This window comes from Brassica napus, chromosome C9 (assembly GCF_020379485.1).
Source record: "Brassica napus cultivar Da-Ae chromosome C9, Da-Ae, whole genome shotgun sequence".
Taxonomy (NCBI): Eukaryota; Viridiplantae; Streptophyta; class Magnoliopsida; order Brassicales; family Brassicaceae; genus Brassica; species Brassica napus.
Window position 1 is genome coordinate 20,683,533 of NC_063452.1, and position 72,089 is coordinate 20,755,621.

At 33.7% G+C, this 72,089-nt stretch overlaps 7 protein-coding genes across 9 annotated transcripts; 2 read left to right on the plus strand and 5 right to left on the minus strand.

The window, feature by feature from the left end:
- Positions 1-29,563: 29,563 nt before the first annotated feature.
- LOC106418239 (putative E3 ubiquitin-protein ligase RING1a) lies at positions 29,564-32,670 on the minus strand. Of its 2 annotated transcripts, none has more exons than XM_013858900.3 (9): positions 32,284-32,670; positions 32,118-32,154; positions 31,615-31,673; positions 31,328-31,409; positions 31,131-31,251; positions 31,009-31,050; positions 30,282-30,920; positions 29,984-30,178; positions 29,564-29,860 (listed from the first exon to the last, which is right to left on the minus strand). In XM_013858900.3, exons 1-9 carry the CDS (start codon positions 32,510-32,512, stop codon positions 29,828-29,830), a joined length of 1,437 nt encoding a protein of 478 aa, XP_013714354.1. In that variant the 5' UTR covers positions 32,513-32,670; the 3' UTR covers positions 29,564-29,827. The 2 variants fall into 2 exon arrangements, with proteins under 2 accessions (XP_013714354.1, XP_013714353.1); XM_013858899.3 differs by having other exon boundaries at positions 29,966-30,178.
- Positions 32,671-37,578: 4,908 nt separating this feature from the next.
- Positions 37,579-39,760, plus strand: LOC111209979. Its single transcript, XM_022710128.2, has 5 exons — positions 37,579-37,928; positions 38,007-38,082; positions 38,176-38,396; positions 38,487-38,562; positions 38,643-39,760. The coding sequence occupies exons 1-5, from the start codon at positions 37,911-37,913 to the stop codon at positions 38,921-38,923; spliced, it is 672 nt and encodes a 223-aa protein (XP_022565849.2). The 5' UTR covers positions 37,579-37,910; the 3' UTR covers positions 38,924-39,760.
- Positions 39,761-39,977: 217 nt separating this feature from the next.
- On the minus strand, positions 39,978-43,245 carry LOC111197995 (probable serine/threonine-protein kinase At1g54610). 2 transcript variants are annotated; one of them, XM_048767562.1, is made up of 8 exons: positions 43,045-43,245; positions 42,432-42,932; positions 42,069-42,353; positions 41,675-41,992; positions 41,260-41,487; positions 40,966-41,178; positions 40,564-40,884; positions 39,978-40,465 (listed from the first exon to the last, which is right to left on the minus strand). In XM_048767562.1, the coding sequence occupies exons 2-8, from the start codon at positions 42,837-42,839 to the stop codon at positions 40,328-40,330; spliced, it is 1,911 nt and encodes a 636-aa protein (XP_048623519.1). In that variant the 5' UTR covers positions 42,840-42,932; positions 43,045-43,245; the 3' UTR covers positions 39,978-40,327. The 2 variants fall into 2 exon arrangements, with proteins under 2 accessions (XP_048623519.1, XP_048623518.1); XM_048767561.1 differs by having other exon boundaries at positions 42,432-43,193.
- A 5,320-nt stretch (positions 43,246-48,565) lies between these two features.
- On the minus strand, positions 48,566-50,234 carry LOC125592427 (late embryogenesis abundant protein 14-like). The gene is made up of 2 exons (XM_048767563.1): positions 49,978-50,234; positions 48,566-49,568 (listed from the first exon to the last, which is right to left on the minus strand). The coding sequence occupies exons 1-2, from the start codon at positions 50,134-50,136 to the stop codon at positions 48,792-48,794; spliced, it is 936 nt and encodes a 311-aa protein (XP_048623520.1). The 5' UTR covers positions 50,137-50,234; the 3' UTR covers positions 48,566-48,791.
- A 2,365-nt stretch (positions 50,235-52,599) lies between these two features.
- Positions 52,600-54,557, minus strand: LOC111209773 (eukaryotic translation initiation factor 3 subunit D-like). The gene has a single exon (XM_022709781.2). It carries the CDS (start codon positions 54,499-54,501, stop codon positions 52,756-52,758), a length of 1,746 nt encoding a protein of 581 aa, XP_022565502.1. The 5' UTR covers positions 54,502-54,557; the 3' UTR covers positions 52,600-52,755.
- Positions 54,558-55,120: 563 nt separating this feature from the next.
- LOC106418189 (tubulin beta-4 chain-like) lies at positions 55,121-56,975 on the minus strand. The gene is made up of 3 exons (XM_048767564.1): positions 56,490-56,975; positions 56,070-56,339; positions 55,121-55,985 (listed from the first exon to the last, which is right to left on the minus strand). The coding sequence occupies exons 1-3, from the start codon at positions 56,881-56,883 to the stop codon at positions 55,312-55,314; spliced, it is 1,338 nt and encodes a 445-aa protein (XP_048623521.1). The 5' UTR covers positions 56,884-56,975; the 3' UTR covers positions 55,121-55,311.
- Positions 56,976-68,150: 11,175 nt separating this feature from the next.
- Positions 68,151-69,577, plus strand: BNACNNG61830D. The gene has a single exon (XM_013858481.3). It carries the CDS (start codon positions 68,421-68,423, stop codon positions 69,426-69,428), a length of 1,008 nt encoding a protein of 335 aa, XP_013713935.1. The 5' UTR covers positions 68,151-68,420; the 3' UTR covers positions 69,429-69,577.
- Positions 69,578-72,089: the final 2,512 nt, after the last annotated feature.

Genomic DNA, 72,089 nt, shown 5'->3' on the forward strand with positions numbered 1-72,089 from the left:
AATTTTACATATTTTAATTAGAATATTTTTAATATCTTTACCTTTTTATTTGAAATGTAACTCAATATTTTTTAAAAAATTATAACAAAATATTTTAAATTTTTTTTTTGAATTTGTTTGAAAAATATGAAAATTACATTCTAAATTAAAATTATCCTAAAATATGATAAGTTTTGATGTAAATGAAAACTCAAATTATGTCAAAAATAAGTATATTCAATGATAATAACAATTTAAATTGATTATTTTTACAAAAATACATTTACAAAAATATTGTTTGAAAGAAAATTCATTTATCTTTCAAATATAAAATAAAAATATTATAATTAAATAATAAAAAATATAAATAAAAACCATAAATTTAGCAAATGACAGCTGAGTTATATTATGCTAAAATTTTCTTTCTAACAATTTAGCAAATGACAAATGAGTTATGAGTAAATAATACCATATAATTTTTTAAAACATAGCCATTCTTAAATATTTTTTGAATAAATAATTATTTTTAAATTTAATCAACTGAAAATAATATCCGTACAATTGTGTGAGTCAAATTCTAGTTTTATTGATGCATGTTATATATTAGTGTTGCATGTTTTAGGTAACATTATTATGATGCACGTTTTATAAAATTTCCATTATTAAAATTATGCACGTAAAGATAACTCATGAGTTTTTTTGGTTGATTAAATGACATTATGTCCAAATTTATTTAAAGATATTTTATTAAGGTAACTAAAAAAGACAAACAATAAAATAAGAAAGTTAAATTCATTTAAGCATATTTCATTAATGTAACTGAAAAGACAAGTAATAAATTAGGCTATTTTATTTATTTTATGATATTTCATAAATGAAACTGAAAAAGACAAGTTAAAAAATAGGGAGTTTAATTAATGAAGTAAGAACATTTTCAAATGAGTACTTCTCTTTTAATAATATAGAAGTGGCAGTCTTACAATGATTTAATAATAAGTATGTTAACGTTTTCACACTATATTCATAAATGTGTTCACAATATGTACATTGCGTTTTTTAATATAAAACTCACATACATGGTTCCAATAAAACTCTGGATTTTTCGGTTCGAATAAAAGTAGATAACGAATCAAAAGCCAAACTATATATATATATTATTTTTATTGTTTACGGATAAAGTCGAGCAAAATATTCATAAATTTTGATTCGATTTGTTATTCGTTTTGATTTGAACCAAAAAATCTGGATATCCGTAACTCTACGAAACAAATCAAATACAAAAATACAATATTAAAAAAAAGAAGCAAATCACAAATACCAATATTTTTAGGAACAAATATTTAATTCGATCTGTTATATGCATATATATACGTATATGTAGAGAATTATATATATACGTTATATATATTATACTTTATATCAGTTTTACAATATTTTTATGAATTAAATTTATTATATTAGGTACTAAAATTTTAAAAGTTAAATAATGTTTTATTTTTGTAAGAAAATTTTATTTTTAAAGTTTTCAATTATTTTTAAAATTTTATTTTATTTACGGATCAAATCGGATATTCTTTAAAATTCTAAAACATTTCGGTTATCCGAGACACCGAATATCTAGGTGGCTAAAGATCGAATCGACACGAATGCTTCTAAATACCCAGATATTCGATCTGTGTCCACCCCTATTTACAGATACAATTTTACTTTTTTTATATGAAAAAATGACTAATGTCAAGGCTATTTTTATTTTAAATTAATTTTAATTTTATCTTTCATGTATAATTTTGAACAAAATGTCATTTACTATTAATTAACAATATTTTATATATTTGTCAAATATTTTTATATACTTTTTACATACACATACATGTGCATCTTGATGTGAGCACCTTGTAACTAAGTATTCACTACAATTGAAGTATCTAGTTTTTTTTTAAAGTTGAAATATTTTTTCTTAATGATTCTTTCACTACCGACCAAATTGTAGTGAAATGATTTGTCTTGATAAATTTTTTTTCTTTTTCTTAAACTATTATCTGTTTAGAAACTATAATATGAAACTATTGGTTCGACATGACGACTATTTAAAATTCATAACATGAAAATAAACAAATAATATTAATTTTTGGTTTTTACCGGAAAAAACAAAAAATCAAACATTTTAACCGAATAAACTAAAATGAATATTAATTTTAAATAATAATTATATTTTAGAAGATTAAAAACCAAAAAAAAAACTTAAAACCGAACCAATATCCATATAAAACAGATGTAATATCTTTTTATTAAAAATAACGAAACTAATAATCACATCCCGTGCAAAGCGCGGATTATTACCTAGTTTAGAGTACTATTATTTATCTATTGTACAAATGTTGTCGTTTAATTTTGAACCTATTCTAGAGTCTATCATTTAAGTTACACGATTTTTATTTACATTCCTGATATATCAACCCAATAAAATCTAAACCAACCTAATTAATACATTAGTAATATTTAAAATTTGTCAAACTATATCTATATCTATATATATATATAAAGATGTTGGTGACCCTCCTGTGATGCCACGTGGAAAGTCGTTTGCTACAGACACGACACGTGTCCCGCTTCATTGAAACGCGCCGTATCACTTAATCGTATCAGTCATGGGTTATAATACTTCGTGCTGGGCTTGAGACTTTAAAGACCCAAAATCAACATTATGACATACCACGTCAACTTATATTGTAAAAGAGATATTTTCCCATATATACATACCGCTACATACTAAATTTATGTAGAATCAATATAAAGCTTATTATAAATAAACGACACATCATACATAACGATACATATTATGTTAGTATAATTATTCAGTAAATAAAAATTCGATTAAATTATTCAGTAAATAAAAAATTCGATTATCTTTATTCATATCGAAAATATCGTGAACGTTCAAATATTTCGATTTTTTACTTAGATTTCCATTTACCAAGATACATGTACGAATTTCTAATAGTAAGAATACGTAAAACCATAAAAAACTGGAATTAACAAGAGAACCATGATTCGATATACGTTAGGTGTAAGATATTGGTTTTCCCACTAACACTGATTCGTTAAGAAGTAACTCTACTGTCACGTTGTGTATTAATCATAACATAAATATACATAGTAAATCATCAGTATATATATGTATATATATACGCTCTGATAATTATAAATTGACTTATGGTTTTAAAAAACTTACTTTTCTTATCTCCACGATAATAAATAAATTATGTATTCCTATTAAAAAAAAATCAATCATAGTGTTAATACTTCTGAAGTCAAACGAAAACTAAGAATAAAAAGAATCTATACGAAATCAGGGCATATATATTATGGGCTACAAATGAAGTTTCTATAACTGCTAAGTACTATTTTCGCCATCCATCTAAAATAAAAATAAAAAATAATAATAATAATTAAAGATAATTAGCTCACACACTAACGTATAAAAGCATGATCAATACACTCTTAAATTCACCATTAACAGTTATAATGACAATAAACACCCAGTATATAAAAAGGCATGAACAACTCTATTAATATCTTGATGCATGCCATCACTATATAAATCAACTTCCATTTGCTAATATCATCATCCATACACAAAACAAAACAACAATTATGTCTAAGCATATGATTATCCAAAATCGTAAACCTAAAAATCAGAGAGACACACCCCTCTCCTGTCAAGGTTGAGCCGTGCAAGAGAGTACACCATTGCCGACGTCAACCGATGTATTCGTTCCTAGCCATACGAGGTTACAGACAAGGAGTGCAGAAACATCTTCAGACATGCGCGTTTGAGGGGCCTCGCCAACCATCCACTGCGAACTCTATGTTCTTACAAAGATGAGATGAAGTTTTGCCTTAGGTATGGCAATCGTGAGGCACATTACATAGAAGGAGTAAAGCATCTCTTTGCTTTACATGATCGTACCAAAGGAATGAGGCACCTCAAGATCTCAGCAACAAAAAACTATAAGAGAGGTAAGTATCTGTACGCAATACTTAAGCTACTCGCAGGTGACCATGTTGAAGGGATGAATCTTCTAGACGTTCATAAATGGAGAAGCAACACATATGTGGTTGATAAACTGTGGAATCAAGTTAAGAGGTCGTTGCATGAAGTTCCAATCATAAAGAACAGCTTCTATGGCACGAACATGATTCTTATAATGCCACCAAGAGCTTGCGAACTCAACAAACTCGAGAACAGATGCAGTAAGTGCTTCTATTATAAAGAGATGGCAAGGTTTATGGAGTTAGTGCACCGTGGCTAACAACTTTCCTAAATTTATCCTTTTTAGTATTTCCATTTCAATGCATGTTTCAATTACTGCTGTTTTTTTTTTCCTGCATTGTATGCATTGTTTCATGTTTACTATAAAGAAATTCTGGTAGTTGCTAATTCCATATCTATTAAACTATATTTAAATTCTGTTTTACATATGCACATTCAATTATTCATATTAAAATGCTATATTAGACGTAGCGGCCATTACATTATTACATAATTATCTGGAACTCAATAACTTGTGGCACAAGTAAACAATTCTGTCATTTGGGCTACTTATAATCCATAGTAATAAAAGACCGACTCTTGGGCTTAGAATATTAACAATATATTTACCGTTCGAACGTATACGGAAGTTTAGTTTCGTAATGTATACTAATCCCCTCAGGATTGTTACACAAAAATGCAAGTTCAGAAAGTATATATTAAAGTTAACGTGCCTCACTGTCCATGCACGAAAGTATGGAATCCTACCTTTAGGTATTTCTTGCAAATTATAATCAGTTCTTCCTGTATGATCTCCCAGCATGTATATCTCTTAGATTTCAATTGGTGGCACCTTACAAATACATTCATAAAATTAGCATCAAAGTCAACTTTGATTTGATACCCTCATTCTACGATATATATAGTGTGATCCTAAATTAGATTAGATTATTTAGGGAATTGAAAAAGTAAAATAATAAACCATTCACACTAGGATTGCATATCTATTGTATACCATTCATATAATTATAAATCTATATTTGAAAATATCAAAACTAAAGATGAGATTCCGCGCGTTTAAACTATATAACAAATAACCTATTTAATAGTATTTCCAAAATAAACTCTATATAGCTTCAAATACATAGTTTTTTACCCTCCCAAAAAACTATAGAACTTAAAATTTAGAGTTTTGTGGAATGAAACTTTAAATTTAAGTTTCATTTTTTTTTTCATTTTGGTCATTGCAACTAATTACATATCACATTTATGATTCTTAAGTATTTTTTCGATTATCATTTTAATCCTTAAAAAAATTATATCTCATAATTGTTTCAGATTTGTTTTTATAAGTTCACGTTTTACGCATAAAATTAAATAAAAAAATTAAAATAAAATTTATATTATTTTAAAACTAAAATTAGACAACAAGAATATTACAGAAAACCTTAATATTTTTTTTTAAATGATACATGAAGACTTAATTATCATACAAGTTTAAATATTACAAGTATTCTGGTAAATTTGCTCTCAAACCTCCAAAATATTGTCCACAATTTTGTGTAACAGAAGATGGAGAATTACAAAAATAGTTTTATGAAATAATGTGGTATTTTGTTTATAGTTTAATATTTAATTATGTATTTCTATTTATTATTTTATATTTTAGTGTAAGATTTTATTAATTAATATTTATGAAATTTTTTTTATATGTGTTAGTTATTTATAAAAAGTTTATGGATTTACATTAGTTATGATAAATATAAGGACTATAAAGTAAAATACAAATAATTTTGAATTTAAGTTTTGAAGTTTTGTTTTTGGAGAAGAATACCTTGAAATTTCAAATATCCCGTGTGATAGGTATCTTTGGAATCATATCTATATATGTTGTTCCATAACCAATTCCATGTTTCCATGTTACTTATTTTAAATTAAAATACAACAAAACTACTAAATTGAAAACATATATTTAATACTCGCTTGACTGGTGTAAACAAGACCAATCAATTAAAATGATCTAAGTATTCTTTCATATCTACCACTACATATGACTACTAATCTCAAAAAGTTCAAAAGTTAGTATATACTCGCAGACTTACTTATTCCTATTAGTATGCTAATTCATAATACTTCTCAAATTTAAGCAGTACACCTTTAAAAGATAAACGAATACACTAAATATTAACAAATTAAGGTAACGAGTCTTTTTTATAAATTTCACTAATCTTACCTTCTCTCGAACTCACTCACACAAGAATAAATTATTCTCTCATTTGGTCCAACATCAATCAACTTATCATGCACAAAAAAATTAATAACTAAGAACATTCACACAATCAATAATCCAAATACAAACAAAAAATAAGTTCAAAAAATATATTTTAAACAAGAAAAATGTATCACATTCCGCGCGTAGCGCGGACCGAACCTAGTGTACAAGTATAAAACGATTTTGGTAATATTATTTTACATTTCATGTGCGGGTCATTAGAATTATCATTCAATTATATGGCAAAAGACTCCAAACCGACTATATTAACATTCATATGGTCATTTTTTTCTCAAAGAAAAAGAAAAACATTCATACGTATAAATACGTGACCAATGACACCAATGACACTGAATGTTCAATCATATTAATATTCATAAGTTTCCAACACGTGACTAATTTTGTAATATTTCTAAGCCTATATTAAATAATAGATGTATATAAAATCGCTTGTGGTGAATCATGAAACATTATCATTACGCAAATAAACCTATACTATCTATACTATGTAATTTGACATCAAACGTGTATAAAATTTTCATATATTAGATAGTCAGTTATTTGTAAAGTAGTTTATGGTGCATTAGATTGGGGATAAAAGGCATATATTTGTATCATTGGATTATATGGAAATCGCACAATATAGTTTTGTGATATTTGTATAGTTGATTTAAATGATAGGTCAAATGTTGCTATCGTTGTTTATATAACAGTTTGTGTAGTTTAAGACAATTTTCATGCTAGAGTAATTAGAAAGTACATATGTTGATGTTAAATATTTAAGATAATTAGAAATTTAGTTTAAATTGAAAGAAAATATATTTAGATTTAGTAACTAACAATTGTAGATTTTCTTATTTTGAAATTACTTGATGCACTAGAAATTTTTTAATCTATTTATTTAGAGTCTTATTTTTATGATAATAGTTATGATTTAAGTTTGGGACCTATACATTTATTTATTAATAATATATTAGATATATAATTCTGAAAATTTTGTTACGTTATTTACCATCTATTTCATGAATCACTAAAAATAACCGAGGTTTACCAAATGACATTCAATTTCGACATACAAAATATCTATCTCTCACATACACAATACAATATAATATATCTGAAATCAGTTTTTCTCGTATTACGTCTCTTTATATTTTTTATTAACGTATCATCTAACCTTTCATTGTGAACACAATATAATCATTAAAAACTCTTTTATAGTTTTTTTTTTAAAAAACTCTTATATAGTATAATACTGCTACGTACGACTCATTTGGACCATTTATTTATCAAGATTTTGATGTATGTCACCGATGCTATAACAAATTGGCTTAACTAAGCCATTGTCCATTTTTTGGTACAGATGAATTGTCAGCTAATAAGAGCAGTTAAACTAAATCGGCAAATTATGAATTTTCTATTTTTTGTTACTAAAATTATAAAAGCCGCAAAACATGGTCAATATTTATATTGTGTGATTCTATTTTTTCCATATTAAGACTTATAAAAATAAAACTAATCAAATAGAAATCCTAACAAATCAATTTACGGGTAGCATATAAAGTTAGATACCCTTCAAAATATTCAAGATTTCAAGAATGTAATGTTTAAATTATGTTTTTACATAGATTTACTGTTACAAAATCATCCTAATATTTATATAAGAAGCATATATGATTTACTAACAAAACAAGCAAGTATCCGAACTACAAGCCACACATTCTAGATTGAAATCAAGTTTAATTCATTTGTAAAAATACTTCTAACACTATTTTATACAAAAATAACTCTGCGTTTTGAGGCGGATTAGAATCTGGTATATAATTATATATGTGTTAGTGTGTACATATATATATACATATCGAGATTAGCCTAAAAGTCAAAATGTATAGTGTGATGTAAAATAAATACGTTTCATAATGCTAAAGGCGATAACAATTCGGGGGACATATTTAATTTGATATATACTCCTATTAATCAGTGTACGCTCAAAGAAGGTGGTAGGTAGTAGATTTGTAGTTTCATGATTCATATTAATAGATCGCTATCGAATTATGACCCGGATTCAACTTTAATAGAATGTTTGCCTCGAATATATCTATTTTACTAAAATAGTGTTATTATTTTTATTAACCATAAAATTTATATTGGTTTCATTTCGATCATTTACATCTACTTGATTATTTTCATTAATCTATTAAATATATAACATTTTTGAAAAATCTTAATAATTATAAAATTTAGTAATAAATTCATTTTAAGTTTTACTTTTTGTTATAACAAAATATATTTTAAAAAATCCAACAAAATCTAACTTAGATTTTGAAATATTTTTAAAATTAATGCATTGATTAATTTAGTAATTAATAATATAATATTAACTAAATTTTATTAATGAACCAAAAAAATAAAATTATATGCTATTTCTAAAAAATATATAATTATATTCTCTATTATATTAAAATAGAAATAATATATGAATCAAATATGAAAACATATTTAATTGGTAAATTAATATATATTATTTTAAAAATACGTTAATCAAAATAAATATACCTTTAAAAATATTAGATTCATAAATTATTTAATATTTATACAAAAACAAAATTATTGAATATATGTTAAACTTTTGTATCTACAACTATATATTATTTATTTATTTATTTTGAAAATCACAACCGTATATCATCAGATTTATATTTTACCATACCACAATCACAGGAAATGGTTCCAGATACTTTTTATATGTATGTCATGAATGATAAACAAGTAACACTACAAGAAAACATTGGTATTCTGACGGACATTCCGACGGAAAATGAAATCCTCAGAATATCCCGAGGAATTTCCGAGGATAATCCGAGGAAACACAAAATTTGGTTTCCTCGGAATTTCCTCGGAATATACCGACTGAATTCCGGGGAAATATCAATCCGTCGGAATATTCTTATGGAATACCGAGGAAAAATATATTCCTCGGAAAAAATCGATGAATTCCGAGGATATATTATAGCCGTTAGAGAGCCGTTGGGGGATTTTAAAAATTTCGAGGAAATTCCGACAAACTAGCCGTTGGTGTCGGAATTCCATCGGAATTTCCTCGGTCTGTCGGCAGGATTTCAACTATAAATACAAGCACCCCTCTTCCTCTTCATTCACTCCATATCTTCATCCTCCCTCCTACTCTCTTTACACACGAATTTGATTCATAAAAAACATGTTTTCTTCAAATTATTTTCGTTCTTGAATCGATCGACCTCATTTGGATCCGAACACGAGATTGCTTACGGAAGAATACCAACGAGGTATAACCGAATTCATGAGTTAGTTCACCGACAACCGGAAGCAAAAACAGGTATGTTAAGATGTCCTTGCTCTAATTGTAAAAATAGAAAGGTTATTAAAGAGTGGGATGTTTGGACTCATCTATATTTGAGTGAGTTTACACGAAGTTACAAAATTTGGTATCATCATGGGGAAACTGATTATGAACATGGTAGTACTAGCGAACCTCAGCCAGCGGTTAGATTAGAAGAACCAATTAGAACGGATGTAGAATATGATGTAGGTACTGAGCAGATGGTAAATGATCATTTTAGAGGGGAAGATTTACCCAATGCAGAAGCTAGGAGATTTTATGATATGTTGGATGCTGGAAAGCAACCATTGTACGAAGGTTGCAGAGATGGTCATTCAGCTTTATCATCTGCTACAAGATTGATGAGCAATAAAACAGATTATAATTTGGCTGAAGACTGTGTGGATGCGATTGATGATTTTGTAAAAGGTATTCTACCAGAGGATAATGTAGCTCCTGGTTCATACTACGAGGTTCAGAAACTCGTAGCTGGTCTTGGTTTATCGTATCAGGTATGATACGCCCTAAATCGGGAAGGATCACTTTAGCTGGGTGTTGGATATGATCCGAGAAGGCAAACGGCACTTCTGGAACTGATATGGATTGAAAGGATCGTCAAGAGATGCGGAATGACTCTTGATATACCCACGATCTAAGGCTAACCACCCAAGAATGAATGAATGTGTTGGCTAACCACCAAACAACACACAAAGATGAATTGGCTGACCACCAAATCAACAAGCCGGTTCACACCAATGAACTAGCTAAAGAACTCTCTCTCTCACTCAGAGAAAAGAAGAAAACAAAAATAAACTCAAACTTAGACTGATTTTATTATGAGAAGTGTTTACATATTTATACTACTTGAGGAATAGAAAAAGACTTAAGAATGTATTAAAGACAAACTTAGTAAATTGAATCTAGATGAGAAATTTAAAGACAATGTATTAAAACTCTTGGATCTCAGATCTGGTCAAAGAGACTCTTCGGCTAACGTCCAGGTTCGTCTGAACCAAGTAGTTCATTCGCGGTAAGGATCAAGATGTGGGCTGGACGATCCATACGGCCCAAATTCGCGAGAACTGAAGGTCTCCTGATTTGCAAATTGCATAACTCCCACATCTGAACTCCGTTTAATCTGATTCTTCTTCGAGGAGCTCCGTAATTGAGTTGAGAACATTCTCCAAGTGATTTCATGCGAGGAGGACTCGTTTGTTGGAAGATATGAGTCAAACAATGAACATATATCATTACTGCTTTCCATGATCAAGCCATGCATGTCTGTTTTGCCCGGTGCGCTACTCAAGGGCGCATCAAGGTAATAGATGTATGCAGCGACAACTGCATGATTTATTGGAGGGCGGATGAACAGCGGGTTACATGCAAATTTTGTGGGAAGCCTCGTTATAAAGATATGAGTGGAAGAGTTTCAGTGCCATATAAAAGGATGTGGTATTTGCCTTTGACGGAAAGGTTGCAGAGGTTGTATCTGTCTGAACGCACAGCACAACCAATGAGATGGCATGCGGAGCACTCAACAGATGGTGAGATCAGACATCCTTCAGATGCAAAAGCGTGGAAGCATTTCCAATCAAAGTATCCCGACTTGGCGTATGAGAGAAGAAATGTCTACATTGGATTATGTACTGATGGTTTCAGCCCGTTTGGCAAGAGTGGAAAACAATATTCTCTATGGCCAGTCATTCTTACACCATATAACCTACCCCCAAACTTGTGTTTGCGACGAGAGTTTTTGTTTCTCTCGATTCTCGTTCCCGGACCAGAGCATCCTAAGAGATCACTTGATGTGTTTCTTCAGCCACTAATATATGTGTTGCAACAACTATGGGCTCAAGGTGTTGAAACATACGATGTTTCGTGTAAAGAAAACTTTCAAATACGGGCAGTACTAATGTGGACAATAAGTGATTTTCCAGCATATGGTATGTTATCTGTATGGACAACGCATGGAAGGCTATCATGTCCATATTGTCAAGATAACACTGATGCTTTCCAACTAAAACACGGAAGGAAAACGTGTTGGTTTGACTGTCACAGGAGATTCCTACCACCTGATCATCCATATCGTAGGAGTAGGAATTTGTTTACGAAAAACAAGAGGGTGTTTGACAGTCCACCTCCGGAAATTTGTGGGAAAGATTTGAAGACACAACTAAGAGATTTTGGTGCAGAAAGGACGCCAGACGTCGGTGGACATGAGCGTTTTCCGGTAGATGCTGTTGGAGACCTACATAAATTGCACAAAAAAAGTATTTTCTGGGATCTGCCATACTGGGAGGATCATCTGCTAAGGCATAATTTAGATGTCATGCATATTGAGAAAAACTTTTTTGACAATCTCATGAACACGATCCTTAATGTTCAATGTAAAACAAAGGATAATTTGAAGTCAAGACTGGATTTAGTCGATATATGTGCTCGTTCAGAACTTCATGTTGATGAGAATGGTAGGGCTCCTTTTCCCATATACCGACTTGATGCAGAGGAAAAAGATGCGTTCATTGATTGGATTTCAAACGATGTGGAATTTCCAGACGATTACGCATCTAATTTGCGTAACTGTATCGACAGAAAGGAATGAACGTTTACTGGCTTGAAAAGCCACGATTGCCATGTAATGATGCAGCGCCTCTTTCCGTTTGCCTTCAAGGAACTATTACCACGAAATGTTCATGAAGCAATTGCAGGGATAAGTGGTTTCTTCCGCGATTTATGCACGAGATAAATGACTCTTGAAGGTATTGAAAATTTGAAGACTAACATAGCCGTGATTCAGTGCAACCTTGAGAAGATATTTCCTCCCTCATTTTTTGATGTTATGGAGCATCTTGTTATTCACATGGCAAGAGAATTGGAACTTGGTGGTCCTGTGCAGTAAAGATGGATGTATCTGTATGAGCGGTATATGTTCCATTTGAAGAAGATGGTGAAAAATTTAAGTAGGGTGGAAGGTTCTATAGTCGCACAGATGATCAATGGAGAAACTTTAAACTTTGCCGAGTACTACTTTCCAGCAGAAGTTCAGACCAAAAACAGAAGACCTGCTCGGCATGATGATAGAGGCGAACGGGTAACATATCATGTTACGGTTCCAGACATTTTCATAGACGTTGGACGACTTAGCGGAAAACCAAAGGACCGTCGACTTACTGAGGAGGAGCGCAGTAATTTGCAAACATATTTGCTCACCAACTGCGAAGATGTTCTTCAATATGAGAGGTAAATAAATTAGCTTACGAATTTATATTTTAACAAGTTGAAATTTAAATCTTAATTAATTACATCATTGTCATCATATGTACAGGATTTTCATGGCAGAAAAGCGGTTCGAATATAGATACGCTACAGAGGACGAACTAGAAGAAATGAAGCAGAGAGAATTTACTGGATGAATGTTTACTTATGTGAGTGCTTTAAACAAATTAAAATATCATTTATCATATATTTATACTAATTCACATTTATTGATATAACATATATATGTGTTATTAATAGGTGTCTGCTGGTTTGGCCAGAGGTGAAACATTTGACGATTGGATACGCGAGATGGTCGTTGGACCAAACTTTGTTGTGAAGTCATATCCGAGATTTTGTACTCGAGGATATGCATTAACAACTCAGAAGAGGAGACGTTCGAGTACGACTTATGATGCTGGGGTTTGTTTTGCATCAGGAGATGATGTATACTACAGACACATACATGAGATTTTGGAAATCAAGTATTTGGGCATGGTTGGATTGCGCTGTACTGTTTTCTATTGTGATTGGCACGACAACACTCTAGATCGAGGTGTGAGAACAGATGCATTTGGTGTTACATCAGTAAATTCGAGGCGAAAGCTGCAATATTATGATCCTTTCATTCTTGCTTCTCAGGCCGATCAAGTAATTAAATGTTAATTATTCAGAATGATTCATCATCATGTGTATTAATTTATAATTTTACTAATAATTTTTTAAATGTCACAGGTTAGTTATATCAAGTACCACCGTGTAAGGAACAGAAATGATCCATGGGTTACTGTTACAAGACTCAACCCGAGAGGCCAAGTTCAGGGAAGTTCTGAGCTGGAAGACCCTCTACCACCAAACACATCCGGCAACTTAAGTGCAGCAGAAGATTTAGCTGGAGTTGGCCTTGTAGTCGATTTAACCGAATTCGGAGAGGAAGCCGTCGTTCACGTAGAAGATGAACCAGTGATTGGAGAGTTTCACCAAGATCCATATTCAGATTCATCTGGTGATGATGACTCGGAAACAGACTAGCATCGACTTTTTTTTTTTTTAATAGAAATACCGAGGGAAGATAGGTTTTCCTCGGAATTTCCTCGGAATAGACCTTGTCAATTAAGGGATTTGATTATAGAGTCTTTTTCCTCAGAATTTCCTCGGAACTAGGGATTTTTAACCGAAAACAACGTTTTGCGGATTGAATAACACGTATATAACCTTCATTAAGTGTCTTAACCAGATTATGAAGTCAAACTTTGGTGTTTTACCCAATAACAAACACTTTTACGATTGCATGAACGAAAACCACACAACATAAGAGAAACACTTATACACTTTAATAAACGGTAAAAGGAATACTTACAATTATTTTTGAAATTTTGTTATTTCATGGTTTATGATCATCTATACAAAGAATCCTCAATGATATGCATTACAATTGTATAAAAAATGAAATACGGCAAAAAAAAATCGATGTATTGAAACCCCAAACCCTTTTTCCTCGGAATATTCCGACGGAATTCCGAGGAAGATAGGGGTTTCCTCGGAATTCCCTTGGAATATTCCGAGGAAATTCCGAGGAACTAGGGGTTTTTAACCGATTGAATAACACGTATATAACCTTCATTAAGTGTCTTAACCAGATTATGAAGTCAAACTTTGGTGTTTTACCCAATAACAAACACTTTTACGATTGCATGAACGAAAACCACACAACATAAGAGAAACACTTATACACTTTAATAAACGGTAAAGGAAATACTTACAATTATTTTTAAAATTTTGTTATTTCATTGTTTATGATCATCTATACAAAGAATCCTCAATGGTATGCATTACAATTGTATAAGAAATGAAATACGGCAAAAAAAATCGATGTTTTGAAACCCCAAACCCTTTGTCCTCGGAATTTCCTCGGTAATTACCGAGGGTATTCCGAGGAAATATGGTTCCTCGGAATATTTTCATTTAACCGGGTAAACCAAGCCGCCAAATATTTCGCGAAAATTGAATTAATGATTTCCGAGGAAATTCCGACGGAAATATTTAATTATTCCGAGAAAATTCCAACGGACATTTTCCGTCGGACGCCTCATTTTATTAGGTTGAACCAGATCTTCTTTCCCATTTCTCTCTTCCTCTCCGCCGGAGCTCTCCTTCTCTCTCGCGATTTCCGCCCTAATCCTCCTCAATTTCAGTCACTGATCATGTATGAACCCTATCTCACTCTCTTAGGTTAGATTTGTTAGGTTTTTAAGTAGATTTGATGATTTTGGATTGATATTTATAGATTTTTGTTAGGGTGAATGGTAGGATTGTGTAGAATCGAGTTTGATTATGGTATTCACTTGATTTGGAATTTTTTTTTTTAGTTTTTATTATTTTTGTGGTTATAAAAATCTAATTGATAATTATGTATATATAACATGAAAACGTTTTTTGTATATAAAATCTATTTTTTCCATTATAAAATCATTTATATATTTATTAAACATTTTTAATATCTATAAAACTTTTTTCTGTGATTAAAAACTATTATTTGGGATTTGTTTTTTAAAAATAAAATTATATATATATATAAAAATTTCTATATTTATTAAACATTTTTAATATTATTAAAACTATTTTTTGTAATTATTAAACTATTTTTTATTTATTAAAACTATTTTTTGCAATTATTAAGCTATTTTTTATTTATTAAAACTATTTTTTGTAACTATTAAACTATTTTTATTTATTAAAACTATATTTTGTAATTATTAAACTATTTTTTATTTATTAAAACTATTTTTTGTAATTATTAAACTATTTATATTTTTGTGATTAAAAACTATTTTTTAAATATTTTTTTTAATTTATTAAAATTATTCGAAATAATTTTTAAATATGTTTTTTTTAATTTACAGGTCTAATGATGATTAGACCCGGCCTCGACAGCGTCGTGGTCGTGGTGGTACAGGGAGCCAGTCTCGGGATTCCAGCCAGATTAAGGATTCCGCTTCGCCCCACAGCTCCTACCATACATCTCCCGCTCTTGCTCTTTTCGCTCCCGCTGCTGCACCCGCTCCTGCTCCCGCTCCTGCTCCTCCGGGTCCTCCGGGTCCTCCGGGAGTGATGAGTGTTGCGGAGTTGGTTCGACAGTCCGGTCGTGACCATCTTCCCTATCTCACTCAGTATCCACATGGACGGGATCAAACATGGTAATTAAACGTATTTTTTTTCATTAAAATTTGATTCATTATTAATAATTTTTTCTTTTTATTAGGTTCAACCGATCCGAGAACGGGATCAGCGCATGGATCAACCGTATGATGTACTCGGCCCTCGACAAGGGACATCCGACTTTCACTGACTTCCCTACCAACAAGCAGCATCTGTGGTTTCGCCAGTTTGCGGTAAGTATTCTAATTTTTTACTTATATTTTTAATCTTTAATATAAATTTTCTACTAATTGTGTTTTTTTTTCAGCAAGAATTCAACTAGAATTCCGATGATACGCTCTTTATCTATCACCACTTCGTCCATAAAGTTATGGACAACTATGGGAAGCAGATCCACGAGTGGAAGAAGAAGTGGGAAATAAACAAGGTTCTTTTTAATTTATTAAACAATTTTTTAATTTATTAAACTACTTTTTTATTTATTTAACTATTTTCTTTTCTTTTTTATTAAAAGGTACCAAAGTCGATCAACAACACGGTCTGGACGGAGTTGTGTGTGCATTGGGATAAGGAAGAGACGAAAGAAACTTCTTCCACCAACTCCACCAACCGTAGGAGCGAGCGTAAAGGGGAGGACGTCTTCAAGCATAACTTGGGTGCTCAATCTATTGCCACTCTGGGGGATCGTATGGTAAGTTCAACCGCTTTTTCTTCAATTATTTAAGTTTTGAAATTTTATTTTTTGTGCATTTCTTCTAATTTCTAATGTTTGTTTAATTTATGTTTTTTTCAAGGCAGAAGAAAATGATGGCGAGCCGGTTGATGATCTCGCCCTAATGAAGAGGGCGTATACCAACAAGAAGACCGGCCAGATTGATGATGGTCTTGTGAGGGAAGTGGTCACCCTGGTCCAAACTCAGGTGCAAGACGAAGTGTCTCAGCTTCAAACCGAGGATGACGATTCGACGGCTTCGACCAACTTGTCCCGGGTTCGAATCAACGAAATCGTTCAATCGGTAAGTTCTTTTTTTTTAAGTTCAATTCATTTATTTCTTGATTTTTATTTTATCATCTTTTTATATTATTTAAATTTGGCTATTTTCTATTTCAGCCAGTTCCAAAGAAGAAGGGACGTTTGGTCGGTTTGGGTCGTCCCTCCCGGTCGGTTCCTCTTTTTTATGCACCACCGCCCTTTGTTGATCCAGAAGTACTTACGGCTCAGTTGAAGGACAAGGATGATCGCATATCTTTGTTGGAGACCCAGATGGCGGCTCAACAGGCGGGCTATGAGGCACATAAGAGGCTGAACCAGCAAATGATGGAGATGATGCAGAGGATGTACCTGAACGAGGTGTTCTCGAACGTGCAAGACCCGTAGTTTTTTTTTTTTTTCAAAAACTCGGAATGTTTTATTTTTATTTGTACAACTTTGAATATTATCTAATATGTTTTCAATTTTAATTTTTTTTTATATTTTCGAATTTAAATTTCAAAAAAAAAAAATTTAAAAGTTTAATTTTTTTTGAAATTCTGAGGAAATGAACCGAGGGACTCCTTCCTCGGAATTTTCGAGGGACTCCTTCCTCAGAATTTTCCGAGGGCTCTGTTCCTCGGAAATTCCCGATGAAAATTCCGAGGAACATTTCGTCGGAACTTCAGAGGATTGCACCATCGGAAAGTCCATCGAAATATCCCGACGGAGTTCTCCCTCGGTATATTTCGAGGACCTTTCCGACGAACTGCTGGTCCTCGGAGTTTCCTCGGAAATTCATTTCCTCGGAATGCCGTCGAAAATTTCCGAGGGATTTCCGAGGAAAAATGAATTTCCGAGGAGTTATTTCTGAGGACTTGTTTCGTCGGTATGTCGTCGGAATAACGTTATTCCGACGACATACCGACGATTTTTTCCCTCGGTATGTCCTTGTTTTCTTGTAGTGTGAGAAACTTGATTGAGTTATCTAAAACAAATATTGTATGCCTTTGTGTATTAAACCAATGCCATAAGAAAATTGGAACTGACTACAATGAGGATCTGTTTGATGATGGTACTAGTTTTTCTGATGAAATTCTAATGAAGGGTTAGATGAAATAATGTTGTTGATGATATTCAAGCAACCAAAATGTATCCTTGAGACTTATTGAAAAATCTTTGTTTGTTAGTTAACAAAAGTTAATAATTGTTATGAACTATTATGTGGATGTCCATTAGGTCCATAAGCCCGTGTTCTAGAGGATTCTGAATCCCTAATGTTGTATCCATATATATTGTATCGTGACCTATGGAATAAGAAAATTAACCAATTTCTTCTTTTTCTTATTCACAATACGTTATCAGAACGTTCTAACCCTAGCTACCTTAAAAAAAAAACCTAGCCGCCGAGCAAAAATCCCAACTTTTGCCGTTATTATTCTTTCGCGAGGTTTATGTAACCAATCGAAGAAAACATGTGACTACGAGTGATCCTCTATTCTCCGTTGATTCCCAATCTCTATTATTATTGCCGTTCGAGCTAAGTATCTCTTTACCGTTTGTTTGATCGAAACGTAGTTATGGAATTATGTTCCAATATTGTATGATTCCAATTTCTTGCTTATTATTTTATTAGTTACAACTGTCTAGACATGCAAGCATATAGATTTGTGCTTTATTATTTTTTTTGTGTAAATGTTAAAGATTTATACCAGGCTTTTCTTTTACATAGTTGTGGAAGACCACTTATTACAACAAGAAGATAACAGAGCAAGCAGTTACAAGATTAAAAAAGATGTTACGGATCAGGAGGTGGCAGGCGGAAGTAGACGAGCATAGGAGACGGCGACGACGGGGTAGAAGGTGGAATGGAGATGAGTCGATCACGCATCAGGCGATCGACACGTGAATAGATCCCGGCTTTGGTAGTAGATGTTTGCTGGAAGATGCGCATATTTCTTTCACGCCATACGCAGTAGACGATGCACTGCAGCAACAACTTGATAACGCCTGATAGAACTGAAGAAGAAGCGACCTGATGATTTGATAATAAACCAGCAACCTCAAGAAAGGATGACGGGGCAGAAGGGATGGATTGTCCACAGAAGTGGCCCCAGACCCTTGATACGAATGAGCATTGGAAGAACAAGTGTTGATGGGACTCTTGTCCTGCCGAGCAAAGCACACACTGCAAAGTAACAGAAAGACCCCAAGAAGCTAGCCTGTCCTTTGTAGGGAGTCTTGATAGTATTGCCATCCATGTAACAAAAGAACATCTCGGTATCTCCTCCTTGAACCAGACCATAGAATACCATTCGACTGTCGGAGCTGTCTCACGGATTGAGTGCCATGTTGCCTTGGTAGAGAACTTAGGAACAAAATGACCGGCCCCATTGCGCCAAAGAAACCTATCAACTCCTCGGGTTGGAGCAGGAGGAGTCATAGTAGATAGAACTATTTGCAAGGTTTCAGCAACATTAGATCTAGCAGGTGGAAGTTGCCACTCCCCATTCACAGTGGCATCAGCCACAACTGATTCGAGAGTGATCCTGAGTTCCCGCGGTCCTCTTTGACCAAAGCCTTCAATCAAAGGTCCCATATGTGTCCAATAATCATACCAAAAGCTAGCAGCTGTGCCGTCACCAATCGAACATCTTAGAAACTCTGCCACAGTCTCTTTTATTCTAATCATACTCCGCACAGTCGGAGAGAGCCTTTGAGAGTCCGCAGTCGTCCAATAGCATCGCCTAGAAAACACATTAGAATGCAACCACGCAACCCATAAAGACCCTGACCCTGAGAAAAAGTTCCACACCCTCTTAAGGTTGAAGACTTGTTGAAATTCCTCCGGACGCCTCAGACCCAGCCCACCCTCCTTTTTTGGTTTGCAAATATCAGACAAGCTTACTCTGGTTCCAGCAGCTGAAGAAGTCCTGTTTTTCCAAAGAAAGGCACAACACAACGAATCCACCTTCTCATAGAATCTTTTTGGCGAAGCAAAAACCGAACTCCAGAAATTCACCATTCCATAAATCACCGAAGCCACCATTCTTACCTTTCCAGCAAAAGATAAGTTCTTCACAGTCCAAGAGTGCATTTTTGAGGTTATTCTTTCCAAAAAAGGTTGCAAGGTGGCATAGCTTACTCTGCTCGGGTTAAGAGGCAGGCCCAGATATCTTGTAGGGAAGGTTCCAAGTTTGACTCCAGCTATATCACTCCAGCTATAGCTTACTCTGCTTTATTATTTGATATGCTTGTTTAATATTCTTGTCATTTATTGCTTCGTTTGATGAACCATTGGTTTGAGTAAGCATAGTTAACGATGGGTTTGATATAATTATATTGAATCACATGATGATATAACTAACCGCATGTTTTATAAATGACGCACCCATAAATTCTTATTGGATTGTTTTTTTTGATATGTTCGTTTAGTTGTTGTTGCATGATATATTTGTGTACGATCATGCTTATTTGTTCGGTTTATCATACATCTATGTACGTTGATAGGAAACCGATGTACATAATTTAATAAACCTTTGACTTATAGATTCATCCAATAATTTTAGATCGAATATGTTTTATTGGAATCTTGCTTGATCGAAATATAATTTTATGAAGAAAGAATTGTTTAAAGTTGGTCTAACCTAGTATTGATTTCGTATTGTTTTGATTCGGCTTAGTCGATCACTGATTTTTAACACTCATCGTGTTTTATACGTAAACAATAAATATGTTAGACGTAGCACGTATGGTTTATAGTCTGATAGTTGGTGCATATACTTTATGTCTTGTTTCTTTTAAGTCTGAAGAGAATCAATGTGTATAAATCGGATTGATATATATATATATGTTTACTAACAAATATAGCCATGTTTTCATGAGCTAAAGTCTTCATATTCCAGGATTATATATATATTCTTAAGATGGGAATTTACATGAGATTCTAATCAACGCCTTGTCTCCGACTGTAATTCTTCTAACAGAGATAAGTACCATTTGTCTTCTATATTTTAAGTTGATACATAATCACTTACTTGAGAAGATAAAATAATTTATATAAAAGATTGGTATATGTGACTAAGATATTGTGCGGAGAATTGATTGACTCGTAAAACAAGAATCTTGTTTCAGTAGCATAATAGTAAATCTCTTATATACTAAAGCACAAGTCACTCAAACAATAAAATTTTGACATATGTAATTTTTTATAAAATTTAAAAAAATCAAAATTATACTTTTGTAACTGCAAAAATTATATCTTCTATTATTTCTCAAACTACCAACCATCACGTTCTAAGAAGAACAATTCATTAATTCATAACTTAACTGTTTTTTTTTACAAACATTCAATCAACAGTTATTTTATATATTTTTTTCTCTTTTCTTCTTCTCCTAAATAAATTTCATTATCGTTTTCTATAAGTTTTGAGTGTGGAAGAGATCTTTATTCAAATCAATTCCACTCTTTTTCTGAAAACAATTTCCTATGATTCTATATGTATGATTCAAGTAGACAATTTTATCAGAATATAAATGGTGAAAAATCTCTTATATACTAAAGCACAAGTCACTCAAGTAATAAAATTTTGACATGTGTAATTTTTTATAAAATTTAAAAAAATCAAAATTATACTTTTGTAACTGCAAAAATTATATCTCCTATTCTTTCTCAAACTACCAACCATCACGTTCTAAGAAGAACAATTCATTAATTCATAACTCAACTTTTTTTTTTTTTTTACAAACATTCAATCAACAATTATTTTCTATATTTTTTTTTCTCCTTCTTGTCTCCTAAATAAATTTCCTTATCGTTTTCTATAAGTTTTGAGTGTGGAAGAGATCTTTATTCAAATCCATTCCACTCTTTTTCTGAAAACAATTTCCTATGATTATATATGTATGATTCAAGTAGACAATTTTATCAGAATATAAATGGTGGAAAATCAGAGCTTTGCTTCACAGAGTATTACCATCAGATGTTATTTTCAACAAAAAAAAGTTATTCTCAATTTCTCTCAGAAAAAAGGTAAAATTATAATATTTAAATTTTGTTTGAATAGATTAATATCAGATTTTTTATAAATTGCTTATATAGCAAGGATATAGAATTCAAGCTTTGTGAAACATAAACTGATAAAAAAATTAAAAGGGAATTAGAGAAAAGAGAGTGTGAGTAATTTCTACTAATACAAATGTGAAGCTCTATCGGGAGAGAAAATCCAGTTTATTTACTTAGTATTTATGTATATATTATTTTACATTGTTTTAAATATAGTAATATACCAATGAAGTTTTCTGCAGATAAATATTTCAATATGAAAGTTTGTGTGTAGGTAAATATTCATTTATGAGATTTAATCACATTTTACATACATTTATAGATTAAATATGTTATATGAAATCTATAATTTTATTCATTTAACAACTAATCTTACTCCCACAACATGCATATAGAAAAAACATTTTTAGTGATTCATTATGTTTTCTTAGTAAATTTTAAGACCAACTTTCCATGGATAATGTACTTTTGATGGTACTATAGTTATTAGTATTTATATATTTTCCATGTGTGATGCTCAATTACTAGGGTAAAACTAAGTATGTTAATTTTCATTTGGTAGGTTTAGTCATCTTTGATTCTTCTATTTTTTTTTTTTAATCTTTATGTTGGTTTAGCCCTTAAAAAATATTTCTGGTCGGTTTCAGATAGGCATGGGCATTCGGGGTCCCAATCGGGTTTCGGTTTTATCCATTCGGGTTTTGATTTTTCGGGTTTATCAAAATCAACCCCATTCGGGTTATATAAAAGTTCGGTTCGGGACCGGTTCGGGTTCTATCGGGTTCGGATCGGGGTTAGTAAATCTTCAAAAACCCGGTATAACCCATTGTACTTTCGGGTTCGGGTCCCAATCGGTTCTTCGGTTTAAAAATACCTAATTTGAACCTATTTTGTAACTAAAACATAAATGAAATCGGTTCTTCGAATTTAAAATACATGATTTGTACATATTTTAATAGCCAAAACATAACTAAAATCGATTCAAAAATAAGAAATAACATCAAACGTGATCATTCAAAATCAAGCGAAAGATAAACATAGTTAGTGATAGAAAAAAAACCAGATAACTAAAATCATAAAACAAAAACTAAGTTCTCATGAAATGAGAAACATTATTCAATGAAAACAAAACCAAAATCTAAAAACTTCAGGCTTCAACATAACCGTCACATTCCACCATCAACCTTCGTGTAACAGATAATTATTTTAGAAGTTCAATAATATCTTAAAGTATTTTGGATACATATTAAGAATTAAGATCATATTTGGTAGAAGTTCTTTTTGTGATTTTAAATGTTTCGGGTTCTATCGGATATCCATTTAGGTCCGGGTTCGGTTCGGATAATACCCATAACCCAAAATACCAAAAAACAGGATCCATTCGGTATTTATGTCGGGTTCGGATCGGTTCGGATTCATTTTTATCGGATCGGGTTCGGTTCGGATTTTCGGGTTCGGTTTATTTGCCCAGCCCTAGTTTCAGATAATAAAACGTTTTCAGTTTTTATTTTTCTATTATCTTTTTTTTTCTTTTTGGTCAATAATTTTACTGTTTATGTTTATTACATTAAAGTAAAGAGATTTATATTTTTAAGAGTATTATTTACAAGAGTAAAACAAAATGTTCAAATTTAATATTTCATACCATATTTTAAGTAGGTACATATCTCATTTTTTTTTGTATAAAACAAATTTTCAAACATGTATGATGTATACATATCTCAAAAGAATCATATAACAGTTTTAGTTTTTATAATCGCTTTATGTAAATGCAGCTACTTCTAAGTTTATGTGGCAATGTGATAGATTTAAAAAATATGTGTCTAAAATAATAATGTATTTTGATATTTTGATAGTCATTACAATTTTATAATTGTATAATTTGGAAAACAGTGACAATTAGCGTGCATAGCACGGGATGTAATACTAGTAACTAATAAATTGGATGATGTTTATAGGAATATTATTTAATATATTTAATAAAATGGTTGTGACAATGTATAGTTTTTAATACATTTATTGATTGATAAGTAGTTAGCAGAAAGATATTAATGGTATGCTAATAAAGTTAGTGAATGAAATAATTGTTATATGAGTATCGTTTATTTCTTGATATAATAAAATGTTTTCGATAATACATATCTATTGATAGTGTTAATTATCATATTTCATTATCATTATATATATGAGAACTTAAGCTTAAAGTTTGATCTTAAAGATTCATAAATTTTGGAGAACAATTCAAAGAAAGGTAAAATCACATGAATGTGATTACCTAAAACTCATTATTTATTTTGCATCTAAAGATTACAAAACTTTGAGTCTATAAATATATTTCAGCTATGTTGTATGTTGAGATTAAAAGTAAAATTTCTCTAAGAAATTTAAATGATGCATATATTGTGAAAAATATATTTTTCATACAAGTAATTGTCTAGTAGACACACAATTGAAAAAAAGAGATTAAAGAAGTTTATAATTATATTTTGTCTCCTTTAGACCAAGAAAAAAAAATGAGTTATTGATGTAAGATGATAAATCACGTCTAGTTGATTATGATTATTCTCTTCAAGAGAATCTGCCATTTTATATTGAAAAAAAATCATCATTGGTAAAAAAAAATGGACATAAAAGTGGTTGTAGACGTGAATGTGGATATAAATAAAGTCAAAGACTCCATACTCTCATTTGAAGTTGAAAAAATAAAAATGGTAATAAAAAAAAGATAAGATTAGAAAATTATGGGTAGCATATAAAGTTAGACACCCTTCAAAATATTCAAGATTTCAAGAATGTAATGTTTAAATTATGTTTTTACATAGATTTACTGTAACAAAATCATCATAATATTTATATAAGAAACATATATGATTTACTAACAAAACAAGCAAGTATCCAACTACAAGCCACACATTCTAGATTGAAATCAAGTTTAATTAATTTGTAAAAATACTTCTAACACTCTTCTTTTCTAGCACCATCCAGCCGATAAATGGGAAAAGGGGCCGTACCGTTCTCATCAACGTGAAGTTCAGAACGATCACAGATATCGACTAAATCCAACCTTGACTTCAAATTATCCTTCGTTTTACCTTGGATGTTAAGGACTGTGTTCATCAGATTGTCGAAGAAGTTCTTCTCAATATGCATGACATCTAAATTATGCCGCAATAGATGACTCTCCCAATATGGCAGATCCCAGAAAATACTCTTTTTGTGCCAGTTATGTAGCTCTCCAACCGCACTGACTCGAATGTTTTCATGTCCACCTACATCTGGCGTCCTTTCTGCATCAAAATACCTAAACTGCTTCAACAAATCTTTCTCACAAACTTCCTCAGGTGGACCATCAAACACCTGCTTGTTCTTCGTAAACGAAGTCTTACTCCTGCGGTATGGATGATCAGGTGGTAGAAATCGTCTGTGACAGTCAAACCAACACGTTTTCCTTCCGTTCTTTAGTTGGAAAGCATCTGTGTCATCTTGACAATATGGACATGATAGCCTCCCATGTGTTGTCCATCCAGATAACATACCATATGCTGAAAAGTCACTTATTGTCCACATAATTACTGCCCGCATCTGAAAGTTTTCTTTGCACGAAACATCGTATGTCTCAAAACCATGCGCCCATAGTTGTTGCAACTCATATATCAGTGGTTGAAGAAACACATCTAGTGATCTTTTAGGATGATCTGGTCCGGGGACAAGAATTGAGAGAAACAAAAACTCTCGTCGCATGCATAAGCTCGGTCGTAAGTTGTACGGTGTCACAATAACTGACCATAGAGAATACTGTCTTCCATGCTTTCCAAATGGGCTGAAACCATCAGTAGATAATCCAAGATAAACATTTCTTCTCTCTTCCGCAAATTCTGGATATGTTGACTGGAAATGTTTCCAAGCCTTCGCATCTGAAGGATGTCTAATCTCACCATTTGTGGAATGCTCTGCATGCCATCTCATTGCTTTTGCTGTGCGCTCACACTGATACAACCTCTTCAATCTTTCCGTCAAAGGAAAATACCACATTCTTTTGAATGGGATCAGAACTCTTCCCCTCGTCTCCTGATAACAAGGTTTCACACAAAATTTGCATACATTCCGTGTCTCATCCGCTCTCCATTAGATCATGCAGTTGTCAATACATACATCTATCACTTCATACGGAAGTTGAAGACCGGCAACAAGTTTCTGAACCTCGTAATATGAACCCGGTGCAAGGTTATCCTCAGGTAGAATACCTTTGACAAAATCAGTAATCGCATCCATACATTCTTCAGCCAAATTATAGTCTGTCTTAATACCCATTAATCTAGTTGCAGATGATAAGACTGAATGACCATCTCTACAATTTTGATACAAAGGTTGTTTTCCTGCATCCAACATGTCAAAAAATCTCCTAGATTCGGGATTTGGTTCTTCCCCTCTATAATGATCATGTACCATCTGCTCAGTACCTACACCATAATCTATATCCGTTCTAGATTCTTCTAACCTAATATCAGGCTGAAGTTCACTAACAGGCTGAGGTTCGCTAGTACTACCATATTCATAACCAGTTTCCCCATGAAGGTACCAAACTTTATAATTACGTGAAAACCCTTTCATATACAAATGAGTCCAAATATCAAATTCTTTTACAACCTTATTATTATTGCAAGTAGAGCAGGGACATCTTAACATACCACTTTTTGCATCTGGTTGCTGTTGAACAAGCCTCGTGAATTCTCCAATCCCTTGAACGTATTCTTCCGTAAGCAAATTGGTGTTGGGATCCAAATGAGGTTTATCCATCCAAGAACGATAATAAACTTCTGAAGACATGATTTTCACGAAATTGTTATGACTAAAAAGAATGAAGAGAGAATGAAGTGTGAATGAGTTGAATGAGGAGGGGTTGCATTTATAGGAAATTGCTTACGGCCCTCCGACGACTTTCCGACGAAATTCCGACGGATGTAAAGCAGTCCGTCGGAATTCCGTTGGTATTGTTCAATCTCAAACGGCTATACAACGGTCATATATATTTGTCGGCAACGGTCACATGGTTCGTCGGAAATTCGTCGGAAAATTCCGACGGAATACCGACGACTGTACTGTTAATCGGAATGTCGTCGGAAGCTCGTCGGTATATTCCGACGAATTTTCGACGACTACAACGGTTACATTTTTTTATCGGAATGTCGTCGAAAAGTCGTCGGAAAATTCTGACGACCCATGTTTCGTCGGAATTCCGTCGGAAATAGCCGACGGAATTCCGACGACTTCAAATTTTTGGATTTCGTCGGAAATTGGTCGGTAATCCGTCACAAACGTCCGACGACATTGATGTCCGTCGGAACCTCCGTCGGAATTCGGCGTGTTTTCTTGTAGTGTAAAATTTAGTAATAAATTCATTTTAACTATACATTTAAGTTTTACTTTTTGTTATAACAAAATATATTTTAAAAAATCTAACAAAATCTAACTTAGATTTTGAAATATTTTTAAAATTAATGCATTGATTAATTTAGTAATTAATAATATAATATTAACTAAATTTTATTAATGAAACAAAAAAATAAAATTCTATGCTATTTCTAAAAAATATATAATTATATTCTCTATTATATTAAAATAGAAATAATATATAAATTAAATATGAAAACATATTTAATTGGTAAATTAATATATATTATTTTAAAAATACGTTAATCAAAATAAATATACCTTTAAAAATATTAGATTCATAAATTATTTAATATTTATACAAAAACTAAATTATTGAATATATGTTAAACTTTTGTATCTACAACTATATATTATTTATTTATTTATTTTAAAAATCACAACCGTATATCATCAGATTTATTTTTTACCAGACCTAATGTTACAGGAAATGGTTCTAGATACTTTTTTATATGTATGTCATGAATGATAGACAAGTGAAAAACTTGATTGAGATATCTAAAACAAATATTGTATGCCTTTGTGTATTAAACCAATGCCATAAGAAAATTGGAACTGACTACAATGCGGATCTGTCTGATGATGGTACTAGTTTTTCTGATGAAATTCTAATGAAGGGTTAGATGAAATAATGTTGTTGATGATATTCAAGCAACCGAAATGTATCCTTGAGACTTATTGAAAAATCTTTGTTTGCTAGCTAACAAAAGTTAATAATATTATAGTGAAACATAACTAAAAATTGTAATATACAAATAAATATTTTATGAAGATAATTTATTACAAAGCAAATTTCATAAGATTATTCTAGAGTTTATTTGATTATCCATAATCTCGATGTTCAAATGAAGTCTGTTAATAAAATCAGAAAAGGTTAAAACAATATTAATAAATGATTTAAATTATAAAAATATATGCGACAAAAAAGTTTCTAAAAAAATTATAGCCTAGGGGTTCTTTGGGCTAAGTAGAATACTAGAGTAAAATAGAAAAATACTGAGATAGGGAATTATAGAGAGTGGGGAAAGCGGTAAAGCAGAAAACTCCTCCTAAATAAAATACTAAAATATGGCAGTATCAAAAAATCTATGGGCTAAGTAGAATAACTTTGTAATCTCAAAAATAAAAAGTGGACTATGCTCCCTCAGATCAAATACTTACCACGTAAAGAAAGTGAAACATACACTGATAAAGAGTAATACTATAAACAAAAGAAGCAAAAACAATAGGCTTAAAACATGTTAATTGCAACATCAAAATTTTCTATGCAGCGACTAAAGCTCGATTAGCCAGAAATCATAATGGCTATGGAAAGTGAAGATACAACAATGGATCAATCTGAATAGTCCTACTTTAAAAATGACGTTTTATTAAGTACAAGAAGCTCAATATAATGTATTGCTTCCCTCTTCGTGAATGTGTATGCTAAAGAATCATCTCAACAAGTAGCTGCATATATTTTTTTCAAAACTGGCAAAAGAAGAAAGATAAATTTTTTTTTTTTTTTTTGAACAACAAGAATCAGAATAACAACACCACAACCACCACAGATACTCATGAACACGACAGGTTATTTACCGAGTCAAGAGATTATATTGCTGTTAACAAATATTTTGGTTATATGTTCCTTCAAACAGATTCCGAGCAGACAGATGACAAGGAGAAAATTCCTCCATCACAAGTGTTATGAATCAAGTGTACTTTTAATGTTTATGTCCTGGAAGAAAACTACTCCATTAGTATCATTTGTGCTGGATTTATGAAGTTCCAAACAAGTACAAGGGACTTCTCACTGCCTCATGTCCAGAACCCACCTAGGCCGATGGAACAGACAAGTCTGAATGAGCCAGAGTTTGCAACATCTCAGCGAACTCGTCCTGTGAGACTTAAAAGCAGTTCAGATTTTGAGGGAGAGATGCTAACGGAGATGCCTAAGTTTGAAGACAAAGTCATACAAAAGCAGATAGAGGCTGGAAAGGTCAGAACTCCCTACACAACCGACTATCCTGTGGTGTGCAAAATGGGTATAAAAATATAAATAAATTTAATAAGATAAGTAATGTACTTTACCTGAAACTGTCACAAAATACTAAGTAACGTCTACAATGAGTAAGCAAAAAAAAAAAGATTGTCACAAATGTAAAATTCCATAGAATTTAACTACTTAAACCAAAAACAACAACTGAGATATATATCTAGCAAACAGATAAACAAGCCCCTGATCCATCTTTATATATACGTTGTTGTTTGCAGCAGCAGCACGTCCATTAGGCTCCAAGTTTCTTTCACTCGGTTTGCTTCTGCCGGTAAGCTATGATCTGAAAAGAACAAACCAGATAAGAAAAAAAAGTTTCGGACAGTTAAATCATACTAAGATAAGACTAATGAACAGATATATTGAAACAGATTATTATTATTATTACTATTAATGGTGACGCTACCAAATGTTGTTCAACTTTGAGCCTTGACAATGTTTCATTGTCTTCCAGACTTTGCATCTCTTCTTTGGATGCTGAAGCTGAATCTGAAGCCACTACAGAAAGATTCTCTATTGCCTTATCTCCTCCTCCTCCTAATCCTCTTGTTACCAACAATTCCACCTCTTCAGTCTTCAGATGTATCTGAAGTGCCACAAACTGTTCAACATTGAGAAAACACTCTTAACAAGGATAAATATATATATTCTATATAAAGTGAAAATTGCAGACTAAATAGAGAGAGAGAGAGAGGAGTACTCACTTCACGGAGCTGTTTAACAAGCAAAGTGGGTCGGCAACAGAGATATGGCTGAGGTAACTCTGGTACACAGTTTGTGTCCACTGAGACAAGCTTGAGATGAATATCCTCAATACTGTTGCCATCGACGCTGCTGCGTAGACACTCCACAAGTCTATTCACGCGAGCATTCCTCACACTCTTACTACTACCTCCTGTTGCATTATTCCCATGCCTTGTGTGACTCCTTGTACCCCCTCTTCCCCAAGCAAGTATCTCCGGGTTCCACACAAGCCCCGGAGATATCCCTTTGCTGTTGTTGTCTCGAAGATTCACATCTACGTCGTTCTCTGCGCAGTTACCATTGTTGTTGTTTGCACCCGAAGAAGAAGGGTTCAGTGTTGAACGACTTGTAGACCGTTTCCTTCTTTGTCTCAGCCGGACTTCTGCACCACGCTCTTCTGAAGACGAATCTTTCCCGTTGTTGTCATCATTATTATCATCTTCATTGGCTTCTTCTACTGTGTTCTGTTCCATGTTTCTGCAGTTCCTTCTCCTTCTACGCTGTGGTCTCGTTGAAACCGATGCCTCTTTACCAAAAGATTTTCTTTTCACAAGAGCCTCTGATTGTCTCTGCGATACTTCAGCTATAGATGCTTGAATCTACACAAAAGCCATAAACAACTTAGAGAAACATACTTTTTTAGATAGTAAGAAGAAGGTAAATAACAACATTCCCCACAGCACAGACCTGCTTGTTACGAGCCTTGTCATCTTCATGAAAAGCGAATTCCTGAAAAAGAAATGGAAAGCATTGTAGAGATAAACAAGCAAGCAAGGACACACACAAAGAGAAGGTGTTGATGCTTTTACCTCTTCCTCATAGGTATCAATATTTGAGAATAGAGCTGCAATAAGAGCATCAAAAGTGGGGTCGTCTCTAAGAGAACGACGGCTTGCACAACGTTTCCTGCAAGCGGGACATTCCTTGTTCCTGCAATAGAGCAATGAACTCAGAACAAAGTAACTATAAAGTAAGAAAAAGAAACCGAACAAGTGGAGGGCAATACCCCAATCTCATTGACTTATCAATACATTCTCTACAGAACCGATGCAGACATTCCATCACAGTCCTTGTTTTCTTTATGATTCCTGGAAGAAAAAAAAAAAAGAAACTCCTATCAGCATACTCATACAGTATTAGTGGAGATTAAACTAGCATTTGTAGGATTATGAGAAAGTTAGTAATGTGAAAATGTCAGCCAAAGTAATTTTTCCACAATAAAGGCAAGTTTAAACATATTCTCTGCAAATGAACGATATACACAAGAAGACCATATGGAAAGAAACTAAGTACCTAAGCAAATGGGACACTGGACGTCTTTACGGATTTCTCCTAGATCAATTTCCACAAATCTGCACGAAACAAAAAAAAATCAGATATTGTTAAACAACAAGGATACAGAATGTGTGTCAAGACATAAATAAAGCTGGTTTTTAAACTGGAACTTGTAGATGCAACCATATTGACAGAAAAAAACCAAAAGAGTTTTGTACAACAAAAGTTAAGTTGACCTGTCTCAAGACCCAACTTTACAGTGGCTTTAACCACCAACAACAACAAAAAGAAAAAAACTCTACATTGTTCAAACACAAGAGCTGAGAGAGAGTTTAGAGGTTTTGGAGCACAAGGAGGACATTAATTACAACATGATTTCATCAGATCAATAAATCAGGCAGACAAATTTTCACATGTACTGATCCCACAAACGGATTGAGACTAAAACCATCAAACCAGAAACTGTTTGAGAACCAGTTAGAGCAAAAACACATGTAGAGAGTGGAGAAGAGGAATCGTACTCTGACTTGTCTCCTGATGGACTTTTATCCTTAGAATCTGTAGAAATAAGAAACCAAACTCGATCACATGAAACAAACACAGTCTCACGTATATTATTATTCACAACAACAACAAGAAGAAGCGTCAAGTGCGTTTCCACGAGTACAAACCCAAAACAACTATTACCTTCTTCCTCCTCTGCATCTTCTTTATCTTCTTCTTCTTCGTCTTCGTCTTCCACTACTTCTTCCTCATCCGCCTCGTCGCGTTTCACTTCTTCTTCGTCTTTCTTCTCTTGTAGATCCTCTTCTTCCTTCTCTTCAGGTTCTGGACCAAATCGGTCGCCTCGTTGGTCTTTTTCTCCGCCTTCCTCATCGGGAATCGCAGCCGCCTTCAGGCTCTTCTCCACAGACATTGTAGGAGACTGATCTTCCACGAGCTCTATCACAGAAACCAAAAGCTTCTACTTCTCTCCTCTATGTCACTACGTCTCTCTCTCTCTCTTTTCTTCTGCTGCGTTTGTGTTTCGGGTTCGGTCCCGATATAGAGAGAGAGGAAACTTGGGGTGCTGACTGATCGATATAAAACATTGGGGGTTTAATTTTATTTTGACCTAAGATTTCTAATTATTGTGGGTCCTTAAAATAAATAAACCTCGATTCTTAACTCGATTACATACTGTACATGTCGGCCTTCCACTCGCATGTGCAAAGTCCATTTGCAAAGCCTGTATGCTCAGCCCATTTGCAGTATAAATGATTATTATCGTTAAATCTAGGCATTTTAATGAAAAGATCTTTCAAGTATTAATGGATCTATATTAATTTTAATTTTTTTTATATAAATACTTCTCAACTAAAAGATATTATAAAAAAATCTATAGGGTAATTGGTAACATCAACAAAACATTGGGAACAAATAGAAACATTGGGGGGGGGGGGGGGGGGGGGGGCTGTTATTCAAATGTGAATTCTTAAAAAAAATTTAAAATTCAGTGTTATTGAACTTGTAATTTCATAAAACACTCTAAAATTCACTATTATTGAACAAAACTTAAGTGGAAATTTTAAAGTGCTTTAATTATTTTTAGAGTGTTTGAGAAGATTTTCTTAGTTATAAAAATAAAATTCAAATCTCATTATTTTAGATGAGATTCTAGAGTTGTTTAACAAAAATCACCCATAAATTCTTAGATTCACTTAAAATCTTCTAAAAACTCACTAATATCAGATTCAATACACCCTCTTAGTGATGAACAAATGTGTTCTATATTCTTCTGCAATAAAAAGAATGAGAATCCCACTGTCAAGAAGTTTTCTCTTAGATCCACAGTAGGCCTGAGCATTTTAACCTGGACCTGAAAATTCGAACCAGAACCGACCAGAAAATACCCGACTCGAAAGTTTACAAGTATCTTTTGGATTTCATTTACCTGAAAGAGCCTGACCGAAAGAAACCGACCCGAATAGACTCGGACCCAAAAAGAACCGATCCTATAAGAACCGATTTGTACCCAACTTAAAAACATGTTTTTCCAAAACTATGATTTTTTGTGTTCTATTTTATATATATTATTTTAAGAAAGTTGAAATATCTTTTGTTAACAATTTTGTTATTATTTTGTAATATTTTTAAGTAATATGAAGCTTTAAAATGTAAAATTTAGAGTTTAAAAATGTTTTATTTTAATTATTTATAGTTTAATTTAAGTTATTTTCTAAAATTTTAGATATATATATATGAAAAATATCGACTAAATTTGATGGAGTTTGGGTATGTCATGTCCTTTTCAGATCCTAAATACCCGAATCCGGTCCGGACCCGATATGGACCCAAAAATTACGGGTGTTTTATAGGTATTTTAATTATAGATCCGGACCCGAGAAGAACCGACCCTAATCCGAACCGAAAATTTACAAGTACCTATTGGATCCAAATGTTTCGGATCCAATGGATCCAGACCCGAAATGAACCAGTCCGAACCCGACCCGGAGATCCGAACGTCCAGGCTTAATCCACAGCTACCCCGATGGTTTGGCTTCTACTACCGCCGGGGGAGGCCCTTCCTCATCGTTTTTTCTCCCCTCTTGTGAAGTGTTCTTCTTTCTGTTGTCCTCTTCGTCTCCCCTTCTCTTTCCTCGGGCCTTTTTCCGGCGGTGTTGCTTTCCGGACTAGGGGTCGCTGATGGTATGGGTGATGCATATTTCCTGGTAGTTGTTGGTGGTCTCTATTGGCCGTGGTCTCTTTTGGTCGTGGCTCTTTGTGTGGTAGTGTTGACTCTGCAGAGCAGCGTTAACTATGTTTCTCTCCAAGTTGATCTCCTATCTTTGGAGTTTGACCTTCGTGGTGAGATGTTGACAGTTGCGATCCAAGGATCTGCCTTTTGGATCTCCTTGCATGGTGGTTTTGTTGGAGCTTTATCGTATCCTCTCCTTGATGTTACTATTGTCTTGGTTTTAGTTCTTGCTTTCTCTTTGGAGGGTGTTTAGGGTAAAACTACAGTTTTTGTTGGTCTTTATAGTTAGCTGTTGGGTAGCTTAGTTCCTTTGCAACGGAATCTTATGGTTTTGTCTTGTGCACCAGCTTTAGTTCCTCTGTAACCTATCATGCATCAACTTTTAGGCTTTGTTGTTGGTAGTTGACTCAATTTTTTTTTCCTAAGTTTGGTGCCATATGTTCTTCTACGTCTCTAGAGCCGTCTCAAACTTTATACAGACCATGTTAAAAAAATAAAATAAGTTTTTTTTTAATAATATGAAATAATTTAATATTTTTTTATAAAATATCATTAAAATATAAAATAAATGCATCAATTTAATTATTTTATATCTAAATAACACTATTTTCTGTTTTCTTTTTAAATGCAAAATCATTAATCAAATCATTAAACTTGATCATTTGGCATTTTTCAATGCAAAATCATTAATCAAATCATTAAACTTGATCATTTGGCATTTTTCAATGCAAAATCATCAATCAAATCATCAAATTTGATCATTCTTCTAGCTTTTTCAGTTTTTTTTTAAGTTTATTATATCCATAATCAAAAATTATAACCTATAAATATAATAGAGTAACAAAATCTGGATAGTAGTTAGACAAAAAGCTATTTTCTCTTTTTATACAAGGCACTCTTTTTTCTTGTCGACCAAAGTTGTAGGCTAGTTTTTTCTTCTTTGTGTTTGCTATTTTTTTTATAAAAACAACGGTGAAGAAAATATATTTTGTTCTCCCTATCTATAATCATTAATTTATAATTGTTTCCTAAACACAGTCAAATTAGAATATTAACTTTCTATTTTACCATTTAATATTCAAACACACATTAAAAACCATTTCTTACTTTCCAAAATATATAATTGATATAAATACTAATTACTTCCTAATTTATTGCATTTTTAGTTGGTCATATAAACAAAATAAAGAATTGTAATTTATATTTATTGGTTATAAATATGAAAATTAAATTCAAATATAGTTATTCTGATTTTTTTATAAATATATGATTTTAAATTTATAATTATTATTAAACAAAAAAAATTAAGGACCCTCTAAAATTTTGGACCATGTTCGACTGCTGAATTTTTGCACGTGCTAAAAAAAAAGTCTTGTCCGTCTCGTTGGAGTTTGCTGGTGGTGTTTATCGGTGTACTTGCCATCCACGTTTAGTAAATCAAAGCTGGTGAATTTGGGGTTAAGGAGTCAACAACGTCTCGATTGGTCGTTCTTCCTCCCTCGTCGGCGAGAGATAGATAGGCTTCGAATGGTAAAAGCAGTTCAAGCGGGACAGATCAAGCAGATCATGCAGATCAAGCAGGACAAGTGCAGATCAAGCAGGACAAGTGCAGATCAAGCGGATCATACAGGAGAGAACCAGATCAAACCGATCAAATAATTTATTATAACTTATGAATGACAAAATCATTTAAAAACTAAATATCATATATTAAAACAATAAAAATGACACCTAGATATCTAAACAAATATCTTAGATGTTATAGTATCGCCCGAAATACCTGTAAATATTTTATAAGATACTTATACTTCTTTTATTTTTTTATTTAAAATAATAAGTAGAGAATAATAATTTTGTATTGTTAAAGTTGTAAATAAAATAAAATAAAAATATTATATTCATAAAATTAGATAAATATATTTTTAAAGTTATGTGTTGTAACAAAGTTATTTATTAACCAAACAAAAAAAAGCAGATCAACACTACCAAATGTTGGCGGGTGAGATCTGCATGCAGATCTCCTGTTTTTTCCACAAAAAGACAAAAAATATTGAACTGCATGCAGATCTTCTGCTTGAACTGCTTTTACAAATAAAAAAGAATGAATGGTAAATGCAGTGCGGAATAACTGCATGCGCAGGAGATGTGCAGGAGAACTGCACTTGTCCCGCTCCTCCATTCCGACACATAGAGAGAGTTTTGAAGGAGGAAGGTAAACTTCTACTCCACACGTGGCGTCCTTAACTAAATTTTATTTAAACACTAGTGTATCATCCTGTGCCAAGCACGGATCAGCATATGCTTGCATCTAAATTGTCATTTTCTTAAACATTTACAGTATTCTTTATATTATTGTTTTTATCAAGATAGAAATTGTTTTAGTCACATTTTCTGTAGCTAAATTACATCACATCAAAATTAGAAGTGGCTCCATTAAAACAAAACAGTTAAAAACGTTAAAACAATTATTATGATTTTCTTCGAAAAGAGCATATGCATGTATATAAGCAGTTTTCATAAAATAAGTTAATATATCTAAGAACACATAAATTATAGTTATATATACTTTTTATATGTCACAATTTTTTGTATTTTTTAATTGAATCTTTTTTAAAAATAAAATGTCTTTAGATTTGATTGACTGGAAATTAAAAACAATAAAAATAAACACATATGTACAATAATTTTTAAATGACAGACTTACGTTTTTAGACGAATATGCTCTTTTATAGACAAACAGGTTTGTAAATACCCAATTTGCTTCATTGAAGTTGTTGACACACTCGTTTTCCCCACTAGAATGTTAGGCTTTTTGGTTGTCTTTACACAAATTTTGAAAACTGCGTCACATCATTATTTGTTAGCTTTGGGGTGAGATTCTTCAAGTATATGACGGCTACAAAAACGAAACAGAGGATTTTAAAAGAGTAACACGAGAAAGAGAGAATCAAAGAACAAATAATGATACCACTGGTTTCAGATTATGCACGATTCTCTTCTTGTATTTTGTCTGTTGCAGAGAATGTTCCTTCATTTTGTTTGTAATTTAGGTTTTTCCTTTAAATGCCAATTTACCTCAAATAGAAACCTTGCTTGCCGGTGTTGGAATATTTGTTGATTTGAGTAGGAGAGAAATTTTCTTTTTCTGTGTTGGGCATAAATTATTACACGAACATATATAGAGTAACACCTCACACATATAAATGGTGGAATAAAGGTAGTTTTCCAGAGATTGCTGGTAAGTGGTAACTGGGGATCGTGGAGTGGAGGTGTGGGAAAAAAATGTTGGAGTATTATGATTTAGTAATTACTTATATTGTAATAATGTAAACTGACATGTAATTTTATTAAGCCTTAATAACGTGTTTTATCTTTTGTTTTATTTGATTTTATCTTTGTTTTATTATTTTAAATATAATTTTGTAATAATCCATGTGTCAAAATCTTATTGGTCATGCGACTTGCGCTTTAGTATATAGGGAATTAAAGAATAATTCAGTATTTAAGGCAAATTTTCCTAATTTTATTTAATTTGTGTATGTTAGGGTAAACAAAGAAAGCAGAACCCAAAAAAACGATGGCGGCTCCTCAACTAGTATGAATTTCTCTGATTCTCTTTCTACTTGTTTCTCAAGGCACTGTCTAACAGTTCATGTGTAATTTTTATGAATAGGCATGTGTTTTGCTTGTGGAAACTGAACTCAAAGGTTGGCAAAAGACATTACATAAAATATTTGTGGGCATTGAAGGTACAGAAGCTTTGAGTCTTGATTAATCTTCTTGTTAATTGATTACTCAAGAGGTAGATAAGTCTTTAACTATAATTGTGTCGTTAATTCTAGGTTTAGCGTTCTCCATTGATGCACCCGACTGGTGGACACATGGGGAAGGAGCTAATCCTATGATGTTCACTAAGAAGTTGATGTTTTTACGTGGTGAAGTTGATCCTGTGGTCTTCATTAAAAAGTTATTTAAAGCGAAAATTTACGCTATGCTCTACAGGATTGATTATGGACATGAAGAGAATCCACAAGGCATCCGGAAACCTAATAATCATTTTCTGGTTATATATATATATTGATCTCATAACTTCACTGCTTCCAACGTTTTTCAATTGTTTTAGTTTTTTAAAACTGTTTTTTTTTTTTGGCAGAGATTTAGATTTGAGATAGACATGTTAGAAGGAAGTTGGTACAAGAAAATCATAGGAGCTTTAAAGACCATCCAAGGTTTGCAAGTTTTCTCTAATATTTATAGATATATAAGGTTTGGTTTGGTGTTTGTTATTTATTTGTGAGTTCGATGTCAGGTGTATCATTTACCATAGATGCACCAAGTCAGATGGTATATATGTGTGGGAACATTGAAGAAGGTTTGCTCTTGAAGATGTTAACGAAGACGGGCATTCAAATTTTGGGAATGGACTATGGTAATTTGAAGCCACCTCCCAAGAAAGTTGAGGCTCAAATATCAGATGGAACCGAGACACAACCCAAGAAAGACACAGAGCCTCCTCCTGAGATTGTTGTCACGAAACACCAAGCCAAAAACAAGAAACCTCGTGGTTTTAAAGTTTTTTGTTGTCCATGAATCATGTCGTCATTAGAACATAGTATTCTTAAGTTCCAGTCGTTTATTTAAGAGTCTGATAACAACAGACATTTACTATTTTTGCGTTTTCTTCCATAGATTCAATTCCAAGTAAAGTCTTTCTTTCTTTCTGCGTGTTTTACTACCTAGAGGAGAGCGGCTTGATAACAACCAACCAAAAATGAAACCATGGGTTTGGATTGAATGGATTATTTCTCTTACTAAAAATCTCATGTGGCTTGTCATGAGCATCCGTTTATGTAGCAGTCAAGGAGACTCTCCGTGAGATAGATCGAAAAGCATTCTTGCTTTGTTTATTTCATTCTCTCTGAAGTTACATTTTACCCACATTGTATGGGGTTATTTTAAAGATGTGTGCTGGTATTTTTGTGCTTTTTCCTGGCCTGTTTGGCTCAGAATTATCAGAATATTTTGGATTTTTCATTGAATTATAAGTGCTAAAAACAAAAATGAATGGAAATGAATGGAAAGAAAAAACTATTTTTTATGAATTATAAAAAAATTTAGAAGTATTAAAAACAATATTTACTAATTTATGATTTTCATCAGAATATATAGTTATATAAGCTTTAAAAATATATTATCTTATCTATTTGTGTGGTGTTTTGAATTGGTCCAATTTGAAACCGATAAAATTCATTAATTTATAGGTCATACATCACAAATTTCTGTTATATGTTAGATAGTGGTTTATATTTTCAAAATGCAATCATACACTCCCTAGCCAAATTTGGATTCCTAGTTCCGCATACAATAGTAAATAATTGCTTCTTATCATACTTCTGTTTTTGAGAATTGGTCAGATTTCAAAGAAACTTTAGTATCAAATTTGTGAAAGATCAGATATTGGAGTAATATGATGATAATCAGGAAATTATCTTGGGGCACCTTTTGACACAGTTCTGTGTATGAGAAACAATTTGTTATCCCAATTCCCTAAATGATCATCTTTCAAATCTTTAACTAATCTTATTGTATTACTTCAATCTTTATCAGATGATAAGTGAAAGTAATCCTTAAAACCCAAAGAACCTGAACGAAAGTTTGTAACTGTTATAGAAATACAACAACAGAAATGTTTAACCTGTGTATGTATGAACACATCTTTATAATATATGAAGAAATGTACATACATATCTAGACAAGATCAAACTCTATGATGAGTCTGTATAAATGTTATACACATCTATGTAATCACAGAGCTGAGCTTTTTTCATAAAGCAAACAATCTTAAATCTCTATTATAATATATATATTTTTTCCAAAATCTAGGAACCAGAAAAAAGCTTATCATCAGACTCTTCTTTGATACAAACAAGACTCAAACTGGTTATGTTTTTGTCCCTTCCTGCCAAATTAACCAAATCATTTCAGACACATGATTCAGTTTCTGGATTGCTTTGCCTTCTGCCTGGTGAATTCCTGGAGCTGCCTGTCATGTTCTTCCAGCATCTGATCAACTTTACTTGGCTGAGCCAGCAATGGACCCGACATGTACATTTTGTTTTCCTCAGAATCATACTACACACAAAAAAAAAAACACACAGAGATATTAAACCAAAATGTAAAGTAAAAGACAGTTTCTTATCTGCAGAAGTAAGGGAAAAAGATTCACTTACCCAAGACGGGTCATTTGGGATTTTCATTTGCCTCTTACTATTATCCATGGTGTCAGCTCTGTTGAATGTTCTCAAATTCTCCCTTTGCTGATCCATGATGAGTTGATTCGAGCCAACTGTGTCTACCACACTTTGTCCTGCTCTGTATGAACAAGGTATCCTAGGGGCTGCATTGTCCTTCAACCGACTATGATTCCGGTTTTTCATTATGGGACCCGAGTATGAGACTGTCGCACTCGTTTTATTGTTGCTGGTCTTCTCCTTTGTAATATGCATTTGTCTCGTTGAATTACCCAGCACACACGTTCTTAAATAAGGATTCTGCATCAGCCAACAAGTTTTTACTTTTAGTTAAAAATCTGATGAATCAGAGGTAACACCAAACCATAGAAGATCACGTACCTCCATAGCCGCTGTGAGAGATGGATTAGCTTTCACTGGTGGGATAAGTTTTCTCTCGTGTGATCGTCTCTGAGAGTCTTGTCTTTCATGCTTCTCCTGTGCAGGTCGTTGTTGCCTCTTTGCATCATCGCGGAGTTTAGCATCAATCTCTTTGCTTGGTGGATATTTTGGTAGGGAAGATGGATCGCAAGCCAACGGCTCTGTTCTAAAGTACTGCTCATCAATAACTATGTGTTACCAAACCACAATATTTAACTAAGAATAACAACAAAACATAAAGGTTAAACCAAGCACCTCACTCTCGAGAGCTCTAACTGCAGACCCTCTCCGATCAGGATCTATGGAGAGTAAAGCCTCCAAAAGCGAAAGAACATTAGTAGGCAAATTCTTGAACATATCTGCTACACGTCGTCCATAAGGAAGGGCAGGTCTAAACGCAGCTGAAAGTGGTAACTTCAGTTTCCTCCAGTAATCTTCTGTTGGTGAACCACACAGCTTGAATATTTTATGCAGTTGCTCCACCTTAGAAAACATTATATTATAAGTCAGTTTAGTAGAAGATGAGTTCTAGATGGATTTTTTTTTTTTTTTTTGAATACCAGGAGGTTCCCAGGCCCGAAACCACATCATGTAATATTAGTTTCTTTCCATCGGTCACTCAAACGTGAAACCTTCCTGGTGTACTAGATGGATTTAAGAGTGTATGTACCTCTGTTTTCCCCGGCAGGATCGGTTTCCCGGAGTACAGTTCGCCTAGGATACATCCTGTGCTCCACAAATCAACACCAACACCGTAATGACAAGCTCCAAGAAGAAGCTCTGGTGGTCTATACCAAAGAGTCACAACACGGCTAGTCAATGGAATCCGGTTCTCTGGGTCGAAAAACGTAGCTAAACCGAAATCCGCTATCTTCAAGACTCCATTACTATCAATCAGTAGATTCGATCCCTTTATATCGCGGTGCAGAACACCGCGACTGTGACAATGATGAAGCCCACTTAGAAGTTGTTTCATGTAACATTTAACCTAGAAGAAGAAGAAGAAGAACAAGTTGAGTTTGATATACAGTACAGAGAAGCAACTTAATAGTTTAGTTTACTACCTGAGGCTCAGAGAACTTGATACCGGGTATGGAAGCAAGTCCGACGAGATCATGATCCATATACTCGAAAACCAAGTAAAGAGAAGACGAAACAGAGGCGGTGATCAAGCCTTCTAACTTAAGTACATTAGGATGATCAAGCCTTCTCATTACAATAATCTCTCTAGCCATAAACTTAACACTCTCTAAATCGCTAAGATCGAACCGGACTCTTTTAAGCGCAACAATCTTGTTATTAATAAGATCACGTGCCTTGTATACACTGCTATAAGTGCCTTGACCAATCTGCAAAATAAACACAGATTATCATTTGAACCAGCAGATATTCAAAAAAAAAAAAAAAAAACAGAACATGCTTATTACTTTCTCGAGTTTCTCAAAGGTACTAGCGCGCCGTGGGGTCCAATCCACAAGTGCTTCACCAGCCACAGAGACAAGCCAAGCAGGCCATCCTGCGGCCACTTGTTCTGCAACGCTAGGGTCTCTCTTTAGTTCCTCGTGTGGAGGAGTAGCATCTTCGTCTTCATCCGTATCACCAATCTCTGAAATCTCCGGATGCTTCTCAGAATATCTACTCGAATTGAACTCAACTTTGGCGTCGTCTCTGTAACTCGACCTATCTTCTTGCTCCTCTTTGCTTTGGCTAGAATCATCGATCCTCGACGAATTGATCCTTGAAGAACGCTTCTCTGATGATTCCTTCCTTTGTTGATGTTGATGATGGTGATGGTGTCTCTTCAGAGACTTCTTCTTGGAGATGATGCAACCCATGAGAGGATCAGCTCTTCACTACAGAACACAACTTTAATGTCCCGGCGAGACCCAGTTTCACCATCAACTCAAAACCCAAAAACCCACAACACACTGTAGAATAATTACAGAGCAAAGAAACAAGAATCTTATGTAAAAGTTCGAAGAAAAATACGAGATATATCAAGAAAAATCAAAACCCAGGAAGTGGAATTCAAAGTTGGACCTTGGAGAGGATTCAGATGATGATTGATGATCGATGTTTTAAAGACTTTATATGAAATAGAGAGGAGGTGTAGGGAGAAAAAAAAAGGAAGGATTGGAATTTTTTCTTGGTTTCAGATTGGTATCATTTGACCGATGAAACACTGCATTGACACAGAGACAGAGAGATGTGTATAATATATATATATATACGTGTTTAATCATACAGTTAACACAGGCACCCTACGTCGACTGATGAGAGACTTTTCTCTCTCTCTCTCTCTCACTTGTTTTCTTGTCTAAATTATAAATTGCATTTTTTCTTCTTTTATGGACATGAGTTATATGTAGCCATATTTGTTTTATTGACTTTATTTTTTTCCTTAGTTTAATTGGTTTCTATATTTTACTCATTTTATTAAATGAAAATATGAGTATATACATGTTTTGCAAAATCAATTTTTAAAAGTTGAAAAAGTATTTTATGTTATACTCAATTTATGGATTTAAAGATGTGAACAAAATAATTGTGATTACAAGAATGCATAAAGACTCTTTCTGTATAATGAAAATAAGAGTAATATTTTGTAGATATGTAATTTAAAGATAAATTTTGCCAGAGAAAAAAAATGTATTTCGATCAAATCACCGTTGATTATAGGAGTTGAATTACTGAAAGAAATAAATTATTTATAAACATCAAACATGATTCAAATATAGTTTGACGGTAGGGTTGGGCAAATAAATCCAACCCAAAAATTCGAACCGAACCTGATCTGAGAAAAATGAATCTGAACCGATCTGGAGCCGACATAAATACCGAATGAATCTTGTTTTATGGTATTTTGGGTTATGGATATTATCCGAACCGAGCTCAAACTTAAATGGATATCCGATAGAACCTGAGAGATTCAAAATTCCAAAAAGAATTTGTACCAAACATGATCTTAATTTCTAGTATGTATCCAAAATACACTATGATATTATTGAACACTTAAAATAATTATATATTACACGAAGGTTGATAGTTGAAAGTGGCGATTGAGGCTTGAAACTTTTAGATTTTGGTTTTGTTTTCATTGAATAATGTTTTTCATTTTATGAGAATTTGTTTTTTTTTTTGTTTTATGCTTTCATTTATTTGGGTTTTTTCTATCAATAACTATGTTTACATTTCGTTTGATTTTGAATGAACAAGTTTAATGTTTTTTCTTATTTTTTAATCGATTTTACTTATGTTTTGGTTACAAAATAGGTACAAATCAAGTACTTTAAAACCGAAGAATCGATCTTACTTATGTTTTGGTTACCAAGTAGGTATAAATCAAGTACTTTTAAACCAAAGAACCGATTAGAACTCAAACGCCAAAGTACATCGGGTTGTACCGGTTCTTTGAAAATTTACTAACCCCGACCCAAACCCGATAAACCCCGAATCGGTCCCAAACCGAACTTTCATATAATCCGAGTATGACTGATTTTGATAAACCCAAAAACCGAAACTTGATTGGACAAAACTGAAACCCGATTGGAACCCCGAGTGTCCATACCTAGTTGAAATGAAATTGAAAAGTAATTTCAATAATTGATTAATCTCTATATTTTATATAGATATTACTTCTAAGGATTTAATAAAGGCCCTATAATTATTACTTTCAATTATTATTTAAAAATACAATCAAAATTTAATTTTTTTGAACAAACAAACTAATGTTATTTTTTTTTTTTGAAATTTCTTTAAAAAAATTAAAATAGTGTATATTTACACAGTTTTATTACACTTTCTCAACTGAAACTAGATATTATATACTCCCTCCGTTCCTTAATGATATATTTTTTAGAAAAAAAATATATCGAAAAAATGTATTTTTTATGTTTTTTATGAAAAAAAATATAAACTTCAAGAAATTAATTAACTTTATTGAATTACTATTGGTTAAAAGTTATTAAAAATTGAAAATTGAAAATTAAAGAAAATTGTACATTTATTATGGTAGTTTAATATGTGCGAAAATATTAAAAAATCTATGTCTGTGGAACCGAGGAGAAGTATGTTACTAAAAATAAGATCCATAAATATCATATTTAGAGTTGGTTATGGGGCAGATGCACTGACCCTACTTTAAAGTTTAAATCAATACCGCTAAGGCGCTTAAGAGTGTTTTCAACAAATTGTTATCTTTAAAGAATTTTTTACTTTTAGTAGATTTTATCCTTTCAAATTTTAGAGGTGCATTATTGGTTTCCTCAAAACACTATATATTTTTTTTGTTTTAGTTTTTACAATTATATATGTTTAACAAATGTATGATTAATATTTTCTATACCATATTTTAGTACTTATTGTTATATTTTTATAAAATTTTAACTGAAAATTGATATTTATTCATTTTTGTAATACTTACAGTCATGTTTAAATAATCATGATTATATTTACGTATAAATATTTTTGAGTAATGTTTTTATTTATTTATAAAACTTAGTAACTGTAATACAAAAATGAATAAATATCAATTTTCAGTTAAAATTTTATAAAAATATAACAATAAGTACTAAAATATGGTATAGAAAATATTAATTTAACAAAAAAAAACAAACTATAATATTATTAAATAAATTTATGAGCGATCGAATACCATACTCTCTACCTCTTGTTTTAAGAGTGATCGTCCTTTCACATGAGAATGCTCGTTGGAGATCTGACTGTTCGTCCCTTGGCTACGAAACGAATGGCATTTATACCATGGCTTTGATCCCAACATCAAATATCAATATTCTATATTCATAATCGTCTTTTATATTTCTCTCATCTTTATTAATGTTTTGGCATACCTTCTTCTTTGTTGGTCTTGTCAGCCTTGATTCACTCCTCTAAAAAAATAGGTTTAGGAACTAATGATTATCAGCACCATTTGCCAGATTATACTGTTAGGCAGAGGCTATTTTCAGTTATCCTTATCCTGTATATTCGACAAGCTTGTTGTTTTTGTAACTCAAATTTGGGATATGATGTTCTATCTGTTTAGTTTTTTTACAAATTCAATAGCAATTTTGAAAATATTCAAGAACACAAATGTTGTTAAGTAACACTTCTATGGTTGTTTATATTTATGATTACATCTATTTTCATGTTCCGTGGGAAACATCAAATAACAACTGTGATTATCTTTTCGATAGAAAGCTATTACTTAATACCCAATGAAGCTTGTTTTATTGATGTCTATATTTTCTTCAACATTTTGTAAAAAGGTGACAATGATATGTAATGAAGTTTTAGTCGGAAAAGGAGGTTTTCTACTAAAAAGAGACGAACGATATCCAGAACGATTAGTTTTTCATTAGATATTGAAAATATAAGACACTTTTCATGACTTTTTAATCTAAGATGCAATGTTTATATGGCACAATTTGTGACGAATAGTCGGATATTGGTGCCGCTACTATTCAGCAGATTTAAACCTGGGGGAGATCACGTGAGGAATATGTTATGAATATAGAAATGTACTTCTTAGAAAAAAAGGAAATACTCAAACTGCAAGAAAAATGAAAAATACAAACTTAGACAAACTAGGTAACATCATTTTCGTAAGAACTATTTTTCAAACTAGTGACTTTTTCATACCATCATATTCAAAAAATGGAGAATAAAATTAAGGAACTATAATACAAATGCTTTGTATCATGAATTCATGTATAATATGTTTGTAATAATGTCCTTGGTTTATTTTTAAAAAATGTCCTTGGTTGACTTTGACATTTTGTGTGTTTGATTTTTACGTTGAAAAAAAGAGAGAGACAACAACGCGAAAGAAACTCAGAAGCCTTAATAATTTACGAAAATACCAATCATAACTCAATTGATTATTTATCATCTTGAACTTAAAAAATAACCATTTAATTTTATGATATCTTGATTTATTTTAGTTTGACGGTCCATTGATAACAGTATGCTTCATGCCTTCAACGATGCTTGCTCATGCTCTTGTTGTTGTACATCAGAGTTGACTATTACCGATTTTAATACTTCCATACATTGTTTGTTGGTTTCATCTTGATTTACCAGATGTGTTTTTACATGCGCATATGCATCAGATCAAAGTGCATCATATAGATGTTAAAAAGAAGAAGATAAGATTCACTAAGCTCGCTGATAATATCTAAATATTGTTAAGACAAACTTTCTCCGTGAACTAATTCATAAGAATGAATTGTCCACAGGTTTAACAAGTCCAAAACACAAACGACAGCCGAAGAAGAAGGCAAATACTTGGTAGAAGGAAGCTATTGTTTCCTTCCAAGAACTTAGGTAGGAGGAGGATACCATAAAAACTCTTAACTTTCTTTCACAACTCTATGTTGTCTTAGTTTAACATTTCTGCAACTAACACATCCATTACCAACATGTTTTAAATAAAGGACTTTGGTCCATGAATCATATTGGCAACGTGTTTCAATTTCAGTCTTTAAAAATTATACGAGTTGTTGTTTTTGTTTTGCACACCATCATTGACTCCTTCCTTTTTTTTTTCTATATATCAGCCCATGTATACAAATGCAAGAGAACTTTGTTTGTGATAGAAAGTTTTTGTAGAATGAAAAAACTAATGGGTTTCTTCTCAAATATCTTTAGCTGCTTCACAAAGAAATCTGGATCTCGAGATTACATCTGCGACGGTGGTGTTTGTGTTCTACGAAGCTCCAACAATCCGACACTTGAAATGGGTTAATAATACATCTCTACTATCTCAGTTCTTGAAACTTGTTTGTAATCTGTCTACTTTGTATTTTATTATTTTTGTTTCCAAAATGAAAATCGAATGATATCTTAATTATAAGGATTTTGGTCATTTGGCACATATCTGTTGTCGAATATGGTCTGAAAATATCATGAAGTTACTTTTTTTTTTTTTTTGAAACACTAAAAGGCCTAATCGTGAAGTTATTTATAATGTTTATTTGATCATATACAATTTTGTTTATTTTAGGTGAAATGTTAAATACGTATTGGTAGATTTGATCATATATTGTTCCTTTTTTCCTTTTTTAAATAAGTAAACCTGTAAGTTATTTTTGTGAACTGGAAGGACTGAATTCAAACTGGAAACGGTTGAACCGACGTCATTTATTGTCTTGGTCCAAGAAGCCGCCGCGAAACATGTTGAATCTTGAACAAAACAGCTTCCGTTTGTGACTCGCTAGTCTCTTTGTTAAGGTTTCTTTGTTAGGGGATGTTCATTTGCTCATCTTTCTAAATGATCTATTCAGATGTTAATTGGAAGTGTTCGTTTGTCCTTCTATAGTTCATCTAGATGAGTATTCTAAATGAATTTCTCTTCGTTTTATCATCTAATTATCTTATATTATCCGGATAAATTTAATAAACAAAAGGTATACACATAACCTTCGCATACAAATTAATTAAAGCCTGCCTCTTTATTACTACATCAAAATATCTTTTCTTATGTTCTCCTATGTTGCCTCAACTCAAGCAGGAAGCTCTCAAGCTTCTGAAACATTGCTCCGACTTTATAGAGAGGAAAAAGAAAACACGTGATTGCTAGTCCCAAATCGAGCAAACCAGAGTTTTACAGAACCGATGGCATGTAAGCTCTTTTCTTATGTATGAAGTAAACACTTACTAACAATCAAACCTAGAAGAGTGACTGTAATAGATCTTAAAACTTGCTGACAAAGGTTTAGCAAAACATTTTGAACACAGAGAAGAACACTTTCTTTTATTTGTAAGAAAACCACATAGGTTTAGTTAACTTAGAACCTGTTGACATCATCATCGTCTTTTCGATTCTCCTTTGCCTTTCGCGATAAATCTTTCAAGCCCTTATCAACATCATCTCGGGCCCTATCCTCATCCTCACCGGACCCAACCACCGCCTCTGTAACCTTCTGAGCCGTGTTCTTAGCAGCCTCCCACGCATCTTTCACAGTCTCAATAGTCTTCTCCCCAACATCTTGAGCCTTTTCCTTTAGCCCATGAGTCATATCCTCTGCTCTCTCCTTACCCTCTTCCGCATAATCTTTCGTCTTTTCTTTCACATCATAAGCTTTGTCTTTAGCCTTCTCTTTGGCCTCGTAGGCTTTATCAGCTGCTCTGCTCGCTCCTTCATTCACTTTCTCCTTGGTTTCCTCCGCATAGTCTTTAGTCTTCTCTTTCACGTCATAAGCTTTGTCCTTAGCCTTCTCTTTCGCCTCATATGCTTTATCAGCTGCTCTGCTCGCTCCTTCGTTCACTTTCTCCTTGGTCTCTTCCGCATAGTCTTTTGTCTTCTCTTTCACGTCATAAGCTTTATCCTTAGCCTTCTCTTTGGTTTCGTATGCCTTATCAGCTGCCCTTCTCGCTCCTTCATTCACTCTATCCTTTGTTTGTTCAGCATAATCTTTGGTCTTGTCTTCAATATCATAGGCTTTGTCCTTAGCTTTCTCTTTGCCAGCTTCTGAGTATTCTCCTGACTGTTCTCTCCATTTCTTTGAATCATAAGCTAAATCAGCCCTTGAATCTCTCGCCTTCTCTACCGGATCATTTCTTCCCTATAAAAACAGAATCATTGATCATTCTTTAAAGTTTCACCTTCCACTTGATATATTGTCAGACACGTTAACCTAATACCAGTACCACCTTTTGTTACAAACGTGAGTCTTGTGTAGATCTTATAGAAAGGGGGGAAAAAGTTCATAACTATTGATCGCCCACTGAAGTGTCAAATTCAGCTTAATTTCTTGTCATACACGTTAACCTAATTGTTTTGTGTAAATCTTATTTAATTGTTTTTTTTTTAATTTATACATATAAAATTACATATCACAAAATTTACATATAAATAGAGATAATCCGTAAACAAAATTGTATTGAAAATGGGAATCATGAACTATTTGTTAAAAACCGGTTATGCACCTATCTGTTTTGATAATTGTATGTGTGTATATATAGAATAATTACCTTAGAATGGTCATTAACCGAGGAAGCAAAAAGGACCCGAGAGCTTTTCCGACTAAGCACCACCGCAAGAGGTCTCGGAGGAACTCGGCTTATAGAAAAAGCTCTGAAGAGACCGAAGATAGATGTTCTCGTTAGTTGCAAAGCTGTCACCATATTCATCAATCAAAAAGAACAATTTCTTCACAGTTTGGATTTTGAAAAATGTTTTTGTTATTCTGATTTTTGTTTCGACCCGTCGCATTTCTCTTGTATTTGTCTACGTTGCATACTTATAGAGCCACTAAACACAGCTGGCAGCATGAACTCGACACGTGTTTCTGTAGTGACACATGTCCAAAGTTTTGCGTTCTCTCTCCGCTTGGACCGACTTGTTTAACCACTTAATGAAGCTTGTTCATCGCAAGAAAGTTGAGATAATATTTTGTTGTTAATGTGGATCAAGTGTCATTCATTCGAACTTGAGTTGGGCCAACATTGGACCTTGTCTTTTGAGTTTCGTTTTCATAATGAAGACGTTGAGGTCTACATACATATAACGGATCACTCATCTGTCATTTCAACATATTTTAACAGAGAAAGTCATGCCAACTATGGATCGTAATCGGATATCTTTTAGCTGCTTGCAGAATTCTGGATGCAAGTAAGCAGAAGATTTCAGTATTACGTTCTTTAAGGATGGTAAGGAAGTTATTTTAGGAGCATACCACGATAGATTGTATTACCTGGAAGAAATGATACTACATACAACAGATACAAGGAGAGTTTTGCTCAGCTAAATAACAACTTTTGACTCAGCTAGCTAATGGCATTTTAGACTCTTAACATATGATTCAAACGAGGCTAGAGATTTTGGTTAAATAAGGTTACTTAACAGCTAAAGACATTAAGGTCTTGAAGTTGTGTTTTGGGAAATCACACAAGTTCTAAGAAAGGAAACCTACATCTGAAGAGTCTTTTGTTCATTCGGCTTTGTGGGGGAGCACCAGGAAATCACACTACTTCATCAGTCATCACCTTAATAGGACAAGGTATTCTCAAACTTTAGAGTGGAAGTATGAAACATTTGAATGGGGCCCCACTTTTGTGGGGCCTTTTTAAAAAAAATATTTTTTGTAATGCTATATATATAAATGTTTAATGTAAAATAGAAAAATGATAAAAGAAAAAAACAGATTTTAAAAATTATAATTATATAATATTTTTAATAATGGACTAAAATGTTCTTTTAAAAATTTAAGTAAACAAAAAATATTTTATCTTAAAAAATAATTTTAAATTATTTTTTTTTCAGAAAAATATCTTAAAATAATTAAATAAAAAATTTTGTTTTGGATAGAACCCTATAATTTCAGATCCGGCTCTGAGGTGGGGACACATATTTGAAAAAGAACAACTGTGTGTCCAAAGTCTTAACATATTCGCTACTTCTTCACTACAGAAACACTAATATACTTGACAATATATAAAAAGCTTAACTCCAAAGAACAAATGACATCATTTGATATCCTACAAACCGTTGTAGTGACAACCTACCCTAGATCAGTGTAATATGGACCAAACAACGACGACTTTCAAAATCTAATACTCAGGTTTGAGTAATATTTTGTCTACTAATTGAATAACCAATAATTCAACTAAAAGTAGGCGTGAGCGTTTGGGTATCCGTTCGGATTCGGATCGGATGCTTCGGATTTTCGGGTTTTCAGATGGAGAGGTACATAATCCATTAGGGTTATTTTATACTTCGGATCGGGTTCGGATTTTTAAGATTCGGGTTCGGATTATTTCAGGTATAACCGAATTATGTAACAAATAATAAAAAAAACAATTATGTATCCTTGATTTGATCCTATGAGACCAGAAACATTACTGTTGAAGCTAAAAGATTAAACAACTTAATATAAGATTCAACTTAATATAATATTTATGAGTTTTCTAATTTGTTATTACGTTGAGGAACACGAGCATGTATTCTTTTTCTTTGTGTAATTTCTATTTGTATTATTTTGAATAGAAAATGGTAAAGAATCCATCTATTCATAAATCAAAATAAAAGAGACATCAAAATCAAACAGAAATTAAACATCGATAATCATGAATGTCTGAACTCATGCTTGTGTAAAGAGCAAAAAGAAAACAAATCGTAAATCCTACTTGTAATCAAACATAAATCAAAATCGCAAAGTATAGTGATTCATACATGTAATCAGTTATAAACTGAATTTGAATATGTACTAAACATATACGTTGAAGAAGGAGAAAGAAGACAAAAAGACGAATGGAAATAGAAAATGTAAGTTTAGAAGTAATATATATTCGAGTACTTCGAGTAATTGGTTCGGGTATCGGATATAACCGATACGGGTACATGTATCCAGACTGATTGAATCCTAAACTCATTCGGGTTTTTTTTAACTTCAGTTCGGTTTTCGGTTCGGATTTTCGAGTCGTTTCGGGTTTCCGTTAATATGTCCACGCCTAACTAAAAGCAAAAGCTATTTGAAAAATCTTTATCTACTATACGAATCAACATTAAACTAAAAAAAAAAGCTTAAACCAGCCACTTGAATCATTTCTAGCTCTTAAAACGCAAAAGCTTCGGAATTTAAAGAGTAAATTCAAGATGCAACAGTCTTCTACATAGTGAAATAATGTCTCTCTCAGAAAAAAAAAAAAGCATAACCCATCAAAATTAACCGTTTTAGCTCTTAAAAAAAGAGCATAATTTTGAAACATTAAAAAGGTAAAACTCAAAACAACTCTCGACATTTACCATAATCAGGCTTGACCTTCGGGTTTCTTATCCTCTGCAGCTCCATTAGTCTCTGCTTCAGTGCTACTCTCCTCAGGAGGCTGAACCTGTTCATCCTCAGGGAGAGGCTCTTCCACATAATCATTCTCAAAAGCATCAGCCGGAACCTCGTAAATCCTAACCTGAGGCTTGGACGGATCCTTAACAAGAACATACTTCCCTTCACTCAGCTTCATACACAGATCAACAATCGACTTCACAATTCCCCACATGTTCAAAGTATTCAGATTGATCTGCCCAGCGAAATCCTTCGGCTTATACCCCAAAACCGATAGTATCACATGGTTAAAATGGTCACGAGGATGAACCCTGGAAACAAAACCAATCTTCATCATATCCGCATTAGCCAAAAGAGCCTGCGCTGTCCACTTAGCCAACTTATTACCATTGTTCTTCAACTCGTTAGCTAAAACCGCACCTCTCTGAGTCTCCAGCTTCTGCCTCCAATCAACACCAGAGTACTTCGGATCAAACTCGTTAAGAGCATTCAAAGTGAGGAAGGACTTCTGGTTGTTGAGATCAACAGTGCTCTGTAACTCACACCTAGCAACAAGGTACATACTATCATCCAGCTTCCATCTCCTGTACCTATAAGCAACAGAAGCATTCTCTTCACCTTCGTTGACATTAGGAATCGGCTCATCGAAAGCTTCTCTCTTCCCGTTCTTAACCAAAACCTGCTGAGCGAAGTTCTGGTTGATGAAAGCCGCCTCAAGGCCTAGAGAATGAGCAGAGTTGATATCGTCCTTCCCTTCAGGCAAGGGCTCCTGAGAAGTCTCGTGAACGGACAACAGATCGAGAGGAGAACCATCCCTCTTATCGAAGAAGAGCTTGTTCCCAACGCGCTGTATCACAAGATCCCACGAGTACACCGATCTCGGAGCGCACATGAGAGCAGCCAAGATAGCATCAGTGGCGAAAACAGTAGCTTTGTCCTCCTTAGCCAAACGCCTGATGACGTCATCGTCGCTTGTGGTGACCTTGAAGCTACGGTTCTTGAAACGCTCGAGACGACGTTCAGCCTTGGGAGTGATGCGATCGTAGCTCCGATCGTAAGACTCGAGTCCACCGCACAGGAGTAGATCCTCCGGCTCCTGGACCGTGAATGAGAGCTTGGAGAAAGACGAGAATGGGATCTGCTCGAGCATGTTCCACTCTGGCTGTATATCGACCGACGACTTGAACGCGGCGGCTTCGCGGCGCTGGTGGTGGAGGTTGTTACGGTTGTTATTGTAGAGACGATCGCGACGAGCTCGATCCTTCTCGGCTTCGCGTTTTTTCGCTTCGACCTCCTCGTCGCGGCGCTGGGGGAGCTGGTTGCGGTTGTGGAAGTTGTTGAATCTCCATTTAGGTCCGAATCTAGGACGAGGCGGTGGCTTGCCGTCGACTAATCGGAACGCTGCGTCTTCGTCGGCGTTTCCGGAGGAGTTAGCGAGGCCGAAGCCTTCGTCTACGGCGAAGGCGGAGAAATCGAAGATGGAGGAGGTATCGGATTTGGATCCGGTGGGAGGACGAGCGGAGGGGTTGGAGAGAGCTCGGGTCCAATCGGCGACGCGACCTAGCTTCTCGGCGCGGGAGAAGGAGCCCAGGGGAACGTTCGGGAGGAGATTCGCCGCCGCGACGCTGGTGGAGGAATTGTCGGAGGCGTCTGGAGGACCCCAGCCATCGGTGTTGAAAGGAACGGTGACGACTTCGAATGCTTCGAACACCATTGTTTGAGATTTCGTCGAGAGGAAGAAGATATTTTTAGTGAAAACAAGATATTTTATGTCGACGGCGGCGGAAACCCTAGATTTGAGAACGACTTATGGGCTAGTGGGCTTTTCTGAGCCTTAAAGCCCTTTAAGCTAACCTTAATAACCCAATGACATATAGTTTTGGTCTGCATTGAAATTCTCAATTCAGATCGGGTTATATATCAAACCGTAGATTTACGGAGGCATTTACGTACCGGTTTGCATCACTAATTGATCGTTGCTGTTCAAATTTGGATAAGAGAGAATTACAATTCGCCGCCGTCTCGAAACTAGTTTTATTTACACATATGTCCTCAGATTATATACTTCTTTCATTTAATTCCTCTGTTTACTAATGGTTGGTTTCTACTGTGATAGGAATGCTTTGTCTTTGGAACGTGACAATAACAAGCTGTGTAACCTTGCGATCTACCAGTTACATATGGATAGAGTCCCGGAAGCTCAATCTCTGCTTGAAGATGTAAGAGAGTCTCTAGGGAATCAAATGGATGGAACATAACAAGTCTTTTGAACGGGCTACAGAACTGTCGGCTTACGCTCAGATTATAGAAATAGCGAGAATATGACGCAGAACTTGAAAGAACAAAAGCAATATTTTTCACTTGACAAAAACAATAAACCAATACATGCAAACGTTTTAACATTCCAGAACGAATTTGGGTTTCACGAACAAAGCACGCAAACTGAAAAACAAAACAAAAGGAGAGGGACTTAAGAAAGAAACCGCAGCTTACGCAGCTTATGAATCAGACGAAGCCATTAACCTCAAGCCTCATCATACTCCTCTTCTTCATCTTCATACTCCTCTTCACCGGCTGTAGCATCCTGGTACTGCTGATACTCTGCAACAAGATCATTCATGTTACTCTCCGCTTCGGTGAACTCCATCTCGTCCATGCCTTCTCCTGTGTACCAATGAAGGAAAGCCTTTCTCCTGAACATAGCCGTGAACTGTTCACTCACACGCCTAAACATCTCCTGGATCGAAGTTGAGTTCCCGATGAAAGTCGACGCCATTTTCAAACCCGTTGGTGCAATATCACAGACGCTGGACTTGACGTTGTTCGGGATCCACTCCACAAAGTAGGATGAGTTTTTGTTCTGGATGTTCATCATCTGCTCGTCAACCTCCTTAGTGCTCAGCTTCCCACGGAACACAGCGGATGCGGTTAAGTAACGTCCATGGCGAGGGTCAGCAGCGCACATCATGTTCTTCGCGTCCCACATCTGCTGGGTCAGTTCAGGGACACTCAAGGCACTGTATTGCTGTGATCCTCTCGATGTCAATGGAGCAAAACCAACCATGAAGAAGTGGAGTCTCGGGAAAGGGATCAAGTTCACAGCAAGCTTCCTAAGGTCGGAGTTTAGCTGACCAGGGAAACGAAGACAGCAAGTAACACCACTCATTGTAGCAGAGATGAGGTGGTTAAGATCACCAACTAGTCACACACACAAAACACAAGTCAGAACTCAAATCACATTTACATAGGAAGAGAGAGACAATTCAATAGAATTGTACTCACATGTGGGGTTAGCGAGCTTGAGGGTACGGAAGCAGATATCGTAGAGAGCCTCATTGTCCAAAACCATACACTCGTCAGCGTTTTCAACAAGCTGATGAACCGAGAGAGTTGCATTGTACGGCTCAACAACAGTGTCAGAGACCTTGGGAGAAGGAAACACAGAGAAGGTCATCATCATACGATCTGGATACTCCTCTCTTATCTTAGAGATCAGAAGCGTTCCCATCCCAGATCCAGTTCCTCCACCCAATGAATGACAAACCTGGAAACCTATTCAAAGACCCAAACCAACACGCATAAAAACAATAATATCATCGCTATTCAAGATCAAGATTCAATACTCACTAACCAAGACCTAAATCGATCTTGATTGTTCTAGATTCAATATCAAAATCGAGGAGATACGCTCCATCTTCTCACCTTGGAGACAATCGCTGTTCTCAGCTTCCTTCCTCACAACATCAAGCACGGAATCGATCAACTCCGCGCCCTCCGTGTAGTGACCTTTCGCCCAGTTGTTCCCGGCGCCGGACTGCCCAAACACGAAGTTATCAGGCCTGAAAATCTGCCCGTACGGCCCAGATCTGAGCGAATCCATCGTCCCAGGCTCCAGATCCATGAGAACGGCGCGTGGGACGTACTTCCCGCCGCTCGCCTCGTTGAAATAGACATCGATGCGCTCGAGCTGGAGAGGAGAGTCGCCGACGTACTGGCCGGTGTGATCGATGCCGTGCTCGCCGCAGATGACTTCCCAGAACTTGGCGCCGATCTGGTTTCCACATTGGCCGCCTTGGATGTGGAGGATCTCTCTCATTTTCTCTCCTTTTGGTTTTGGTTTCGGTTTCTCAGAGAAAATGGGGGACTCGTTCTTTTTGTCGTTTGCGGAAATAGGTTTAAATTAAAAGGGTAATGATCTGCTATATATAGTTTACGTCTTCTTTAATGAGTTTTTTACGGTAGTTATTTTCGAATGTGCCCTTGTATTTTGCTGGATGTTTTAGTGATACCCTGATTGTTTTATATGTTTCGTTTTCGTACTCTGTGCTGTATGACAGCGGGGGGATTTCAAATTATCTCTGTCCCACTTTGTCCAGAGATATTTTTTGCTATTTAACCATTAAAAACAAATTTGTAATAAATAATTAGTTTTTCCCCTATTTATAAAGTTTACGCTGCTTCGAAATTTTGGATTTTATTGAAGGGGGAGAGATTAGATCTAAGGTACAATATTAAATTTTCCCCTATTTATAACGTTATGCCAATTACACTGTTTCGAAATTTTGAATTTTATTGAAGGGGGAGAGATTAGATCTAAGGTACAACTTTTTTAATTTGGCTAAATCATCTGCCCATCGGTCCGTTTTTTTTTTCTTATAGATAAGTAGCATAACTGAGACAAGTTTGTTAATTGTTACTGGATCTCGATCCGCGAAACCGCGTAGATTTTTGTTTTTATTTTTTTTATATAAATATTTTGCTTTCAATTTTAAATTGGTATATATTATAATATATATGTGTCTATCAATTTTTAAAACATAATAAGTTTACTGTATATTTTTTTCATTGAATAGATTATTTCAAACTTTCATATGTATTTGTATATTCTTCTATATATATATTTTCGGATTATTATTTCATTATTAAAATCGTAACTATATATATAAAGATTAGTAAAATATTATTTTATTGTCATATTCAAAGATATTGTAACATTTCAGAAATTTAGAAATTTTTTAAAAAAATAAACTTTTCGCTTCATAGATTTATATTATCGAGTAAATAATTAAACATTTAGTTTTTGTTTAATTTTTAAAATAAACTATATCGTTTAAAATTTGTTTTCATTGATTTAAGGTAGTAAAGATTAATCATTGTTAGATAATATGATTTTTGTTATTTAAAAAAAAAATCTTTATAATTTTAAAAGTTAACATAGACAAATATTTAAATATTTAGCATATGGAGGTATAGTATTACAACATTAAATTATATCTATTTAATATATACAATCTATAAATCAAATGGATCATCTAGGGTTTAAATCCAATTATTGATAGCCCAATAAAAATTTCTGGTAGGCCCAAAATTTAAATGATAAGATTAGATATTAAATGCAACATAACTTTCTACGAATAAATCTATTAGGTCCATTTTTTAAAAAAATCACACGCTTTGTTTTAATATATAAGATGCAATACAAATCATATAACTGCCAGGCTGGCTCGAATAAAGGTTGGGCTATTTCTGTAATTTGAAAAGGCCCACCACCTTTTGCCCTAAGCAGCGAAATTAGTATATATTTTTTCAACAAACGGTTATTCTATTACTCAAATATGAGGTGGTCTGGGTAACCAGACCGGAATAGAACAACCAATAAAACAAAGAGATCTATGAAAAGATCGAGCATTCTTAGCTAAAGAATCAGCAATTTCATTATGTGTTCTTGGCACGTAGGTGATCTTGAAATCCGAATAACACATGAGAATAATTTGAATGGCTTCCAGCTCCGTTGAAAAGTTTGGCCAGGCTTGGGGTTCCTTTATCATGGCTATCAGGTCCTTGCAATCTGTTCCAAAGTGTTGGCAGTTTGAATGTTGAAGCATGCTTTCCAGTGCCCATTTCAATGCTTCCAATTCCGAGTGTAGTGTTGTCTCTCGCCTCCTTAAGTTCTGTGTTCCCATAAGTTGGATCTTTCCCGTGTTATCCTTCCATACCCATCCAATTCTACTGAAAAGATCTGTAAATGTCCAAGAGCCATCCACCATACACATATTATTCAAGCTTAAGGCTTGTACCACTTCAGTGTTTGGTGCCTGTGGGGGATTAGGTATAGACTCCTTAGCATTATACTAAGCCTGACATTTACTCTCTGCGTACCTGACCAGTTCCAAAGGGTCCCTGTCAATCTACCTGAATAGCTTATCATTCCTCGCCTTCCATATGTATCATATTATCCAGGGATAAGGGTCTCTATCATCTTTTGGCCTTCTAATTGTATTTTTCCTCCAGAAAAGGTAGTCCATGTTGGCGTACATACTCGATATGGGGAAAGTTTGGGGGTTTGACGGCGTAGATGATAGTTCCCATGCTTGTAACGCTGGTGGACATTCAAAGATCGCGTGGGTTACATTTTCCTCTGGCTCTCCACATCTTGGCAGTAATTATCACACCGCAGATTGCGACGTATTAAGTTCCTTGTTACTGCTACCTGTCCCGAAATTAATTTCCATATAAGATGGCGAATTTTCTGAGGTGCGTTCACTTTCCAAGCAAAGGCTTGGAGTTCAGTGATGCTAGGTTGTGTAACTTCAGTTTCCTCCTCCGCATGCAATATATTTGTAGCAACCCAATACCCAGACTTAACCGTGTATTGGCCGTTTTTAGTGTAACTCCAGCAAAAGGCATCCTTACGATGCGTTGGGCTTATGGCCAAACTCATAATCAGCTGTATATCCTCTTGCTCAACATATTGTGCCAGTATCCTAGCGTCCCATTCCTTTGATTCCGAGTTCATAAGGCTACTTACAAGCATTTTTGGATTTACGACTGGTACCCTAGGACGGGCCAGCCTAGCTGGCGCCGAAGGAATCCACGGATCCTGCCAGACATTGATTTCATATCCTGAGTACACTTTACTCCTAATACCCAAAAGCAAAAGCTTCTTCGCTGCTGAAACACTACAAGAAAACACACCGAATTCCGACGGAGGTTCTGACGGACATCAATGTCGTCGGACGTTTGTGATGGATTACCGACCAATTTCCGACGAAATCCAAAAATTTGAAGTCGTCGGAATTCCGTCGGCCATTTCCGAAGGAATTCCGACGAAACATGGGTCGTCGGAATTTTCCGACGACTTTTCGACGACATTCCGATAAAAAATGTAACCGTTGTAGTCGTCGGAAATTCGTCGGAATATACCGACGACATTCCGATTAACAATACAGTCGTCGGTATTTCGTCAGAATTTTCCGACGAATTTCCGACGAACCATGTGACCGTTGCCGACAAATATATATGACCGTTGTATAGCCGTTTGAGATTGGACAATACCGACGGAATTTCGACGGACTGCTTTACATCCATCGAAATTTCGTCGGAAAGTCGTCAGAGGGCCGTAAGCAATTTCCTATAAATACAACCCCTCCTCATTCAACTCATTCACACAATCTGATGAACACAGTCCTTAACATCCAAGGTAAAACAAAGGATAATTTGAAGTCAAGGTTGGATTTAGTTGATATCTGTGATCGTTCTGAACTTCACGTTGATGAGAACGGTACGGCCCCTTTTCCCATTTATCGGCTGGATGGTGCTAGAAAAGAAGAGTTCTTTGATTGGATTACAGATAAAGTGAAATTTACTGACGGATATGCATCAAATTTGGGGAACTGCGTTGATAGAAGCGAAGGAAAGTTTACTGGCTTGAAGAGTCATGATTGTCATGTAATTATGCAGCGCCTCCTTCCGTTTGCTTTTTCAGCATTATTGCCACGTAATGTTCATGAAGCAATTGCAGGTATCTTATATTTTTACAATTTAATTTATTTTTATATTTAACAATTATGCTTATAAAAACTTAATACTTACGAAAATTATGTCTTTTTATCTATGTAGGGATTAGTGTTTTCTTTCGCGACTTATGCAGCAGAATAGTGACTGAATAGGGTATTAATAATTTGAAGACAAACGCACCAGTCAGCATGTGCAACCTTGAGAAGATATTTCCTCCATCATTCTTTGATGTAATGGAACATCTTGCTATTCATCTCGCAAGAGAATTAGAACTTGGTGGTCCTGTGCAGTACAGATGGATGTATATTTTTGAGCGTTATATGCATCATCTGAAGAAGATGGTCAAAAATCAAAGCAGGGTGGAAGGATCTATAGTGGCACAGGTGATCAATGAAGAAACTGCAATCTTTGCTGAAAATTATATTCCACCAGAAGTGCATACAAAACACCGAAGACCTGCTCGGCATGATGATAGAGGGGAGAGAGCAACATATCATGTTACTGTCCCAAGCATGTTCAAGGAAATAGGACGACTTAGTGGAAAATTCACAAAGTGGAGACTTATGGACACTGAGCACGCTCATTTGCAAACATATTTGCTCACCAACTGTGAAGATGTTCTACAATATGAGAGGTAAAAATATTTATTCATTTATTGTTAGATTAATATTCAATAAATTTATTTCATATTGATAATATTTTTGTATATAGTGTATATATGGCGGAGTTGCGTATGACTCACAGGCATGCAACAGAAGATGAGCTTCGACAACTTAGAGATAACGGATTTGCTGCGTGGCTTCGTAATTATGTGAGTCATATATCATATTACCCTATGCAAATGATTAGTTTAAATATAATACAAACTAATTAAATTTTCAATCATATATGTTTTTAATTTATAGGTGAATGATGGTTTGGCCAGAGGTTTTGTGTTCGATGATTGGATACGCGAATTTGTGCAGGGACCAAACTATGTGGTCAAATCATATCCTAAATTTTGTACGCGAGGATATGCATTCACAAGGAAATGTTATTCTAAAACAACATATGATGCTGGTGTTTCATCTTCTTCCGGTGACGATGTCTACTACGGCAACATAAAAGAAATATTGGAAATCCAATTTCCTGGAATGGTTGGATTGCATTGTGTAGTATTCTATTGTGATTGATATGACACCACTCCAGATAGAGGAGTGAAGATTGATGCGTTTGGTGTTACATCAGTTCATTCGCGGCGGAAACTTCAATATTATGATCCCTTCATTCTTGGTTAGCAAGCTGATCAGGTATGTCAATCTATTCATAATTTTTTTACCAATATAATTAATTAATGTTATATATTTTACTAATACTTGTATAATTGATATGTATAGTTGTGCTACATAAGTTATCCTCGGGTGACGTACAGAGACGATCCATGGGTTACTGTAACGCAAATCAACCCAAGAGGACGAGTGGATGGAACTTCTGATGATGATGAACCATTGCAACCAGAGTCTACCAGCAACGCCCAGGCGGTTGAAGATTTGGAAAATGTTCAACTTGTTGAGAATTTGACTGTGTTTGGACATAATGCTGTTGTACATTCGCAGCCAGAAGCCGAGGTTGGGGAGTTTGATGAAGATTCTGATTAGTTTTTTTATTTTTTTTATTGGTCAGTCCGTCAGAAATCCCTCCCAATATACCGATGACATAGCGACGAAGGGTTTCGTTGAAGTTTGTAAAGGTCGTCGGTAATTCGTCGGTAATTCGTCGGTATATACCGACGACAGTCGGAATATACCGACGACATGTGTTTCTAAAAAAATTCAATCATAAAAATCTATAAATTTAGATGCCAAAACTATGAAAATAACACATAATAAGTGTTTAGTATAGTATTAGATCGCAACCGTTCAAATATAACAACTCATTAAAATATTTATGTATGCATATCATTGTTTTCATAACATCTCATCTTAACACTCATATACTTATACAATCATATTCATATAATCTTACATTACAAAAAATGTTGTTGTGTAAAATCGTGTTATAAAAACATTTTTATTGTTAAATCTTTATGCAAATACTATATATGTTATCAAAGATATGGATTTTGCATTTAGAAACTTGTAATCAACACCCTAAACACTAAATCGTCGGAATTGCTTCGGAATATACCGACGGACACATTCCGTCGGAATATACTGACGGACACATTCCGTCTGAAATCCAATTTGCCCGGGAGAACCAAACCGCGTGAAAATTTTCGCGAATCGCCATTTGGTATATTTTAATTATACCGACGGAATACTGACGAACCCGTGTACGTCGGAATCTTCAGATATAATAACCCTTCTTCTTCCTTCTTCGTTATTTCCGCCTCTCTCTCAAAACGATTTATCTCCGGCGATTTCTCCATCTCTCCGGCGATTCCGGCCCTTCTCCACCTCTCTTCACCGGCGAATCCTCTTCTCACCCTCATATCTCTTCCCCAAACCCCAAATCATGTAAGAATCATCCCAAACCTTCTTTTATATCAATTGTTTAGAGTTTTGGAAGTTAGATCTTGGATTTTAGGTTGTTTGATTGAAAATTTTAGGATTGAATGGATAGTTTAGGATATATAAGTTAGGATTGTTGTTTGGATTGTTATTTTAGTTTTTTTTGGATTTTTTTTTTTTTGTTAAAATTCAAAACGTTTTAATATTTTTAAAACGTTTTTTGATTTTTAAAAACGTTTTTCAAGTTTCCAGTAATGAAATATATATAATAAAACGTTTTTAAATTTTTTTAAAAATATTTAACAACATTTTTCTATATTTATAAATTTTTTATAATTTTGTATACACATATATATATATATATATATATATATATAAATCATGTATATATATAAATCATGTATAATAAAAATTTTAAATTTTTTTATAATTTTTTATAAGTTTCCACTAATAAACTATATATAATAAAACATTTTTTTTAAAAAATTATAAATATTTAACAACATTTTTCTACATTTATAAATATTTTATAATTTTGTATACATATATATATATATATATATATAAATCATGTATAATAAAAATTTTAAAATTTTTTATAATTTTTTATAAGTTTCCACTAATAAACTATATATAATAAAACATTTTTAAAAAAAAATTATAAATATTTAACAACATTTTTCTACATTTATAATTTTTTTATAATTGTGTATACATATATATATATATATATAAATCATGTATAATAAAAAAATTTAAATTTTTTATTATTTTTTATAAGTTTCTAGTAATAAACTATGTATAATAAAAGGTTTAATAGTTTTTTTTAAAACGTTTATAAAACATTTTGTAAATATATAAATGAAAACATTAAAAATAGAAATGATTTGAAATTATTTTTTATGTATTAATTTTTTTTTACGGCCGAGGATGAACCCGGCCCCGCAGCCCGTCTTCGAAGTAGTTCGGTGAGCAGTTCCCGTGCATCGGGATCGTCTCATGAACAAACTCGATTCCCGCATATATTCCCGCTCCAGCTCCCGCTGCCCCTAGCGCTGCTGCTCAACAGGAACCGGGGGTCATGCCAGTTCAACTATTGGTTCAACAACCAGGTCGAGAGCATCTCCCGGTTCTCCAACCCAACCCACGACGAGGACATAGCACTTGGTTAGTATTTTTTTATTTGTACCATTATGTTTTTTTCCTTTAATTAACTTGCTAACTTGTATTTTTTTTAAAGGTTCACTAAGTCGAAAAATGGCATTAGCCGGAGCATCAACCAGATGATGTACTCCATGCTCCGTTTTGGATATCCAAAGTGGAGTGTGATCCCTTCCGACGAACGAGAGTTGTGGTTTCGTCAGTTTGCGGTATAGTAACTCTTCATTTTTTCAAAGTTTTTACATTTTTTAAATATATTTACTTATTAAATTATGTTTGTTTTGTAGCAAGAGTTCACCTGGCACTCCGATCTTACGGAAACAGTCCGTAAGAAATTCAACGAAAAAGCCATGGACTCTTATACGAAGCAGATAAACGCGTGGAAGACAGTTTGGCAGAAGAACAAGAGGTCGCGGTTCATCAACGGGACGGTGTGGGAGCAGTTGATAGCTCATTGGGAGAAGGAAGAAACTGCAGAGACGTCTTCTAGGAACTCCAAGAACCGGAAGAGCGATCGTGGCGAAAAAGGTATGTATGTGCACAACCTCGGCGCTTGCTCTATGTCTACTAAGGAGGATGAACTTGTAAGTTTTTTATTATTATTTATCTTTATATTTTGTAAATAAATATTTTATATATTCCTTGGCTAATAATGATGGTTTTTTTAGATCGAAGCAAATGACGGTAATCCCGTTGATCGTCTCCAACTCATTAAGGTGGCTCACACTAACAAGACGACGGGTCAAATTCAGGACCCTGTGATCAAAGGTGTCGTTGATTTGGTGGAAGCTGAAATAGTATCTCAATCTTAGTCTCTCTCTGATGACGGCGATTCTACGGGAGCTTCAACCAACTTGTCTCTGTTGCAAATAAATGAGATGGTTGAAAAGGTAATTTTTTTTATTAATATATTTTTTTTTATAATGTCGATTACTAACTTGTCCCTATTTACTAACTTTAAATATTTTTGTAGGCGGTTCCTAAAAGAAAGGAGGCCGTTTAGTTGGGTTGGCCCGCCGTGCTTCTTCGTATCCGGCATCTTCTTCGCAAGCTCCGTATGCCGATCCCATGATTCTCGAGGAGCTACATGACAAAGATGAACGGATTGGGGCATTGGAGGAGCAGAACACCACTATCCTTTCTGAGAATGCCACTATCCGTTCGGAGAATGCCACTATCCTTGCTGAGTTGGCATCCCAGAAGAAGTTCAACACCGAGATAATGCAGAAGCTAGATCGTTTGATGTCTTCGAGTTCATCTTAGTTTTTTCGGCTTTTTAAAACTTTCTGAATGTTTTTTTTTCTATTTCGGTTTGTATGAATTTTAAACTTTCTGAATGTTTTTTTTCTATTTCGGTTTGTATGAATTTAAATTCTATAATATTATTAGTTTTAAATTTCTGATTTTTTTAATTTATTAATTAATTTTTAATATAAAAAAATATATAAAAATGCAAAATTAATTCGTTTTTAAAATTGGTATATTCCGATGAACTCTGGGCGTCGGAATATACCGACGGACAACGGTTCCTCGGAATATACCGACGAACCAACATCCGTTGGAATTTACCGACGAACCAATATCCGTCGGAATATACCGACGAACAAATATCCATCGGTATATTCCGACGAACAAATGTCCGTCGGTATATTCCGACGAACCAACGTCCGTCGGAATATACCGAGGAGTCCACTACGTCGGAATTGTCCGAGGAACGTTCTCCGTCGGTACATAGTTTTTCTGATGAACTCTGGTCTCGTGTGTCCGCATCGTAATATCGTCGGAAGTTCGTCAGAATGACGTTTCTCGGTATTCGTCAGAAAGTCGTCGGAAGTTCTAACGAAATTCCGACGAATTTTTTTTTTCCGACAAAACGATACCGACGGACAGGTTCGTTAGAAATTCGTCGGAATCGGTCTATTCCGACGAATTTCTGACGATTTCGGCCATCAGAATCCCTCTGTTTTCTTGTAGTGAAATACTCGTCCACACGTAGGATGGGTTATCCACCGCAGCAATTCGCAAGGGCGAACTGAGGCGGTAATATTTCCCTTTAAGGACTCTCGCTACTAATGAATCCGGATACTGAACAAGGCGCCAGAGTTGTTTCGGCAGCGAAATTAGTATTATGGTACCAAAGTGTCAATTTAGATCAAGATCAACGATGATTAAAAGAAAATCAAGATCCACATGTTCAGCATTATCAAACCTAATTTATCCAGTTTGTTCTCAATTTTTAGCAACCTTTTCTCTTTAAATCTAAAGGAACTTTTGAAAAACTAGGGACTTAAAGTTGAGCCTTTTTAAGTGAACTTATACTCTATCAACAACATTATATACCTAATGCAATTCAGAAATCCAAACCAGTATTACATCATATGATACCATTTTTGGGTCCATACGTTACTTGTAACAAATTTAGACTACCCACACGTGGTATGATATGTGTATGTTAAAATTATTTTCTATGCATTTATACAATTTTTTTTTTTATCAAACCATTTATACAATTTATAAATTTAAAATAAACGCTAAATTATATCACTGTTTATAAACACAATAATTAATTGATTTTGGTATATATGTGTATGATCATTAGGCTTTTGGGCCAAAAGTGAAGAAATAGGTTAGGCTAGTCGCACCCACTAATATGCTTTCATCCTATCCATGTCAGGGGGTTCAAATCAACCCTAGGATCCTTGTAGTAGGACTATCGGAGCGAAATAAGTTTATGTCCCAAAGTTATAAAGAAAAACTATAAAATATAAATAAAAGTTTCTGGACCCAAAAAAAAAAAAAACAAAAAGGCAGAATATATAAATGTTTTGCAATTTTCCCAAAAAATATTTATAATACAATGAACCAGGTTGCGAGAACACAACGAAAAACTTTATGCACTTAAGCAATTGCACACAATGAAGAACTTTATGCACATAAGCAATTATATGCACACAATGTCTTTTACTTGTATAAGAAATGTTAAAGTGGGTTCCTGAAACCTATGTGCTAACTTAAAATTTTCATTTAAGCCAAAAAAAAAAACCTTAAATTTATCACCCTAAAGTTATACTATCAAGTTGTGATATTATGTCCAGATTTTATACTATTAATACAGTACTTTACACGGTTTTAAACCACATGGGCCATAACACATTTACATTTTCATGCAGTATATAGAATCTGGTTTAAATGCATGCCAGCACACACAAATTGCTTCTTGTGGATTATTCATATCAATAAGATCAACTGTGAATTAAATTTGATTTTGGTTTCGTCTTGATATTCTAAATTATCTATATTAAATTTATGGACAATTTTCTCGGATAGTTATTTTTAAATATGTATCACAAAAATAACATTTAACAAAAAAAAATGATCAAAATAGTCTTTTTATTTTAAAATTTTTTATTTTAAAAATTTTAAAACTATATCATCAAAATCTTACTCCTTAGCTCTAAATTATAATTCTAAATTAGTTAATCCTAACATATAAATGTATTTTTATTCTTCAATAAAAAAAATTAAATCATTTTTATATTGAAAACTATTTTGTGACAAAAACTTAAAAATAGTCATATTCTCAAATTTCTCTAGATTCATTATATTGTTGAATACATAATTAAACAGAAAACATACGGTAGATGGAGAACTACTGATTCAGATCCAAATTAAAAATATAAATTATCTGTCCATCTTTTCAATTTTAATACTATAGTTTTCACTTTTCCCAGTTTTAAACGTCTTTTCATTTCAGAAAAAATAATAATTAGTGACAAGAAAACTGGTTACACAGTTTTGAAAAATAAAAATTTAAAAGTTATGAAACACATCTTAAACATTAAAACATAAAAATCCTTTTAAACATCGTACATTTTAGAAGAGATGGGTATCATTTTGATTATAACTTTCTAATACAAAATTATATTCCTCTCTTTCCGTCTTCTCGCCAGTTATACTCATCATTAAGCTACTCGTATTTTAATTTTCCCAAAAGAAAAAGCGGTCTCTCGTCTTCACTTTCTGCGCAGTAACCCTCCTCATTTCCATGTATTAATAGTTTCGACTCGTCAACAAAATCTCATCAGTCTCTTCTACCAAATCCCAAACTCCCCAAGTCTTCGAAAGAAGACTCACTAAAATCCTAAAAGTCTTTCCTTTATCGGTTTTCTCTTTTCCGTACATCGCCATGTCTCTACGATGGAACAAACAGAAAACTGGTCGGCTCTCGAGATTCATGTCGGAACTCCAACAATCTCCGAAAAGCGGCGGGATCATGGTCGTTGAAACTGGCTTCCCAACTTCTCTCATCCATCTCTTCGTCAAAAACCGCGATCGCCTCAAAAAATCCTCCTCTAGAACCAAACGCATCCTACGCCAGATTGAGACCGCTCCAAACGCTTCTTCGCCGGTTATAACAGACGCGATTCTAGAAAAGCCTGTCCGGAGTAAGATCGAGAACGCTCATTTCGTCGACGGTGGACTGACGGCGGAGCATAATAAGCACACAAGTGACAAGAACGTTTGCGGTGCGTTCGTTTTGATGGCGTTTAAGGTGTTTATAGTGGCGGTGCTCGCCTTGAGCACGAAGAAGAAGCTCACTATGGGAATCACTCTCTCTGCTTTAGCGCTTCTACTAACAGAGATCATTACGGCGCGTGTACTCACGCGCTTTAATCCCTGCAACGGGGTCGCGGAGAAAGAAAAGTCAGGAGTCTCAGTTCACGACAAGAACGTGAGCGAAAAGATCGAAACTTGCGACGATTCGACGGAGCCAATGAAAACAGAGCCTATAGCTGTAACAGAGGACTCCAATTCGAAAGTTTTAAGGATTCGTGATCTGTTGCTAAAGGATGACAAGGCTACAAGCAAAAGTTCAAAGCTGAAATCGAAGATTCTGAAAAAGTTGAGGAGCTACAAGAAGAATAAAACAATGAAGATCAAAGAAGAGACTTTGACTGATGTATCAAGCTTGGTTTCTGAGGATAATTCAGAGATAATCAAGTCAGAGAGAGACGACGAGGTGAAGTCGAGTCCACCATTGATGGAATCAAGAGGAGATAACATGAATGGGATCGTTGTTATCGTGCTCGTGCTTACTGGTCTGTTAAGTGGAAAGGTCGTAGCTATTGGTTTGACACTATCCTGTCTGTATCTCGGATTCGGAGCAGCAAAAAAGTCTGGTCTTTGCATATAAAATTCTTTCTTTTTTTCTCTTGCAAATATAGAAGAATAGGTGTGGTAATAATCATTGATCAATGGTGGTACTGGTTCCTGTACATTTCTTATGTTAGTTTACCACCGAGAGTTTAATAGTTCGAAATAATATCTTTCATTTAAACCCAATTTACGTATTTAATTTGTTTTTGGTTGACCCCTAAACGTAATTTTAAAAGTGCATATATCTTATATATTAAAACAGAATTCATAACCTTGGTTCATATGTGATTTTTTAAAAAAATAGACCTAATGGACATATTCCTAGAAAATCATGTTACATTTAATCTCTAATCTTATCATTTAAATTTTGGGCATACCAAAAATTTTATTGAGCCACCAATAATTGGATTTAAAGAATAGATGATCCATTGGATTTATAGATAGTATAAATTAAATAGATATAATTTAATGTTGTAATACTATACTTCTATTTGTTAAATAATTTAAATATTTATCGATGTTAACTTTTAAAATTATAAAGATTTTTTAAAAAATAACAAAAATCTTATTATCTAACAATGATTAATATTTACTAACTTAAACCAATGAAAACAAGTTTTAAACTATATAGTTTATTTTAAAAATTAAACAAAAACTAAATGTTTAATTAGTTACTCGATAATATAAATCTATGAAGCGAAAAGTTTAATTTTTTAAAAAATTTCTAAATTTGTGAAATGTTACAATATCTTTGAATATGACAATAAAACAATATTTTACTAATCTTTATATATATAGTTACAATTATAATGAAATAATAATCCGAAAATATATATATAGAAAAAGATACAAATACATGTGAAAGTTTAAAACAATCTATTCAATGAAAAAAATATACCATAAACTTATTATGTTTTAAAAATTGATAAACACATATATTTATACAAAAATAAATGAAAACAAAAATCCGCGCAACCGCACGGATCGAGATCTAGTTTATATTTAACAGAACTGAAAGAAAAAAAATGTCCTATATTTAAAACTAATTTATGTAAGAAAAACCCGATAACTTTATAATCACAAGTGCAGGTAAACAAAAAAAAAAGTTTTTAAAATAATCAAAGTTATTGTCCAGATAAATTTGTAATGGTGGTAAGTGGTCCAAGTGCCGCTCCAGAATATATATTAAGTTATTAACACAAAGAAATGGTTAGGCAATGTATTATTAGTATTAATGTGGAAGTGCTTGTAGTAGGTAAGTGAAAGCCAATTAGGTTTCAACTTTAACCAGAATAGCACTAGGATATGTAGTAGAAACTTTCCTCAAAAAGAATAGTAGACTTATGGGGCAGTATTAACGAGTCAATATGACAATTTTGCTTAAGTGGCAATAGCATTGGAATTGTTAATGGAAAACGTAACCAATTAAATTGCCAGCCAAGAAAATTGTTGGGTTAAGCTTGTGTTGAACCAACTTGTGTTTGTGTTGTGGTAAGTGTAAAGTTTTAATGATTATTTCAAAATCTGATATGATAAGAGATGGGGTTTTGGTTGTTGATGATATAGTATTTAGGACTTTTGATAATATATGTGATCAAATATATTATTTGGTCAATATCAATCAAGGTACTGCACTTGGAATAGCTAGTTAACTTTTTTTAGGTGTCATTATATATGTGTAATTATGAATGATATTAAAATAATATAACTAAGACACTTATAAATTAAAATATACTAGTAGATTGTAAAATCACCTTTACAAGGTCACAACAAGATGATTAGTGCAAAATATATTAGACAAAGAAATCAAATCATGCTTTTGGAAAAGGTGAATATTTGTTTACTGTAAAGATCAAATAAAAAATAATGAATACGACTGTATAAGTGTCGGATAAAGAGTGTCTTTGGTTTTGATTCGACGATCTTTACTTATATCAAAATAACTTAGTGGCCAAACCTCCATTGTTGGGGGTGGTTTGTGGTTATTTTATTGTTTTTGGTTGTTGTTTTTTTGTTTATCATGTTTACCACTAAGTTTTAGTCATGTAAAACAATTGTATAATTAAAAAAATATTGTATACCTCAAGAAATGCAAGTTGCCTGTAAGAATGTGTTAAATTTTAACTAACAGTATTGAAAATCAAAAACTAATTTATATGCTACATAATTGTACATCTAGTATATTGTAATTTATTTATTTTTCTTCTCTGCCTATTAGTATCAGGGTCTTTTTAAGATATTAAAGTGGTGCATTTGCATAAAAATAAATTATTTCAGAAATATCTGAAATAGAAAATAGATATTTAAGTGGTGCACAAGCATACGATCTATATTCTTAGTGGCCGACTGAACAAAATCAACTGTAAGTCAGAATAGACAAACTTCGTCTAACGTCTCTAATCAATGGAATTACGATATTAAGATTTGTTACTAAACTAGTTAGCGCTAGGATTAGTGATACGAATAAGTCAGAAGATTAATACATAAGTTAAACCAACATAATAGCCCATGCATGCGTGAATATGAACTTTGTCGGACGTGATTAAAAATACTGATCAATGTATGTCTAATAAAGTAGCCACTACCCACTAGCTCATAATTCGTTTTTTTACTATAGATATTTCTTCCATAAGGGCGACGCAGATAAAGTGAGCATCTAACTTGTGGCAAGATTCCTATACACATAATAGTTTAACAA

Excerpts from the sequence above, each read along its gene's own strand:
- LOC106418189 (XM_048767564.1), bottom strand. The coding sequence starts at position 56,883 with ATGAGAGAGATCCTCCACATCCAAGGCGGCCAATGTGGAAACCAGATC. Across the intron at positions 56,340-56,489 it reads GAACAGCGATTGTCTCCAAG|GTTTCCAGGTTTGTCATTCA; the intron begins GTGAGAAGATGG and ends GTCTTTGAATAG. Across the intron at positions 55,986-56,069 it reads CAAGCTCGCTAACCCCACAT|TTGGTGATCTTAACCACCTC; the intron begins GTGAGTACAATT and ends GTGTGTGACTAG.
- LOC106418239 (XM_013858899.3), bottom strand. The coding sequence starts at position 32,512 with ATGTCTGTGGAGAAGAGCCTGAAGGCGGCTGCGATTCCCGATGAGGAA. Across the intron at positions 31,410-31,614 it reads CCAGTGTCCCATTTGCTTAG|GAATCATAAAGAAAACAAGG; the intron begins GTACTTAGTTTC and ends TTTTTCTTCCAG. Across the intron at positions 31,252-31,327 it reads GATAAGTCAATGAGATTGGG|GAACAAGGAATGTCCCGCTT; the intron begins GTATTGCCCTCC and ends GCTCTATTGCAG.
- LOC125592427 (XM_048767563.1), bottom strand. The coding sequence starts at position 50,136 with ATGAATATGGTGACAGCTTTGCAACTAACGAGAACATCTATCTTCGGT. Across the intron at positions 49,569-49,977 it reads CGGTTAATGACCATTCTAAG|GGAAGAAATGATCCGGTAGA; the intron begins GTAATTATTCTA and ends CTGTTTTTATAG.
- LOC111197995 (XM_048767562.1), bottom strand. The coding sequence starts at position 42,839 with ATGGGTTGCATCATCTCCAAGAAGAAGTCTCTGAAGAGACACCATCAC. Across the intron at positions 41,179-41,259 it reads TTAGAGCTCTCGAGAGTGAG|TACTTTAGAACAGAGCCGTT; the intron begins GTGCTTGGTTTA and ends ATTGATGAGCAG. Across the intron at positions 40,885-40,965 it reads CTCTCACAGCGGCTATGGAG|AATCCTTATTTAAGAACGTG; the intron begins GTACGTGATCTT and ends TGGCTGATGCAG.
- BNACNNG61830D (XM_013858481.3), top strand. The coding sequence starts at position 68,421 with ATGTCTCTACGATGGAACAAACAGAAAACTGGTCGGCTCTCGAGATTC.
- LOC111209979 (XM_022710128.2), top strand. Across the intron at positions 38,083-38,175 it reads AATATTTGTGGGCATTGAAG|GTTTAGCGTTCTCCATTGAT; the intron begins GTACAGAAGCTT and ends CGTTAATTCTAG. Across the intron at positions 38,563-38,642 it reads AGCTTTAAAGACCATCCAAG|GTGTATCATTTACCATAGAT; the intron begins GTTTGCAAGTTT and ends GTTCGATGTCAG.
- LOC111209773 (XM_022709781.2), bottom strand. The coding sequence starts at position 54,501 with ATGGTGTTCGAAGCATTCGAAGTCGTCACCGTTCCTTTCAACACCGAT.